Raw genomic sequence first — 72,089 nt, forward strand, 5'->3', positions numbered from 1 at the left:
TTTAACCCCTCGCATACGAATTTGATCATAACTTTCTCGTTTTAAAACGGAACTTCGCGGAATTTATATCGTATATTCTAGTGAGCGTATTTTACTGTTACAAAGCCTCGAGTTCGTCAAAGGGTCACTCAGAGGTATAAATTAAACATGTTGACACAATTAACCCTTGTAGCTTGTAATCTCTCACTTTCTCCCGCGTTTCGCCCCGTACGATCCATGATTTATTCGTTTGAAGGTACGAGCATCGTTTAGGGTTACTATACAGTATATTTACCCCTCGTTGACATTTATAACCCTCGAATTTACATACTTTCAAGGTTTGTCAACTTTCGTCCTTTATTTAGTATTTAATGCCACGTGTAAACTCATGACACGTGTCAACACTTTATTGGACACAAAATTTCGAGGTGTTACACGTTGTAAATGAGTTCTTCAGGAGGTGGAAGACCGTACCGATAACACAATGTGATTCTAGGTGCCATTTGTAGATGAGTTATTCACATTTCTAAGAAGTTCCATCACCCTTTAAGGGTTACAGCGATCACATCCGTGTTATCTGCCAGCTACCGTCACCCATCAGTACCGGCACTTTTAAAGCTCAGGAAAACGTCATTTTTAAAACATGTAAACACCTTTTTTTCTATTTGTAGACTATCGAAAGGAATTAAGATAGGCAGTGTATAACTCCGCTTGGATAGAAAACATCTGATTTTCGATGGTATTTATAGGGTGAAAATTATAACAAATTAAAAAAATCAAATAATTTGAAAAGAATCTGGTACATGTTGCCACGCGTCCGTCTGACGCAAAAAGACAAAAATCAAGGGAATCAAGACGCCTCCAAAGCGTCTCCATGACGCAACAAACTACGAGGCAACCATCTTCCAAGGAGTCCGTCTGACACGTTCCCAAGTGTCCGCCTGACGCGTTCCCAACCGTCCGCCGACGCATTAAGTAATTTTTTTTGAATGTTTTTTATTAAACAAATATATTTTACTAATATAATTTTTAAACTTTTATTAAATTTTACTAAACATAGTGACCAGCATACAGTTGATTGGCCATAAATCTTCTATATCTCATACAAGCATCTTGAATGTTTCCTTCTTCCCATTTGAGTGAACGGTTTTGAACTAGATTTTGTATAATATACATATGATCACCCCTGAATTTCGTCGTACGTGACGAACACTGGTAGGCCATACAACATCCCCAGCATATTCTAATGCGTCAGACTCGCTGAGTCCAGTATTTTCCCAGTAACCTATACGTTCTAGAAACCATAGGAATGCCGACTCGAATTCAATAAGAGTTTGGTATATTCTCCGGTGGACGCAAAACGAATCACCACAATTAATTGCATCACAATTGTTTGTAAAATATATAGTAATAGTTAGTGACGGCATTTCAATCTTAAAAACTGTCCAATATTATTCATCTCTTGACACCGGTATGTATACCTGACAAACTCAAGAACATTTGGAGACCAATTTTCATGTTGTTGCTTATCATTGGCCCAGATAGTGTTTTCTACTGATTCCTGTATGTTACTGGAACGCCTCCCGGTTGCCATTATGCTCATGCACACTAATGGGCACCGTGGGCTTGTATATATAGGCTGAAAATTTAAAAATTTATATTTAACTCATATCTTTAGGTTGTAATATTTAACTTTGAAAAATTATATTTAATATTATATTTCAAGATAAGTTATGTGGGAACATTTTAGGAATGATATAATTAATAGAATAAAAAAAACAAAAAAAATTATATTGGAGAACTCAGTTGAGCCAAAGAACTAATTCAGCTAAGCCGTTGATAAGTGTCAGCCTAGCAAATGGGAAGAGTCGGCCAAGCCGTTCGGAAGCGTCGGCGGAGCCACGTACACAGGTTACAGGGACACGTCAGCCAAACTCAAAGCCGGAGGCATCAACCAACTTTTTGGTTATGATGCGTCGGCCGTCGACGCTTTAAACATGTGAGACACGTGTCAGACACGTGTCAGCTGCTTGAGACTTGAGACATGGACGCTTCAACATAACATGCAGACTCTTCCGAAGCTCAGAGGTCCTTCCAAGGACGCAGGAGAGTGACAAAATTGAAAACCATGTTGGTCAACTGACAATGTCGTAATTTTCCCATAATTTATTGTGATACAACTGACAACTCCGTGTTCAAAGAATTTTATACCGTCACATCAAGAAAACCATAAAACTAATATGATAGTGGTACCGATGTTGTTTGGTCGGTATCTGTTCGGTTTGTGACTGTCGAATACCCAACCTCCGGATGACGTTGGCTGGATCTTCGTTGACGTTGAGAGCTCCTGTCCTTGCTTACTACAAAAGAACAAACCGTTAGCCTCGCCATGGGGGACCCCAGGAGGGGGATCCGTGACCAAGCTCCGGCGTGAGAGTAAGTAAACTTGCCGGATGAGGAAAGGAGTATTTTCCGATGAAGATATTCACCGGAGAATTCCTATCTTGGTGTGAATCTAATTAATGTGTTATGTGTAGTAAATACGAGGAATGTTGGTCGGATTTAATAAGAGAGAATAAATGAGAGTAGTAAATGAGAAGTTTGCCGGTGATTCTACCTGCCTCTTCCTTATCCTTTCTCTCCCTTATATAATGGCATGCCCCTATCTCAAAGAGAAATGTCCCTCATGTTATCTAACGGTAACTGTGATACCTTGGGAAGGTCAGACACGTGTCTGACCCCCAACGGTGCGATGCCTTTCTTCATTAATGCATAGCCAGATAAGTACGATGATGGTGACCGGATGCTTCTCTTATCAGGCATTTAATGAGCCTGTTATCTCTTAGCTGTTTTCCCGCTCACACGAGGAAGGAACCTTGGTAAGCAAGGGTAATTCACTTAGTGGGTATTTGAGTGGTTGGGCTTCCTAAAGAGAAAGGCCCAAAGCGGGTAAAGTGGGTTTCCCCACTGGCCCGTCGTCAAGTCATCTTTAGTCCCTGGTTCTGAGACCCGAGGCTCATGATCCGGGGCTGAATCACAACCGCTTAAGAGAGACGGTTTCTTTTTTGGTGGGCCCACTCTTGATCAGTTGCAGTTTTGCTAATCATGGCATCGCCGATTCTACTGGGGCGGGAATTAATTCCCTAGTAGCATGTGCCTTCTTTTTGAATTTTGAAGAGACCGCTGATGTGACAGTTACTTGCATGTCAGCGGCCACCCCTTTTAAATATCCCCCCTTTTCATTTCATCCGTCTTCACATCTAAATCCCCCATCTTCCTTTCTTTTCTCTGTACTCACTTTCCCCATCCACCATTTCTTCACACCATGAGTCGTGGTGGCCGGTCGTCAATAATGTCCGTTTTAACGGCGAAGGACCTGAAGTCTTTTATCGAGGCGTATAACATACCGGATCGGTTTTCCCCTTCTTTGCCTGGCCCCAATGAATCGGCGGAATGCACGCCGGATAGGATACCCATTTATACTCTTGCCTTCTCTTCTTGTGGGGTCCGATACCCCCTTTCTGCCTTCAAGATTTCCTTGCTTCGTCATTTTGGTGTGCATTTCTCACAAATTCACCCCTTGGGGTTCATGAGGGTAGTTCATTTTGAACTGTCCTGTGCCGCTATCTCGGGGGAACCCTCTGTCCCTCTGTTCTGTATGTTTTACCGTCTAATTTTCGATGGTGACTGGTTCACCTTTGCTAAACGTCAAAACAGTGTTTCGAGGCCTTGCTACAACTTCATGCCGACTTCGACCTACCCAAAGGACTGGAAGTGTAGGTTCATATTTGTTTCAGCGGCTATGTTACCAGAGTCCCCTGTGCCAAAGGATCTTGACGCCGTTATTGAGGATGTTGTCCCTACCCTTTCTGCAAGCGAGATTGTCCAGTGGAAAAGAATGTGTGATAATCCAACAAGGGCTTTTACTTTCTCTGAGGGGATGCTTGCTATGGGTGGTTTGAGCCCTTCCTACCCAGTTCGTCCAAGAGCCTTCTTTGGCAAGAAAGGTACCTTTTTTGTTCCGGATTTGTTTCTTATAATCATTTCCTTTTTACTTTTATGCTTTTGGGGACCCGTAGTCATCTTTGGTGCCTTGTGCAGAGATAACTTTGTGGCGGCTTCTTCAAGGTAATTCCAAGGATGTGAAATATGTGGTTGATGATGAGGTTGATCCCCGGTTGAATGCGGAGGCACAAGTTGCGGGGGGATCCGTCCAGGCAGGAGGTTCTGTTGCCCTGGGTGGATCTGAGGAGGATCCTTCTGGTGGGGAGGAAAGTTCTCCCGACCTTCCTCCTGTTCATCCCTCCGGTCAGAGCGACGATGAAGAAGTGGAGATACAGCTGGTTCGTAAGAGGAAGTCTGTCAGTCCTCATCCGGCTCCTGCACCTCGCAACATTCGCCAGAGGCTTCGGAGTGCTAGTGGTCAGAAACTTCCTCCTTCTTCCAAGGCTGCCTCTGACCTTCCTCCTGCCGGGGTCAAAGGTTCCTTGTCCAAGCATTTAAAGTCCTCAAGCTTGGTGAGTGCTCCGTTACTGGTAAGTTACCCCTCCTCTTCTTCTTTCTTTCTGTGTCATTTCTGATTGTCCTTTTTTCTTTCTTCTTAGGGGAGCTCCCGGGAGCCTATAGAAATTCCAACTGGTCCTTCTCCTTCCCGTATCCGGGACAAAGCCTCTGAGGTGGGGGTAGCTCGCTTTTCCTCAGCCTATGAACTTTCTCCTTTACATGCTACTGGGACTAGCAAACCTACTTTTCAGGAAGGCCTTGCTTATCGATCTCCCCTTGCCCCTTTGTTTGCTGATGCCCTCCCTTGCACTTATGTTCCCAAATGGAAGGTAACTAGTTCCTCCGTCATAGGGACTCCTGAAGCTGCCCGGGACTTTCTGAGTCATGCTGTCCCTCCCTCACATAAATTTGTAAATTCTGCCCTGAGGGATGATCTCTTTAAAGATCAATATAGCATGTCTTTATGTGAAAGCTTCTTTAGGGGTGCTGGGATGCTGCAAAGGATTGATGATTTGAGGAAAGCAAACGAGGGACTCAAGGCTGCGCTTAAAGCTTCTCAGTTGGTTGTTGCCGGGCTTAGAGGCCAGGTGGTTGATGCTGAGAGGAGGTTACAGGAGGAGGAGGTGCATAGTCTTCTCCCTTCCCCCCCCCCTTTTTTATATATACATACAGCCGTATTCACTGATCCTTTGTCTAGGGAGCTGGGGCTATGCTTGAGAGGAAGGAGCGGGCTTGGGAGCAGGAGATGGCGTCGTTGATCGCGGAGAAGGAGGGGCTTGCTGCTGAGCTGAAGCATGTGAAGGAAGTTGGCTCCGTTTCCCAGGAGCAGCTTAAAACTATGTATGCAGATTATGGGATAACTTCAGATGATAATCAACGGTTGGCGGGTGAGAAGCACTGGTTGATTACTGAAGGTTTTGGGGCTTTCCTTACTGCTGTTGCTCAATCAGAAGACTTTAAAAGCGGTCTGGAGGAGGTTTATAGGGCCTATAGGGATGTTGGCTATCAGGCGGGATTGAAGGACGGTTATGCTTATTCTGCCCAGGGCCTGGGCAGAAAAGAGACTCCTCTTTATAATTCCAAAGCGAAGAAGAGGTTGTCCAAGCTGAACGAGGAGTTTGGGCGTAAAACCCCGGCCGTCCTTGCCAAGATCCTTGAGCATCCCTTGATTTCAATTGATGAACTGAAGGCCCTGTTCTCCTCCGCTGGTCCTTCGTCTCCGCCGTCCCTTTCCGGGGGTGATCCCCAGTGAATTCTGAACACTTGACAAACTTCGATATGGTTGTAATAACTCTAACTTACTTTGGGATACTTGTATGTTTTGCTTGACTTTGTTTTGGATGGTCCTTTGTGTTGGGGACCACCTTGACCGCTAATCGTATGGCCTATGGTTATGTATAGCTCCTCCTTTGCTTTGTTGCCTGTTCCTTGTCTTGTTTGTTTTGTTTTGCAGGGGCTTTATCGGAGGCTAGCTTGGTGATTCCCTGGAGACTTTCAAGCTGCTTTAGTGAGGAGCTATGTCTTCACTTTGTCTCGCTGTGTTTGTAATTTTGTATATTGTTTAATTTTTGCCCAAGTTATTGGGGCTTCTTTTTGTATGTATATTTTGTATTAAATAAAGCAGGTTTTCCTTCGTAGTTTTCTATATGTGCATTATTTGTTTTTTATTGTTTGCTTCGTTAAACTGTGATTGTCTGTTCGAGGCCAATCGGTGGACAAGTTTATAACGCGGTATTATGTTTTTTGACTTGCTTTTGTCCGTCTTAGGTTAGCTAGACCTTTATTAGCTCCACGGCCGGGCTTTGGGCATGTCTTGAATGCCTCATACACGTGTGTTTGTTTGTTCTCGTTTTAGATTTAAAGGGTGTTCATAGGCACGTCTACCCAGGTATGGTTACCCATAGTTTTCAAAATGGGACGTTTTCGTCCGTCTTTCATTTAATCTTCGGGGGATTTATACTTCCCTTCATAGACTGTTTACAAAAAGGTTTACTTTCTAGAGGAAAATCCCCGTACACATAGTTTTCCTACAACAAAAGTGGCTCTTGGCCGTTTTCCCCTGGGGGTATGCCCCTTACATGTAATACTTCCTGAGCTGCATGAGGTTCCAGGTCCTGGGGACCTCTTTTCCTTCTAATGTCTCCAACTTGCATGTTCCCTTCCCGTTTGCCCATTTGACTCTGTATGGGCCTTCCCAGTTGGGGCCCAATTTTCCGGTGTTTTCCTGCAGACTAGCCTCATTGGCTCTAAGAACCAGGTCCCCTGGGACGAGGTTGAGCTTCTTCATCCGGGTGTTGTAGTAACTTGCCAGGAGTTTTTTGTAGTGAGCTTCCTTCACCGCTGCTATCTCTCTTCTTTCTTCCAATAAGTTCAGGTTTGTCCTTAGATCCTGCTCGTTCTCCTCATCCCTTAGCTTCATCCGGGCAGTTTGGGATCCGATCTCTGCAGGGATCATGGCCTCTGTCCCGTAGGTAAGGCTGAATGGGGTCTCCCCATTTCAACTTTTGGGGGTGGTTCGGTATGCCCATAACACAAATGGAAGTTCTTCCAGCCAGCCCTTCTGTTTCCTCCCAACCCTGCCCTTCATTCCTTTAATTATGCTTTGGTTGGCTCTTTCTACCAACCCATTACTCTGGGCATGGGTAACAGAGGTGAACACTTTTTGAATCCTCATCTGTTCGCTCCATGGCTTGAAGGGTCTTCCGGCGAATTGCACCCCGTTGTCACTTACCAGTTCCTTCGGGACCCCATATCTGCACACGATGTTATCCAGCACGAACCGTCTCATCTGATCTCCAGTGATCTTTGCCAGGGGTTTCGCTTAGATCCACTTAGTGAAATAATCAATGGCCACCACCACGTATTTGACCCCTCCTGGGCCTTTCGGAAAAGGCCCGATTATGTCAATGGCCCATTTCTGGAATGGCCAAGATGTTGAGACCGGGACCATAGGGTGTTTGTGCTGATGGGTCATTGGTGCATGTACTTGGCAGTTATCACACTTCTTGATCTCTTTAGATGCCGTCTCGTACATTCGCGGCCAGTAGAACCCTGCGTTCATTGTCCTTCTCACAACCATTCTTGGTCCTGAGTGCATTCCACAGATCCCCTCGTGCATTTCCCTGACGACATATTCGGCCTCTTCCATATCTATGCACTTTAGGGACGGACACAGGTACGACCTTCGGTATAGCTCCCCTCCAATCAGTTCATATTGTAGAGCTTTGACTCTTATCTTTCTGGCCGCCCATTCCCCCTCGGGTAAAGTCCCGTCCCGTAGGAATTTAATGATTGGGGTCATCCATGTTTCTTGGGAACCTTCGATCGTGGCCACTTCCATTATGTCAAGGGATGGGGACGTCAGGACCTCTACATTGACCTCCTTCGCGAGGTGGTCGAATGCTACTGAAGCTAACTTGCTGAGTGCATCAGACTTCCGGTTCCTCCCTCGAGAGATATATTCCAGTTTGAAGGTTACGAATGCCTTAGATGTCTCCTTAACTTTCGCCACATACCGAGCCATGATGCTATCCTTGGCTTCATATTTCCCCTGGTACTGCTTTACTACCAACTGTGAATCGATACTAGCCTCCACGTGTTTTGCCTTCATCTTCTGTGCCAACCTCATCCCTGCTAAGAGGGCTTCATACTCGGCGGTATTGTTTGTGTTTTCGAAGTCCAACCTTATGGCATACGTCAGCTCAACCCCCTCGGGGCTTACTAGTGTGATGCCTGCACCATTCCCCTCTTCACTAGATGCTCCATCAGTGAACAACTTCCAGACAGCTTCGTCTTCCCTTTTCTTTTCTTCTTCCTCCAAAGCTTCCCACTTTAGTAGTTCCCTTTCTTCGTCCTCGGGGACTTCTGCTAGGAAGTCAGCCAGTATTTGTCCCTTCATAGCTGTCCTGGGCTTGAACTTCAGAGAATGTTCCCCCAATTCTACGGCCCATTTAGCCAGTCGTCCTGACTGTTCCGGTTTTCTAAGCACTTTCTGGAGGGGTTGATCAGTTACTAAGGTGACCTTATGCCCCTGAAAGTACCTTCTGAGCCTCCGAGATGCAAAAACCAGGGCCAACGCAAGTTTCTCTAAAGGCATATACCGTTCCTCAGGCCCCTTAAGTGTTCTACTGATGAAATATATGGGAATCTGTTTCCCCTCCCGTTCCACCATCATGACCGCGCTTATGGTCGTCTTAGAGGCAGATAGGTAAAGGAGCAGTGGGTCTCCGGGCACCGGGGTGGCTAACGTCGGGAGCTTGCAGATGTAGGTTTTCATTTCTTAAAAGGCGGCTTCGGCCTCGGTGGTCCAGTTGAATTTGCTGGTCTGGAGGCAGTCTTTTAACACTTTCATGAAAGGGAGTGTTTTGTCGGCCACTTTCGATAAGAAGCGATTTAGTGCAATCAGCCTTCCGTTTAACTGCTGGATGCCCTTTAGGGACCTGGGAGAGCGCATTTCGGCCGCAGCCTAGGTCTTTTCCGGGTTTGCTTTTATCCCTCCTTTGTTTACCACCACCCCCAGGAAATTTCCTTCCTCTACCCCGAAACAGCACTTCCGAGGGTTCAGCTTCATGTTTACATCCTGCATTGTGTTGAGAGTTTCAGCTATGTCGTCTATCATGGCTGCTTCTGTCAGACTCTTGATGACAATGTCGTCAACATACACTTCTAAATTCCTTCCCCTTTGTTCCTAAACAAGGTGTTCATAAACCTTTGATATGTCGCCCCCGCGTTTTTGAGACCAAAGGGCATCTTGGTATAGCAAAATGTCCCCTCGTCGGTGATGAAAGCAGTCTTTTCTTCATCTTCTATTGACATCTGTATTTGGTGGTATCCCTTATAGGCATCTAGGAAGCACTTCAGCGGGTACTGGGATAGGGAGTCCACCTGGGTATCTATCTCCGGGAGGGGGTAGCTGTCCTTCGGGCATGCTTTGTTTAGGTCTTGGAAATCGATGCACATCCTCCACCCCCCATCTTTTTTCAGAACCATGACTGGGTTAGCAACCCAGGATGGGTATTTGACTTCCCTGACTATCCCTGCCCTGAGCAGTTTGCGGGTCTCTTCACAAGCAGCCCTTCTTTTGTTTGGTCCCATGCTCCGCTTCTTTTGTTTCACTGGTTTCGCCCATGTGAATGTGTTCAGCCGGTGCTCTGTCAGGCTTCTGGGAATTCCCGTCATGTCACCGTGTTGAAATGCAAACACGTCTAAGTTATGGAGGAGCAACTCCTTCAGGGCACTCTTGCACTTGTCACTTAGGTGGCTCCCCACCTTAACTGTCTGCTCTGGGAATTTATCGTAGAGGACCCATTCTTCCACCTTCTTCCCTGAGGTTTTCCCGGGTTCCTCCCCTTTGGATACTGAAGAGACCACTTCGTAGGCTGACTTAACCCATGCAAGGCCTTTTCGTGTTTGGAATACCAAAGCCCCGTGAGGAGTAGATGCTTGTGCTTGCAGATCCCCAATCTCAGGTCTTCCCAAAATCGCGTTGTGCTTGGAGGGTGCCCTGACTACAGTGAAGGTTAAATTGATCATCCGGACCCTGTCCTCCACACCAACTGTCAATGGGAGCCTGATCTTTCCCAGGGGGTGTGACACGCTGTTGTTGAATCCCACCAGTGGGATAGAGTCTTCCTTCAGTCTATCTCTTATATCTCTGTCAAATCTGAGGAAGCAATGTTCGTATATCACCTCGACGCCTGACCCTCTGTCCACATGTATTCTAGACACTTTGTGTCCAGCTATCACAGCTGAGATATTCAGCGGAAGTCGTTGTACTTCGCTTTCTTCTAGGTACGGCATAAGGATGGGAGTTTTCATGCAGTTCGGAGAGCTTAGGATCATGGCTTTAACACTTCGGGTAACATCAAATTCATTTCTCCTCCTTATCATATCAACATCTGCCCTCCCCGGCTCTCTTGCATCTCTTCCCTTACGATCCCCTCCCCCTTCCTTGATCTCCTTGACCAGATGGGCCAGTCTTCCCGTTTTCACCGCAGCCTCTATTTCCCTCTTGAGGTACATGCAATCATTGGTTTTGTGCCCAAAGCCCTTATGAAACTCATAGTATTCGTTCGGTTGTGCTTTGGGTCCTGGCTTTATGGGGGGTGGCCTTGGAAAAGAATTCTTCACCCTCTCCGTCGCCAGTATCTCACTTGAAGTTTTGACGAGAGGGGTGAAGCTGTCGGAGTAGGGGGAGGGCCTCTCCCTCGGGGTCTGTATGGGGAGTATGAGGGCCTCGCCCTATCATGCAACATTCTATCAAAGGTGGGTTTCCGGGAATAGGGAGTAACTTTCTCAGGGGGTCTTGCTGTTGGGGTGACTCTTCGGGGTGTGGTGTCCGTCTCCTTAGCTTTGCTGACCGTATCCTTTCCCCGGATGAAAGCCCTGACCCTGTCCATAAGATTGTCGAAGGAAGGTGGGAACTCCTCTCCCAGCTTTTCACACAGCTGTGCATGCTTCAACCCATTTATGAAACTACTGATTTTTATGACCTCCGGGACATCCTTGATGTTCATGCTTTCTTTGACAAACCTTTCCATGTACTGGTCTATCCGTTCATTGTCCCTCTGCCTGATGTGGAGGATTTCGTTTGGATTTTTGACCACCTTCCTTTGCTGGCCAAAATTCCTGAGGAATTTTTCACTTAACTCTTTATAGCTGTCTATGCTCCCCGGAGGGAGACTATCAAACCACAGCCGGGCTCCTTCCGTTAAGGTTTGTACAAACATGTGGCACCATACTGGCATGGACCACCTTCCCAGTTGCCCCGCCCCTCGGAAGGCATGCAGATGATCTTCCGGATCTCTCGTTCCGTCGTAGCGATCGAAGCCTGGGGCAGCTTTGTCTTGGGAGGCATGGGTGCCTCTGATATTCTCCTTGTGAACTTTGAGAACTCGGCCAAGTTTCGTGGCAAGTATGGTTGGTCCAAACCGACGTTACCTGAGTCGTCTTTCTCCTTTTCTTTGTGTTTTTGCCCAGTGATCAAGTCCTCTCTCTCCTCGGAAGACATCTGCCTCAGGGCGGTCATGAATGTTTCCAGTTGGTCCCCATTGTTGCTCTTATTCTGGGCGTTCGTTCCTTCTTGATTAGAGGGTGTGTCAAAAGAGAGTCTGGCCCTGAGGCTGTCCAACTTTTCTTGTCTCTTCAAGTCGTCAAGATACTTGGTTATCTTCTCCCTGTGCATGGCCACAAAGCCAGGAGTGACATGCTCCCTTTCTTCCAGGTTTTCTACCAGATTCTCGTTACCCTCTTCATGGGTAATATCCTCCACAGTGACCTTATCCAAATCATTTTGTGTCGTCTGGGTGACACGCGAACTATGTGGGGTTGCCATGCTGTTTTCGGAAGGGTGAGTTGCTCTCTGAACGTCGAATGTTAATGTGGGAACACCGGTCAGGCCAGGGTCCCACGGATGGCGCCAATGTCGAATACCCAACCTCCGGATGACGTTGGCTGGATTTTCGTTGACGTTGAGAGCTCCTGTCCTTGCTTACTACAAAAGAACAAACCGTTAGCCTCGCCACGGGGGACCCCAGGAGGGGGATCCGTGACCAAGCTCCGGCGTGAGAGTAAGTAAACTTGTCGGATGAGGAAAGGAGTATTTTCCGATGAAGATATTCACCGGAGAATTCCTATCTTTGTGTGAATCTAATTAATGTGTTATGTCTAGTAAATACGAGGAATGTTGGTCGGATTTAATAAGAGAGAATAAATGAGAATAGTAAATGAGAAGTTTGCCGGAGATTCTACCTGCCTCTGCCTTATCCTTTCTCTCCCTTATATAATGGCATGCCCCTATCTCAAAGAGAAATGTCCCTCATGTTATCTAACGGTAACTGTGATACCTTGGGAAGGTCAGACACGTGTCTGACCCCCAACGGTGCGATGCCTTTCTTCATTAATGCATAGCCGGATAAGTACGATGATGGTGACCGGATGCTTCTCTTATCAGGCATTTAATGAGTCTGTTATCTCTTAGCTGTTTTCCCGCTCACACGAGGAAGGAACCTTGGTAAGCAAGGGTAATTCACTTAGTGGGTATTTGAGTGGTTGGGCTTCCTAAAGAGAAAGGCCCAAAGCGGGTAAAGTGGGCTTCCCCACTGGCCCGTCGTCAGTGACGATAAAAAAATACACTATATCTGACCCGTTCAAATAAAAGTTTTATCGAATCGTAAATAATAATAAGCACATCAAAAGAATATATTGAAAATTAAAAAAAAAAAGTTATATTGGATTATATTATATTATATTAATAAAAGATTAATCAACGTCATTTTTATTAAAAAAGCTAAATAGATGTTATACAATATTACTATCTTGAGAAGAATTCTACGCAAGAGAAAGAGTGCTTGAAAGTGAAGCAGAGCTAGAGAACACGCCTTCTAAAGCAAAAGCAAAAGCCAAATCCAAGATGTCAAAGGCGATTTTCATTTCCTTTATTTCTAACTAATAATACTTTTTAACATAACAAACCGAACAAGTTAGCATGTTCGAACACATGGATTTTGACATTTTTTGGTTAAATCCGATTAGCGTTTGTCGATGTTGTGTGAATGTTTTACCTGCGGAACGATAAGCTCGCAAAAAGCAAAAGATGCACGCATTTCAGTAGGCAAGACGGGAATCAAAGGGACTGGAAATTTCTAAAAGATGGAACGGAAGAAGCAGGCCTTTAATTTGTACATATGGCACTTTTGTGTCGGGGCCATGGAGATGTCTTCGTGTTCATAGGTTCATTCATGATTAATAATGCGAAGTTGTGTTTTTTGTAACCTTTCATTATTGTGATTGTGTTTTAATAACACTGTTTTTTGTAGTTATTTGTAGGGATGAGCAAATGGTAAATGGTAACGGGTACCGGTACCGAATTTACCGAACCGGGTACACTTTCGATACTGACTTTTGACATTTTCGGTATCGGTTTGGTACCGGTCCGATACCAATTTTTACACTAAAATACCAGTACCAAACCGTACCGTACCGGGTATATTCGGTACCGGTACCCACTTTTGGGGATTTTTGGTACCAAACGGGTACCATGCTCATCCATAGTTATTGTTTTATATATAACATTGTGCTCTATTATATCATTGTGTTTTTTATAAATATTGTGTTTTTTCAAGAGACATTGTGTTTTTGTAGAACATTGTGTGTGCAGGGAACGACTTTCTTTGTTATGATGCATTGTACCTGGCATTTGTTTTACACATTTTTATTGTTTTTGTTGTATGCATTTGTAATTTAAATATGTCATTATATGTTTAAATCCATTTCGTTATTGTTAGTTTTTCCTTAAAAATTTCTAGATTGTACAAAACGAAGCAAAGATGTTATCTTGCGCCTACTTAATAACAAAATTTTAGTTAACAAGTTTAACCAACTTTTACGCCTACTAGCCCCAGTTGAATTTGACGTTATCAAGATCTTCTAGACATAGTTTGAATTTTGTAAATTTTAGGAACCCGTCCCAGCGGAGAGGTACACTGTTAGCATTTAAGAGAACTAAGAGCATTCACATCCAATCCATCATATTCTCATCCTAAATTACACTAAAAAACACTAAATTTTCTCTCTCATTTTCAATTAAATAATATTTTTTATACCTTTATCATTACCTTTTCTCACTCCTCCACTCACAACCACTTTCAAAATATATTAAAAAATTATAAGGGGTGAACAGTGTCCCCCCAAATATACAGATGAACAGTAACATTTTCTCTCTCCTCCACTCACAACCACTTTTTATACTCTATATATTTTAAAAACAACACACACATAATTTAGTTCCTTGGATGTGAATGCTCTAATCAACTTCTGCACCTACTAATCCCAGTTGAATAAGACGTTATCGAAATCTTCAATATACATCTAGTTTGAAATGTAATAAATTTTAGGAACCCGTCCCAACAGATGGGTAAATTGGTAGTTAACCTTAGTTCAAAAAGAGTATATGCTTACTGATTTAGACATGACACATATGATGACAATTGTCTATACGTTACTCGCAATATTTATTTCTTTAATGACTTTTCAAAAAGAAGTTTATCATATTTGAATGGGAGGTCAAATTTATTTTTTGGAAGGACGTGGAGTGGGGGAAAATTGACGGAAGAGGCGTACTTTGAAGACTCGAGGCATATGTTATGGGCGATATTTAGTGGACTCCCAAATACCATATGCGTGTAATATTATATAGCCAAAATTATCACACTTAGGGGGAGGGGTGGTTATCACTTGTAAAAATTCTATCACTCATAACATCCAATCAAGTTCTACCATGTCATCAATCATTATTCCATCACTCACAACATTTTTTATTGGCGATGTCATCGCTCACAACACCCAACAATAAACCCTCACACCCCCTCACATCCAATTATCACATAATACCCCATAACGTGTGAAATATATCACGTATAAATTCCATCACTCGTTAAAGTTGCATGGTGGCAGTGGTTTGTTGCCTTCCATCACTCGTGGAACATGTTTATCACGGGAAAGTTTTTCCCCACCCTGCCTCCCCTTATAATATCATTTTCATCCTAGTGGCGGCGAACTCAAAATCTTTTTACTAGCTCACTCGACTATTGGAAGTTTCTATTCAGTAACATACTAAATTTTAAAATAAAAAAATGATTCCAGTTGACCATTGACTACTGCAATATAAAGGCCAGCTTCCTACTCATACAATCATCACATCACCACTTCAATGAAGTTTAAAATCATTATACTCCTACCTTTTCTAGTACTTGGTGTTCTATCAGCAGATTCCATCTTGGAAGATGAAGCAAATGCTTTAAAACACTTCAAGAATGCAATCACTGATGACCCGACTGGTGCACTCCTGGATTGGAATGCTGATTCCACCCACCATTGCAACTGGACTGGAATCCAATGCCATAATATCACCAAACGTGTTATTTCTATTTCCATTCAGGGAACACACATCAAAGGCCAAATCTCTCCCTTTCTTGGAAACCTTTCCAGCCTCCAGCTTCTTAATTTATCTTATAACTCATTCACTGGTAACATTCCATTCCAGTTGGGATACTGCACAAAGCTTTTATTGCTTGATCTTTACACCAATTCCCTCTCTGGCCCAATTCCATCTGAACTGGGAAAACTCAGGAATCTGCAGACACTAGACTTGGGAAAAAATTCCATCACTGGAATCATTCCTGATAGCCTGTGTGATTGCACTTCTTTGCTACAACTTTATCTTGATGATAACAAGCTCACTGGAAGCATTCCTGGTGAGATCAGAAATTTGTCAAGACTACAAATTCTTCAGTTGAATGAAAATTCTCTTTCTGGAAATATACCATATGAAATTGGTAGTTGCAAAAATCTCAAACTTCTGAGTCTATACAGCAACAAGCTCACTGGAAGCATTCCTGGTGAGATTGGAAATCTTCAGGGATTACAGTTTTTGCGGTTATACGATAACCAACTGAACTCCACAATCCCAAGATCTTTGTTTCAGTTAAAATCGTTAATTAGTTTGCAACTGGGACATAATAATCTAAGCGGGAATGTTTCTTCAGAGATTTCCTCACTGGAATCTCTGGAGAAATTGGCCCTTCATAAGAACAAGCTTACGGGAGAAATTCCTGCATCCATATCCAGGTTAGTCAATTTGTCTACATTGTCATTGAGCACAAACTTTCTCATAGGACCACTTCCTTCAAGCATTGGGTCTCTTAATAATCTCCGAAAGCTGAAGATTCAGCGTAACTCTTTTTCCGGGCCAATCCCACAAGAAATTGGAAACTTAACTAGTTTGATAGTGTTAGATCTTGGGCAAAACCAATTTTCAGGCACCATCCCTGTAGAAATCTCAAATATTTCTTCCCTTCAACGCCTTTCGACCGGTGATAATAATCTACAAGGTCGGATTCCTGATAAAATCTTTGAGCTTAAACAGCTCACTGAACTCTACATGATGAACAACAACTTTGAAGGTTCAATTCTGAATTCTGTTTCAAGGCTCGGGATGCTTTCTCGGTTGGATCTCAGCAGAAACAGGTTTAACGGGTCGATTGGGGACAGCTTGACAAAACCGAACCGGTTGGTTTTGATAGACCTGTCACACAACTTTTTCACTAGATCAATTTCACGGCCAGTGATTTCAAGTATGAAGAATATGCAAATATATCTCAATTTTTCAAACAATTTTCTTACAGGAACTATCCCAAGTGAGTTTGGGAAGATGGAGATGGTACAAGCCATTGATATCTCAAACAATAATCTGTCAGGAGGTATTCCTGTAACAATTCAGAACTGCAGAAACCTGCAAAGTCTTGATTTGTCAGGAAATCAGCTTTCCGGTGCCCTCTCTAACAAAATATTCCCTACTCTTGACGTTCTTTACTACATAAATCTCTCAAGAAATCAGTTGGTAGGAGAGATCCCAGAAAGCATGGCGAATCTGACACTTCTTACTTCGGTTGATCTTTCACAAAACAAATTCAATGGCACGATTCCTGAAAATTTTGGCAACAATGTGGCATTAAAACACCTCAATCTCTCGTTCAATCATCTCGAGGGACGTGTTCCTGATACCAAACTCTTCAAAAACTCTAGTGTAGTTGGATTACTTGGAAATCCGTCTCTGTGTGTTACCAATGACACCAAGTCATGTGCCTTCTCAACCCAATCAAATCATTCACATCAAATATCCAGAAAAGTGGTATTTATTTTCGCAATAGCCGGATCTCTAGCTTTGCTTCTTGTCTTAATGTTAGGAGTTTTATGTTATTGTCGTGTTCGAAAACCGAAAGTTAATGAATCTGGTGAACCAAAATTCACCCAAGCGTTCCCTCTCAAAAGATTTGATAGAAAAGAACTGGAAAGTGCTACTGATGGATTCAGTGAAAGTAATATTCTGGGAACAAGCAGTTTAAGCACAGTGTACAAGGGTAAACTAGCAGACGGAAAGATGATAGCAGTAAAAACTCTGAATTTTATAGAGTTTTCAGAAGAATCTGATAAGAGTTTCTACCAAGAAATGAACACATTAGCAAAACTGAGGCATAGAAATCTAGTGAAAGTGGTTGGTTATGCATGGGAGAGTGGGAAATTAAAGGCTTTGGTTCTTGAATACATGGAAAATGGTAATCTGGATAAGATTATACATGACACTGGGATTGATCGAACAAGATTTGATCTTTCTGAGAGAGTTGATGTTCTTGTTTCAGTTTCAAGAGGACTGGTTTATTTGCATTCCGAATACGACTTCACCATGGTTCACTGTGATTTAAAGCCTTCTAATATTCTTCTAGATGAAAAATGGAATGCTCATGTTAGCGACTTCGGGACAGCTCGGATTCTGGGAGTTCATCACCAGGATGGAAGCAGTGTTTCTTCTGCATCAGCATTTCAAGGTACCATTGGTTATTTGGCACCAGGTAATGCATCACCAACTCTTTCTTTTATTCTTTCAGAATTGAAAATCTAACATGATACATATCAATTTTGATGTTTAAATAGCATTTGACCTTAAAGATAACACTAATGCATTTCTGTTTTGTACCAGAGTTTGCATATATGAGAAAAGTGACAACAAAAGTAGACACATTTAGCTTTGGGATAGTAATGATGGAATTTATCACTAGAAAAAGACCAACAGGACTCACCGAAGATGACATAACTTTGCCACAATTGATAGAACAATCACTTTCAAACGGAATCAATGGGCTGATTGAAATTGTAGATCCAGATTTGGCTTCCGATTTCTCCACAATACACGATGTTGTAGCACAGATTCTTCAGTTGGCTTTACGCTGCACTCAACCAGATCCAGATGATCGACCAGACATGAACGAAATCTTATCTTCGCTTACAAAGATCAGCAAGAAAGTGTAGTTAGGGTTACAAATAATTTCACACCAATAATTATTAAGTTTCATTTCAAGATTTATGCAGTTTTATAGTTGCTTACTTTCATTTCAGTAATATGAAATAGAGACTAAGAGAGCATTTACTTTGAGCATTAACCAATTTAAGTCATTGTTTCTAGTTTCTACCCTCTCTTTCGCTTCCTGTATTTATCTTCCAAAAAGAAATATGCATCATGTACCTACGCAAATTGCACCACAGCGCGTAATAATAAAAATAAATAGAAAAACTGCACATGCTTCTCATCAAATTACTGCACAACTTGCAATCAAAAGAGCAACAATTTACTACTTAATTTGATGTATAAAAGTAGCATATTGTTTTGGGCCACATTTGGTACTATGCATACAAATAATCAAGCAACTTAATAAACCTGTTCAAATCATCTACTGAATTTAGGGATAATGCATTGAAACCTAGTTCAAATCATTTCCAGAAACAATGATGATTTCGTAAAATGTGGATCTGATAACACAAATTTGATCCAAATCGTAATCAAATACAAATCTGAAAAGGATTAGGTTAGGGTTGAGTACGTTTAATCTAGGATTTGAGTTGATTGGGAAAAAAATACATAATGAGAAAGACACGGAAGATGGAAAGTATAATTGGATGATTGAATTCTAAAAAAACCTTGCGCTCAAGCGGTAGGAGGACGAGTTCTTCAATTCATATTTGGTGTAAAAAAAAAAGAGTGAGGTACTGGTGGCCAGTCTGGGTTCAAAAAAACCGAACCAACCAGGTTCGTTGGTTTGTTAGACCAGCCAAAAGGGTTCAGTTTTGAAGGTTTGGGGATTCGTGTTTTTAGCACGGAATCGTTCAATTAGATTTCCGAAAGCTCTAGTAAAATGGTATCAAACCCTTTACCTCTTTAGAATTTAGACTATGTGGTATGCATTAACGCTCCGTGCCATATGGGGTGTTTTGATTGAGGGGGTGTTTGGGATTCATTTTTTCCTTGTCCTTCTCAGAAGGACTTTTCAAGATCAAAAAGTCATAATTTGTAACTTCTCCTTTTCTCCTTTTTGAAGGCAAAACAAGCTTCAAAAAGAACTTATTTCTATAATGTTTGTGATTCCTTTTCTTCTTCTCCTGCTTCTGAATAGTGTTTGGATGAAAAAGTCTTTCTCAAAAGTCCTTTTAGCTCCAAAAGAACTTTTATAAAGGAAACCCAAACACCCACTGACTAAAAAATTTAATTCCACGCATATCCACTCCACACCCGTGGCCACACTAAAAGGCTAAGCCCCTCATGGCTTTTCACGATCCACAAAGATGGTTTTCCACACTCTTTTAGATAGAGGTGGTCAGATAGAGGTGGGAGGGGGCGTTTAGAATACGTTTAGAGCATCTCCAATAGGGATGAGGTGGACAAGTTCGGGACTTCGACCACCCCTCAGACCCCCACGGCCCAACCAGCATCGAGGACACGAGTCCTTGTGAGACGGTCCGTGTGGATAGACTCATTCGGGCACAAACAAACATTTTTTACTATAAAAGTGGAGTGTGAAGTGGAGGTTTGTGTAGGTTTGGGGTTAGACGAAAAATAAAAGTTTTTTAGGTCAGTTTGAAATCTGATATGATATGTTGAAACGGAAGTATTTGATGATTTGCAATTTATGCCAATGGAGATACTCTTAGATCTCTTGATCCGCTTAAACTTTTAAATGGGTTTTCGCAATAAAGCTAACTTTATGATGAAGTGATAATTCCACTTTTATTCTTATAGTTTTGGCTCATTGGTGGACCGGTCAACATGATTTGAAGATCTCCAAAAGTGAAATTTTAACATATAAAATCACAAATTGTTCTATTCAATAAAATAAATTTTATTTGAATCATTACAACTTTTTAAAATAATACTTGACATAGTAATTGTTTAAACATAGATAGATTAAGAGTGTTCCATGTAACCCAACTTTTACAACAAGTATTTATCTTGATCCAAATCTGTTTTGACCCATTCTTCTAGTTACTGCTTATAACATTAATGACTAGAAGTTTTAATTAAAAAAAACTAACCAAAAAAAAATTAGGAGACTGTAAAATAAGTTCACACCGTTTTGGCTAGTCTGGACGTCTGGTCGACTCGATTAACACAATCGGTTTGGTTTACTGTAAAATTTCGTCAAAACCAACCAAACCAGACCACAAACACCCTGAAACTATTAATTTTGTTCGCGCCCATGATAAAATATGGAAGGGAAGACATGAATCACATTCCTTTGGAACTTTTAATTTCATTCTTTCAGACAAAACAGGAAACTCTTTTTCATTCACAGTTTGACTTTTTTAGTCAAAATCATTAACTGATAAAGAAATGCATACATTAACCAACACTACATATATGTAACAGATTCACAAACCTATACCTATGAATTCATAGACTGCTTCCTTCTGATCTGCATCATTTGAACATCACTAATTTCTATACCTATCTCATTCTTCCAGTTTCACAGTAACAGTCAACATAGATAAAGTCAACAGCTTCTAGAAGTCATCACCGGTTGAAGTCTGTTTACTTCCTTGCTTCTGATTATATCTTACATATGCCGGTTTTGTTCTTAAAAAGAGCAGAATACTAGAAGCCAAACCTATGAAAGAAATGAAGCCCCACAATATAAATGTATGGTAATAACATGTCCGTCCAAAACATACCGTTGCTCTTTCATCAAGACGATCCTCATATCTTAACCGACTGATGTGGTCAACATAAATTAGAGATCCAGTATAGCCATATAACAACGATCCTAACGGGATGTTGGTTATGACAATGTTATGATTAATCCCTGAGCTTTCGGAACCAAAAAGCTCGGAAGTGATTGTAACAGCGGTTGAAACTAAGAACCCGGAGCAGATTCCTATCAAACCGGTGGCGATACTTAAAACAGTCAATTTGTCTGATAGAACTAGCAGAAGAAAGGCAATAGGCATTAGCACGAGTGCAAGTGATAGCCTCCCGGTCCGAATGTTATACATTCCTGCATCACATTATCATTTATAATAAATTAATGGGTCAAATGTAATTTCTTGGATATAAAAATTTAGAAGGTTATATGCACTAAAATACAATTTAGCTTTGACCAATTTCCTTGAGTAAAATGCCATTTTCGTCCATGCGGTTTGACCAGTTTTGCGACTTTGTCCAAAGGTTTGTTTTTCCGCATCTTGCAATTTTCATCCAGTTTGTTAACTACATCCATTTTTCTCAGTTAAGAAAATAAAAGACGAAAATACCCCTGACTTAACGGAAAAAATGGATGGAGTTAATGAGCCGGATGAAAATGACAAGATTTCAAACCTTTTGGATCCAGATGCGGAAAAACAAACCTTTGGACAAAAGTCGCAAAACTGGTCAAACCTCAGGGACGAAAATGACCATTACTCACTTTCCTTTTTTAAATAATTTTCTTGATTTTACCCATTGACCCATTAAAGATTAAACATAGCCCAAATCAACACATTACAAGTATATGGGTCGAAATTTTTAATTCTAAAAGTGTGAAGATTTATAACCACTTTATGCATAGTTCTATGCTAAAGTACAAGCCCAACATGCCCCAAAATTTCTGTAGAATCAACTAGTTTGTTAATATTAGCCGTATACTTACTTGTATATGTCTGGTGGTAAAAGCAGGCAACCAAATCCGCAGCAGCCGAAAGAAGACGCCCGAAAAACGAGCACGTAGAATAGACGGTAACAAGTGCTTTCGTCTTGGAAATATATCCAAGTGACTGAACAATCTGCCCTAAATTGTTACTGTAAACGAGCCCGAGAGTACCCCCACAAAAATACGCGATATAATAAAGCCAAAAATCACATCGAGACAAAAGATGTGTAACGCTATGTTCCTCACCAAGCACCTTTAACCGATCAGTTTCAATTATTCTTTCAAAAACACAACAACCACGTGAATTCTTATCAACCACAGGAGTCGAACATTCTTCAGGGAATTCTGCATGATGTTTAAATTCAACCAAACTGTAATCCGGGCCTTTAACGGGTTGTCGTTTGGAATAATAAGCCCGGTGCGCTTTCTTTATAAGATAAACGATGTTTGGGAAGAGTAATGGAAGGGCTATCAACAAGACCGACCCAATGAATATGTTTTGTGACTTCGGTTCTAGAAAGAAAAGATAGAGGCCCGTAACGGCTGCTAAGATATACATACAGACGAATATATGCGCATCATCTTTGATGACTGTTTCATCTGTTTGAAGGTCTTTTTGAGGGCCCGGTTGTTGGAGAATCGGGCCTAAAGCTGCTATGGCTACAATGAAAGGGACAACGGCATTTAGAAGAAGGTAAGACGTGCTTTTATCGTTCGGGCTTAATTTAGTTGCGAGGAGATTGTATAAAGCTGCTGTTACTCCATTGAAACTAACGCTTAAAGATACAGCAAGCGGCCAGTTTTCGGGGAAGTTGTTTATGTTTAAGACGAAACAAACTGTGTTGAACCAGGGGATGCTGCCACCTGCTGATAATGATAGAATGAACATCTACAAAGTATGAAGATTGAAGCAGAGTTTAGTACATTTGACCCTTAAAAGTCAAAATAACCCCAAATAATAGTCTTAAAGGGAAATATATGACCTTTAAAAGTCAACAATAAAATACCGTAAAATTGGACACACATATACACTTATTTTGACACTTAAAAAGTCAAAATAACCCTCAAATATCAGTTCTTGAGAGGGAATTTGACCCTTAAAAGTCAGCAATAAAACACCCTAAAATCAAATTAGGACACACATGTACTCTCTTATTGACCCATGAAAGTCAAACCCACAAATAACAGTTCTTGAAGGGGAATTTGACCCTAAAAAGTCAATAATCAAAAACCCCCAAATAACCGTCAAAATAACCCCCAAATATCAGTTCTTTAGAGAGAAGTTGACCCTTAAAAGTCAACAATAAAACACCCTAAAATCAAATTAGGGACACACATATACTCTTAAGTTGATCCTTAAAAGTCAAAATAACCCCCAAATAACAGTTTTTGAAGGGGAATTTGACCCATAAAAGTCAACAATAAAAACCCTAAAATAAAATTAGGAACCCACATCCCAATTTAATTTCACCTTAAACCATCAAACAATAACAAGAAAAAATCCCTAAAATTCAAATTAGGGCTCCAAAATTGAAGGGGTTAAGAAATTGATATTAAAATTGAAATAGAAATACGAACCATGAAATAGGGGACAGAGAATTGTGTCTGAATAATCAACCATTGAAGACCATAACCGAACAAACCAAGGAAAGCAGCCATGAAAAGCACAACCCACGTCGGAAAATACAACAAAAGAACGCCGGAGCACCAGCCGAACAACTTACCGATGTCGGAAGCCATTGCAAGGTAAATGAGCTGCACCTGATCAATCCTGAGTGTGGATTTCATTTGGGTTGAATAAGAGGGGAAGTCGAAATTGGTACCGGCGAACGCCTGTATCCATATCGCCGCCACCAACACCAACCATTTCCGCCGTTCTATAGATAGCATCGTGATCCAATTCTCCGGCAATGTATCCGGCGAACAAACACATTGATGAGAGAGAATGGATCGGAATTTTTATTTCTCTAACCACCTTTGCATGGTTTATATGGCTGGTGGATTACGTAAAAGCTTTGGTCACCTTTAGTCCTTTGTTATTTGGAAAATTACAATATAGTCCATATGGTTATAACTTAGACTTTGTTACTCATAGTTGGATATGGGGAGGGGAATGAGCATAAGCTTTTTCCTCTATCTAGTATTAGAGAGACTACTCTCAATGATTGTGCATTATCGCTCCTAAAGGCTCAAATAATAGAGTACTAAAGGAGTAAATGACGAGAAATTATTACGTTGATTAAACAAGCGAGATAGGCGTAGCTAGAACTGAACTCAAATGTTCATACGAGTCATCAGGTCAAACCGGTTTACAAAACATAGTTTCACGGCCAACTACGTTCAAGTATTTAGGATCGTCTATATGTGAAGAGCATGCCCTAAAGTATTGTGTGACAATAGATTTTGAGCTAATTAAAAAAAGTTTATAGGATTGCGGTTAGACCTGTTATGCTATAAGAAACAGATTGTTGGACTATCGAGAAAACATAGGTGTATAAGCTAGAGGTAGCAGAGAGTAGGATATTGAGATGGATGTGTGGGTGCACTAGGTCGAGTGTGATAAGAAATGAGGTTTTTAGGGAAAGATTATGGGTGGCAAGTATATAGGATAAGATAAGGGAGAGGAGGTTATGATGGTTGAGGCATCTCACAAGGAAATAGGTTATTGTTAGAACCAAGAAACTCTTACCATGGAGGGGAGGGAGAGTAGAGGCATGCACAAACTTACTTGGGCAAGCTGATTAGGCAAGATTTCCTAGACTTGCATCTTTTTTAAGATATGGTTGAGGATAAGAGCTCATGGAAATGTAGGATTATAGTAAAGGATTTTTAGAAGGATGGTTTGGTTTTGTTTTAGGTTCATGCATTATGAGCTTAGCTTTTCAATTTATTTAGGTGGCCTTTGCATGTTATCTTTTCTCTATGTGTCTACAAGGTGTGTTATTTATCCATATTATGCGTTTTTATACTCCACGTTGTTTTGTTGTACGGATTTTCGAGTAGCTATGTATGTTTTAATTGACTTTTATGGTTGGATGTGGCTTTAGGGCTGGATGGGGAGTGTCTCACCGGAAGAAACATCTATCTCCTTTGGGGTAGAGTTAAGGCTTGCTTACATCCCACCCTCCCAAACCATGTAGTAGGTTGGCTATGGGTAGGGTTTGACTGGGTATGGTGGTTGTTGTACTCCTAAAGGCCCAAATGATGTACTATGATTAGCTATCAGGGTTGTTGTTGTTGTTGGATTAACTCAGAGTTGTTGGATTAACTCGCGGCGGGCAAATTACTCACAAATCGCAACTTGCATGAAAAAAGTGTATTGTAAATCAGATCGACCTAATTCGACTCATATGAACATTTGAGCTCAGTTCTTTCCGTCTGTCTCGCTTGTTTACTTGCCTGTATAAATTCTCATCATTTAATTTCCTTGTACCATTGTAGTTTGGTACTCTATTATTTGAGACTAGCTCATTTGAATTGTTATTAATTTGCTATTTGAGATTTGTATATAATTATAAACACATACAAAAGTATCAAAATTAAAGAAAAACGAGTTAGTTTATCAATTCACAAGTTGACTAAAGTTGGAATTTGAGCTAGATTTTTAACTTAAGAGTAAAGATTATGCCTTTATGAGCGGAGCCAACATTAAATAACCTAACCTTGGTGGGCACTACGTAAACAACTATCATGAACAATTTTGTATAACGCAATGACATATTCATCACTGATGTCTAATTTATAGAGGATATGAACTAATGTTCAATCGAGGGGTCTAATCTTCTGATCGTCACAAGCTCAGATTCAAAGAGTAATCTGCAAAACTAGCAAAACACCATGAGACTCGTTACGATAAGAAGAGGTGGAGAGGTTCTACTTGTAACCACCTTGCGACGGGAGAATAAGTATTGTTCTTTCTAGAGAAAGAGCAAAGTATAGAGTGAGGGTGTAGATAGTAGGATGAAGGTCCTTAAACCTTTGGAGAAGTGTGGTATTTATAGCCAAGAGGTGGGAGAAAAATGGAGAATGATTGGACGAGGTGTCGTTGTTAAGGAATATCCATTTAATCCCTTCTGTTGTGGCAATTGGTGCTAGCAGAGTTGGCAGTATGTCCGCGAGCCGTGATTGGCTACAAGTCGCTTTCTGGATGTACTTTTTGTCTCGTATGTCCTCAACTATTAGTGGGGGTTAAGGAGAGGTTAATTGGCATATCGCGATTGGCCACACTTCGTTATCGGTTGAACCTTTTGTCCCTTGCACGATGGCACATCGTGGGGATCTCTTGGTACAATGTCTGGTGAGCGGTGACTGGATGCAAGTCGCTTTCCCCTTGTACTGTCTCCTCTGTGCTGACATAGTATCCCTGTGACACTCTGGGTTTTCCCGAGCATATATCTTGTAGTGACAATGTGTGCGTATATATTATTAAATGAAAGTTGTGTATTGTCTTGATGTGCTATGTGTTGATAATGTGTACGTAGAATATATATATGTGTATATGTATGTGGTGAGCCGAGACCATGAACCCGACTCAAGACCACTCGGTCTCGAGTAAACAGTGAACAGTTGGGCCGGTTGGGGGCATGCACAGCTGGGCCGGTTGGGCCGCAACCTTCCTTAGCCCACTCGGAACCCATTAGGGTGCACCAACTTGGAACAAGTATAAAACTCATGCTCCTAGCCAACCTTGCCATTTTTGGGCAACCAACATTCCCTCACACTCACTCTCACACAGTCTCCTTCATCCTCTCAACCAAAACCCTAGCAACATCCTTCTCCTCTCTCTCTCTCTCGGATTAAACTGGCTAAACGATCATCACTCGGGAACTTTCTTCACCGATCCTCCATACACTCTCCATATCCAGCCGGTTAGTGCCCTATGGTTTGTTTAATCCTTGATGATCTAGAATACATAATAATACCACCTTGTTGATCAAATGAATTGGTTAATGGATGTTTGTTTTGAATGATTAAATGAGGAATGAGATGTGAACTATTGTGCTTTGAATGATAAATAATAGATGATGCTTATGACCATCCGATTCATGTTAGATAAAATAGGACAAATATTGTGTTTAATTATGGTTTACAAGATTGTCTTGATATTAGGATATATGTCACATGATTCTTGTTCACAAATCTCGTGTTAGATGTTGCGGTATTAGGGATTTATGCACAAGCTTTGAATACAAAGATGAATGATAAAGCCCTAGTGATGAACTATATGAATATGATATGAATGGGTGTTGAATGTGTTTGAATGTTTGAAATTGTGTGTTTTGATCTGTTTTGAACAAAGTTTAGACAAGAAAACATGTTTGTGAACCCTCATTCGATAGTACATAAAATCATGAACATGAAATTCTATTGGTTAGTACAAGTCTCGCAGATGTACCAGAATCAGCAGGCAAACGAGTCGAGACCTCTGCTTTCGACTCGAGACCATCCAGTTGCGACTCAAAACCGCGGTGATTGCGACTCGAGACCACATAGTGACAACTCGAGACTGGACTCGAGACCTCTAAGGTTGCGACTTAAGCCTGCACTACTCGAGACCGGACATCTATGACTCGAGACCTCCTGGTTGCGACTCGAGACCGCATGTTCTCGAGTCGAGACCACTTAGTCTCGATTGGGCTGTCTGACTCAGTTATTGGGCCACCAAATGTGACAATGTGTTTTGGGCTTGTATCTGTGCTATTGTGCTATGTGCTGATTGAATGTTTAAGGATTGGAACAGGCCCAATAACTTAAATGACAATTGTATGTTATGCATGCTATGTGTTAAGTTATGTGTAAAATATACGTGACATCTCTGTACCCAAACCTGACCTATACTGGTAACCATGCTAGGACGTGGCGACCAGCGTGTTTGACCAAGTAACCTAATCTGCCGAGCAACCTAAGGTGAGTTCACACGCTAAAAGCATGCGTCCCAGGGAGGGACACGGACAAACTGACATCTTTGGGAAGAATACTTCCAAACTAATACTTCCGGGGGAAAATACGAATGGGTACTTTTAATTCACTATCTCCGGGGGAGATACGTTTGGATATTATTTATAAATCACAACTAGCAAAACTAAACGAAACTCTATCACATTAAGTCCCTGCTTACAGTACCGATTAATCGCCGGGGGCGAACGGGTTATTAGTTGATAGTGCTATTAGGTTTGACAACCTCACACCGTGACCGGGGGGATCGGGCGTGAACTAGTAGACCTTGCGTCTTGGTCAATGATGATAGACATTGACTCGGGGCACAACAACTTTACGTCAACAGTTTCGGTATCGACAGTTTAGTGAGCTTATAGATGGGGTAGCTCCCCATAACGTGATTATAAATGCTTTATCTAAACAACTTACGTTTTCGAAAACTAAAACTTGACACCTCGTGAACTCGCCAACATTATGTTGATACCCTACTGCATGCTTTGCAGGTACCCAGTGACTCAGGAGCTTGCAGTTTGGGGATGTGTAGTGATCGTCTAACCCTTGTGTTGGGTTCTAAATAAACTTGAACTATGAACTTTGTTTTAAACTATTTTTGTCTATGCTTCTGCTACATACCTAAACTATTATTTGAACCTAAAACTTTTGAACTTTGGTTATGATATTTGCTAACCCTGTGGTTGGTGAATGCTACTTATGTTATTTATTAAATTGCTCAGTATAATTGGTGGCTGGATCCTGGTCAGTCACGCCCCCAGGCGGTGGTACTTCGCATGTGGATTTAGGGGGTGTGACAATCGCGCTCGAAGGAGTGTCCTACGGGGAATTGTTATAACCAGTTGACTGTTTTTTGGGTTGAATATAAGTATGGTCCCGTGCCAGCTAGGGCTTAGACACCGCCTACAGAAAGTCGAGGACTATATCCCTTCAATAACTTTATAAAGATTATGTGATAAGCTCGTAAGCATTTAGGCTTTTTTTGGCAATACAACTTAAATACATGTTAAATTGCCTTAGATGAAGTAACATTATAAACCTTAGATTTTGTGATTTACAAAGTTCATAACTTTATAAATGTAAGAGACACTACTTATAAAACTAACGACGAGGGTCCCTAGTTGGGCTCCTCGTCGGGGCTCCCTTTTCCCATGACCAATCGACCCATCATAGTTATACACAAATTGGGTCCACGCCTGACAAAAGGACTTACACGAAGGGCTGAGCAGAAGACCCGGAAGGAGGCATAGCGCTCCTGTCAGGCCACTGTTCCTGTCAAGGTTCCGGTGACAGGACTTCTCACAAGCATTTATGGTGTGTATGACAGGAGAGTTTCAGGCGGCGACGTTACTTGGATTTGGGTATCGATCATTTAATGAAGCGATCTCCTTAGATCCCGCGAAGGGGATCTGGCTCATATCCAGACATTCTCTTTGCCCAAGGGTTTGTCCATTGGATCCTGGTACTGGTGGATCCCGTCGGATAAGTTGATCTCTCCATATAAGCTAAGGAGGAGATGAACAACAGGTATGCAACAAAAACCTTAGAACTAACTACATTAAATACAATGAAAACATTCTCTGAAGAACATTGAATACTTTCATCACAATCTACACCATTTACTCCGACCGATTCATCGGGGTCGGAAGCACCATTGATTATCCCGGCAAGTTTTCTTGTCTCTCACGCCGAAGCTTGGTCCTGGATCTCTCCCCCCCCCCCCCCTGGCTCTCCGTGACGAGACTAACGGTGTCCTTTTTTGTAGTCATTCAGATGGTATAAGCTTGAATGTAGACGAGCCTCCATAATCAATCCAGCAGACTGATTTTGAGATTCGACAAAAACTATGCTTTAAAAATTCAAACTCGTCAAACGCATGGATATTAATTCTGAACTCAGTAAAAAAATTTGGAACGCCACCTATATATATAGAAAAACTTAATACCAACTACGATCAAAGTGTCGCGAATAGACTTGGTTGAAGGTTTTAACCTGTTACAAGTAGGGGTCCAACTCATGTTTTTGCTTAAAAAAGGACAACAAATGCCCTTCGGATTTTATAATCCAACAAATTTTGGCGACAGGTGAGCGGACCCCTCTTGACCCCCTGCCAGAGTTCAAACAAAACTCTCTAGCCGGCTCATTGCAACATGATGGAGTAAACTCAGCTCGCCAGAACCAACTAAAACCTTTACCCGCGCCTCAGATTTTATATTAATCAGGCGAAATGTTTAGAATTAGTATATGTCATACAACAATCAGGAGGGTAAAACACAAGAACACTATAGTAAGCTTCTTTAATCCCATTGAAACATAAATTTCAACCTTCTTTTTAACTTCACCATGAATGGCGGCTTCCCCTCCTGATCCGTCTTCTAAATAGTTTACAAGCCTCGATGCTTAAATCAACTGCAACGGCTAGCGCCATGAAGATAGCTGCATCCTCCACACAGGTCACATGTCTCATTGCAAGTTGAACCATGGGCTTCCCCCTCTTCCCTTCTCCTTGAACCCTACAGCTCATCACGAACCCGCCTGCAGCTGGACTTAGCCCAGCAAAGTCACCGCTGCTCTGTGGGCTCGGGATGTTCGAGTTAGAGGTCGCCTGGCGGTCTGTATCTATAAAAAACTCGCCACCTCTTTCCGCATTTATGAGGATTTCCGACATTAACAGCTCCCCGCCATCTTGCCCGTCGGATAAAAGATGGAAACGGATGAAAATGGAGTCTTTTGTGCCGCCACGTTCACGCCAAGCCTCGAGTTTACCCCATGGAAGCCAGCTTTCGGGTCGGAAAGCATCGGGTCGGACTATTAACCATGAGCCGGGGTTTGACCGCGCGACGTAGTCACAACCGGTTGAAGGGACAAAAGGGGTGGTCATAAATGCTGCCGCCACAGCTGAACCTGATAGATCGTGTATTTTGACTTTCCAACCCTTCCTTTCTCTTCTCTCGGTTTCTTGGTCTAAACCGTCACCTGAAGTTGACCAGTAGTTATTCAATGGGTCTGCCTGCGGTACCCTGCATAATGCACCGTAGAAGTTCAGGACTTGGATATAAATAGGTGGCAAAACAAGCGGGTTGGACTGTAACGGATCAAATATGGTTCGGATTAAAACTAAGCATTTTTTTACATATGATTAGATAAACTAGAGGTGGCAAGCTGGGGGCTTGGAGTTGTGTCGAAACAAATCATTTTTCGATACGAGTTGAGTTGGTTTGACCCACAAACACTTTTTTTTTAAATAGTATAATTAATTGATGCATTATAAATGATTGAAAAATATCAATTTTTAACATAAAGCTTCTAACAAAATGATTTAAGAGGTCGAATAAAAATAGATGTTAAGCATCATTCGACCCATTTGATTTGTTCCAAATTATAATCGCAGTGTTTGTTTTTGCCTTCTAGCTCCTTGCTAGAAGTTCTATTAATCCTAATAAAATCACCGTCATTAAAAAAAATGTTAATTTTATTACTTGACTCGTTTGAGATAAAATACAACGATATTGATTCGTTCACAAGTTAATGGGTCAAAATGTGCCCACTATGTAATGCATGATTGAGATAATAACATGATTTCTTTAAAACAAAGCGATTTAAGAGATTTTAAGCATTTGAATACACGTCATTTGACTTTCGACCTAAACAAGTTTGACCCATCTAATCCCTTTCTTTTTCCACTACTTATCATATCCGACCCGTTAGATACAAAACAAACACAACTCAAATTGACCGACAGTCGTATATACTGACAAGAATTATAATGTGTTGAGGCATGTAACATTACCTATCTTGACTAAACTTGCAGCTGAAAATCGGCTGCTTAATATTCCCTTGAATCTGAACAATCTGAGGACTCAATTTCGTTTCATCTTCAAACTGAAAAACATATCGCGGGTCAGGGTCCAACTTGACCCGTAAGTGAAGCTCAGCAACAAACTTTCGCGTTTCTTGTTTCATCTTCCCGATACCTATCCACCCACTGAAAAGAATCACCGGTTTTCCTTCAGCCCATTCCGGACCCACATCCAATTTAAACGTCCCAACCTGCTGGCGTTTGACCCCAACCCCGCAGTGGGACCCCTTCCGACCCGTGAACACAACCACCTCTAAACATGCTTGAGGAGTATAGAAACACCCGGGTGCAAGTAACGCTTTTAAATCTGACTTTTCGAGATAGAAACTTGAGGCGATGTTGTGAGCGTCTGGTGTGGCTTCGGGTGACGATAAAAGTGGGATTGATGCGATTTGAGCTGGGAAACCGCGAAGACGAATCTCGCATGTACATGGTGATGAAAGAACATGGATTCCGGGCTTTTCTGGATACCGTAATCCCAATGAACCTATCGATAATCTGATAAAAGCTTGGGGATCCATTGATGTCACAGGTAGTTCTCCATTGATTTGTTGACAAATTCAAAAGTCAAACCTGTAACAATATAGTAAGATTTCAGTTCAAGTTTTTTTTTTTTTTTTTTTTTTTTTTTTTGCAATTTAATTTAACAGGGTGTTTGGTGAAGACATTGTATTGCAAGACTAGCAGTGATCAAATAAGGGGATTACTTCAAGTTCAAGAAACAGTATCTACAATTAGGCATTCACAAGAATTTAAAAGGAAAGTAAGTAACCCTCTGATCAAGTTTCTTTCTTGAATTGCAGCCTCATAAACACTAATTAATATACATTAAACACTAATTAAGTAAAATGGGAACAAAATCAAACAGAAAGTTGCTTTTTTTGCAGAATATGGTCAAAGATTAGCAGACAAACAGACCCACTGACCAATTCAAACATAAATGGTCATAAGCTGCAAATGCAGAATCCACCCTTGACTTCACTTGACAAAAAAGGTTTGATTTTTAACTTTCTTACACTACACCTAACCATTAGAAATTTATTTAGAACACATAATAAATTATATAATATTTTTTTAATTTTTTTTAAAGAAGAGAAAAATAAAAGACTGAAATTATGGGGAAATAGTGATAAAAAAAGCCCTAAAAAGAGGAATTAACCAAAAAGTTCTCACCTTTACTATTACAAATTCTTCTGTTTGTCAAAAGACCCAAAAGGCAGCAGCTTTTTAACCTGCAATTTCTCCAATCAACACTCCACAAAACTTCACTCCATATAAACAAACAAACAGTTGGAAGAAGCCCTAGAATCTGGAGTCTTGAAACACACTCTTAGTGTTAAAGATGAATCTTTTATAATGTAAAAAAATCGATCTTGGAAGATGGGTATGATCAATAATTGAAGTAAACACCAAACCCACCAAGAAAGTCACGCACAGATCACGAGAGACCCATATAAAACTACTATATTTGGGTGTGTAAATTCCAAGTATTTGTATATAGATATAGAAGAAGATATATACAAATATTTGGATACGGATATATGTCTGGATGAATGTATCTGGAATTTTTTTTATTTTCTAAAGATTATCACCGAATGAACATGTGAGAGAGAGAAAAAGGGTACGCCTGCTTGCTGAATTATTTTTTGAGACGGAGGAAGTGAGAAATTATGAATTTATTAATCTTTTTTGCTGTTTACTAAACATAGCCTTAAGAAAATGAGAGAGAAAGAGAATACTTTACATTAAATCACTTAACTTATATTTGTTTCTATTATGGTCCCTTAAGTATGTATTCTTTCCACTTATACCCACTAAAAGTTGATGGAAGGAGGGCTTCTTGACTATATTACTATGTAAATACGGGATGACACCTCGGGTAGATCTTATATTGATGACACCTCGGGTAGATCTTATATTGTTTTCTTGATGTAAGGTCACACTTCTAATACCATCGACGTGGTTTGAGCGTAGTTATTCAGGATGAGAGATGGCAACTTCACAGTAAATGTGTTTGTGAGAAAGTAATTATAGATTAAGTAGCTCTTTGAAAGTTTTAACTCGTATAACCGAAAAAAACATATGAAGTTCTTGCGGGTAAGGTAAATAAATAATTGGTATGAGGGGTTGATATTACACAAAAACAAGACATAAATCAATTTAAAATAGAGTAAATTACTTTTTGAGTCATTGTGTTTTAGTGTTTTTAACCACTTGAGTCCAACATCAAAAAGTTTAACGTCCTGAGTCTCTAGTCATTTATTTATAACGTTTTGAGTCCAGTTTTGTTCATTTTATAATGGTTTGAAAATTGTACTCGAAAGGTTAAAATTTGGACTCAAAAGGACTCAAATGATTATAAAAAAAACGTTTAGCGACTCAGGGCATTAAACATTTTGATTTTGAACTCAAATGGTTAAAACCACTAAAACATAAGAACTTAAAAAGTGATGTACTCTTTAAATAAAAATAATCCAAATTGTTTAGTTGTAACAACTAATATTCTGAATCAATTCAATAATCATAAATATTTTTCTTTATCATAACATTTAGTGTCGTTTCTTTTAAACAACGTAATATATAAATAAACAGTATAAATAGGCAATTCGAAGCACCTCCTAATAAACAACAGAGTAGAATAACAATCAACATGAATATGAATTATACATTGAATTTTAGTCATGCTTGTTTGATTTTTTGGATTGTACATCCATTGCAGTGTTTTTTTTCATGTAATATTACATTAACACTTTGTTTTTATGTTTATTGTTATAGTAAAACCAATACTATGTTTTTTGGAGCCGGAAGTCTGACTAGAAGCAGCCTCTCTATTCCCTGAGATAGAGGTAAGGCTTGCCTACCTCCTACCCTCCCTAGACCCTATCAATAACTTCGTTATAGGTGGGATTATACTGGGTATGGTTATTGTTGTAAAACCAATACTAAAACAACATAGAAGTAAGTTTTACAGAAGATAATACTTAGATAACTAAATCAGTTGTTTAGCAGTGAATACATCGTTTTGTTTTTCGCAAAGGAGACGACTCACTAGTTAATAAGAAATCTCCTAAATTCTAAACTTCTTTAAAAAAATCAATGACATGGGGGTGTACAAAAGTTAATAAACATGAAATAGTCAATATTTGTTGACTACCAAACAATGGCATGGTCAATTGAGAAAGTAAAGAAGACAATGTTAAAAACAATAGTTTGTGGGGATAAAAGGGAAATAAAAAGAAAGATGGGGTGTGTATAGTGAAAAAAAATAAGCATAGTGTTCATAGTCCTGAATCGAATACAGCTGTAAACAACGCATCAGTTGTTGACACCCAAAAACTAAAAAAGAAAAAGGAGAATCGTTTTCAGACACGCATGTGGCTCATCACATCACTCTAACCGTTTTAATTGCACTCTAGTCTCCTTTATTTTTTTTCATTTAAAATTCTAAACTATTTATTCGCAATCTTAATTAGGATTATATAGGTTTAAGAGAAACGCATATCTTTCTTGGGAAATAATAAATACTCCTTTAGTTTATTTTATTTTATTAAAAAAATAATATGATATCATTTATACAAAAACTTATTGATTAGTTATTCATATAAGAAATATAGCAAATTCTAACCATGTTAATATAATAAAACTAGAAGTGATAGTACCATGTTAATATAATAAAACTAGAAGTGATAGTGTTAATTAATTATTTGATTTGCGTGTTGAAGGATTTTGTGTGGACGGATTAAACATGTGAATTCTAACTTGACCTGTATGTTTATTCGTATCAAAGCAATCAACTCTAGCATGGACGTATTTAAAATCATACGTGTTTAGAGTTGGTTTATTTAATTTTACGTTATGAATATGAGTAATATTTTGTAACTTAATAACAATGAGCACGTTTTTTATATAATTGATATATTTTTTTTAATTGACATACTTTATGGAACTAGTTAATTAATTCGGATAGCTTGGTTTTACTTTAAAAATTTTAGGATGAATTTTTGACCCTTAATCGAATTATTATTTTGGTTTTCATATTAGATTTCGTTACAATAATGTAAACTGAATAATGGTATGTTTTTGTTATGATATGTATATAACAAGTTGACGCTAACCCGCGCGTTGCAGCGGGATGTCGATTACGACTGACTCTGGTATATGTATATATATGAGACTTGTGTGTCAATCAAATGTTTCTTTTCTAGTAGAACAGGATCTTCCAAAATAAATGAGGGCTAACTCTACTATTTTACCCGAAAGAGTGCATGATTAAAAAAGACATGCGTCAAATTTACCATTATCCTGGCAAGTCACCAAGTGGCTGTTAAAATATGTGATATTGATACGTATAATATATGGTGTGTTGATTCAAATTTACATATATTATGCGTACAATTTACATTGAAACCTAAATAAGATTATAAGAAGCATTTTTATAAGAAAAGCCATCATCAGTACCAAACTCCTTTGCAAATACAATTAATTCTTGAGACTCTCCACCCCTTTGCGAAGACCTATCACTGCGACATTAATACACGATCGTCAATTCATATCAATATTTTTCAGATGTTCAAACATAATGAGAAAGAACCATAACACTATTTATCACCCTCCATATCTAGAAAATTATTGTTTTCTGCAAATTAAAAAGTAAAAGGAACCCATTAATCAAATTATCTAAACACACGATCACCAAATTTGTAACCACGCATAACCACGCAACTATGTTCATAAATAAAATCAAAATTAAAATTACAAACGAATGATCTATGAACAATTAAAACCAAAAATGAATACGACTGAATCAACCGAATTCAAAAAAACATATTCTAAAAATGACGACAAAATCACAAACATGAAGATGACTGATTAACGCCCTCTCCACAATTGTGCGAAACCAATCTTCCATCTCTATTCCGGATTGCGTGAGTCGATTGACGGAGTTTAAATCGCGAAGGAAAGAAACAACGATCATTAAAAAGACATATGCTTGAGTCGATTGCGGTATGGTAATTCACAAAGAAAAGTAACATCGATTCAAAAAGGAAGAAATGAAAGTCATGGAAACGCATGGATGAATCGATTGAACAGAGACATAGATTTTACCTTTCGTTTGAATTATGGAAAGAGTTTGAAGGAGTTAGGATGGGATTTGGGCTATAAGGGTTTAATGATTTTTAATGGAAGGAAGCGGTTTAGAAAAGCATTCCACGAATGTTGTCAATTTCCTTTTAACTTTGCCTGTTGATTTAAAGAGAAACGACGTCTCCTTTTAGTTAATGTTTTTAAACCAACGTGTCCTATTAAATTAATGCTCCACATGCATTTTAAACCGACATATCATTTTGTGAAGGAGGCGACACGCCGCTGTAATCACGAATCAACACATCAATGAGATATTTAAATCTTTGAAACACCGTATTTTTTAAAAAGGACGCAATGGTTTTTGTTATATATAGGATATATAAGTTTCTAATAGACAGACGTGATTTTTAAATAAAAGGGTGTGACTTAAATTACTTTTTTTTGTTATATACAATTAATTTTCTAACCGACACGACTTTTAAACGAAAGGGTATTATAACCAAGTTTATAACATAATTTTATAACTGACGCGACGCGACTTTTAAACGAAAGGTGTAAAATAATTTTCGAACCAATGGGACTTTTAAACGAAAAGGCACGACCCAAGTTTATAATATACTTTTCTAAACAACGCGACTTTTAAACGAAAAGGTATGACCCTAGTTGGTAAAATCACACCTTTTCAAACGGTATGGATTAAATTAAAATCACACATTTTCAAAGAGACGTGATGTTTAAACAAATGAGACATAACCCAATTTGTTTTTTAGTTATATCACACCTTTTCAAACGGACGTGATGTTTAATCATACCCCAAGTTGTTATTTGTATAAGAGTATATATATATATATATATATATATATATATATATATATATATATATATATATATATATAATATGATTGTATATCTTATTATAGTTTGCTTTTCGAGAAAAAAAATGAATGGATGTGCAATTATGTGAAAGGGTGCGTGAAATAGTGTCTCTTAATGCATGAAAGGGTGCGTAAAAGGGTATGTCTTAATAAATTAGTTTGAAAGGTTGTGACTTTTTGAAGAGTTGTGATCTAAATTATGGTGTCCCAAGTTACTTTTTGTAGTGTTATATAATTAACTTATTAATGTCCTGATTAGCAATGCATTAGCGTTTTGTAGTTTTTTATGAAGATTTTGTCAGTATTTTTCAGTTTTGGTGTAGATAATGCAAATGATTGTGGACATAAGATTCGAAATTTTACAAACAATTTGATTTTTGTATGATCAAGAGTTCAAGACATAGTACATGGATTAAAACTGTTATAGGCAAATTCATACATTTTTTAAACTGTACGATTCAAACTTAATATTTTTTAAACATTTGTTAGGTGAACTATATTTTGTGAGAAGTTAATTTTTTTTTTAAAATCAAGTCAAACAAACTGTAATTGGTTCGGTTTTTTAGGTGGTATGGACGGGTATATTTTATATTTTTTACACACAAAATAATACATCTAAAATGAGTTTCTAAATTTTATAAAACAAGTAAAGGTGTGTTTGCATTGTGGATTTAGAAGTGGAAATGTGAATGGTACAATCATAAAGGGTGTTTGGTTTACATATGTATGTTTTAAGAATAAAGTTGAGACTTTTCAATTTGAGGTTTTTTTTCAAACCTACAAAAGGTTGGGTATAAAATCATATTTTTTAAGTGTCAATCTAACTAACAAAGTTAACATGTTGTTGATTGTAAGATGCCTAATTATTCTAGTTGTGGAACTGATTTAGTGATCAATTCATAATACTAAATTTTAATCTTACATAACATTTTGCTATACATTCTAATTATCATAATATAATATTTATAGAGATATGGGTATTCAAAAGTAGATTTTAATAATTATGGTTTATCATAATAAAGTTATTATAATTATGTATTGAGTAAACCATCATTTTGGTCCCTAAGGTTTGGTCACTTTTGTCACTTTAGTACAAAACTCAAACCTTTTAAATCTAGGTCCATGTGGTTTCACTTTTATTGTCATTTTGATCCAAAAGTGAAATTAGCTGATATTTGTCTAATAAAATCCTGTTATTTTGTCCTTTTACTCAAGGGCAAAATGGTCAATATAATTTTGTTATAACACATTATTAATTAAATTAATTAAATTAAATTACCCTTTAACCTTGACCTCATAAAAGCTCAGATATTATCATCTTGCCAAAAAAATTTTCTTCTGCAAACTCTCCCAAACCCTCTGTTCTACGATCTTTTTGCACCACCCAATATATTTGGGAGTTGACTGTAACATTAGAAGATTAAAGTGTAATTCCCAAGCTTATTGCAGATGATTTATGAAGATCTAGTGACAACAATTGATGCAGAGAAACGAACATTGACAACAAATTCTGGAAAATTCCTCAAATTTGGATCCCTCATAATTGCCACAGGATGCACTACATCTAGGTAATTCTTAGAAAACTTATGGATTGCATGTTTCATTAAGAAAAATTGGTTATTCTTTCTGCATTCTTCTAAGTTGTGAATCTTGTCTGTTTATACGCATACAATCTAATATACATTTGCTCAGATTTCCAGAGAAAATTGGTGGAAACTTACATGGTGTTCACTATATTCGAGATGATACTGATGCTGATTCTCTACGATCATCTTGCACTACCCTGATTTTTGGGAGGGTTTGGAGAAGATGATTTTTGGGGAAGATGATAATATCTAAGGTTTTATGAGGTCAAGGTTAAAAGGTTATATAATTTAAGTAATTTAATTAATAATATGTTATAATAAAATTATATTGACCATTTTGCCCCTGAGGAAATGACAAAATATATAACAGGATTTTATTAGACAAATATTAGCTGATTTCACTTTTTGACCAAAATGACAATAAAAGTGAAACCACAAGGACCCAATATTAAAAAGGTTTGAGTTTTGGATAAAAGTGGCAAAAGTGACCAAACCTCAAGGACCAAAATGACAGTTTACTCATTTGAGAAATATGAGCTAATTTCATTTTTGGACCAAAACGGCAATAAAACTGAAACCACAGGGACCCAGATACAAATGGTTTGAGTTTTGGACTAAAGTGGCAAAAGTGATCAAACCGACCAAAATGGCAGTTTACTCTTATCTATACTATATTATAATGCATGAGGGAGGGGCATTTTAAGATACCCAAAAAATAAGAACTTCTTCTCTCTTTATTTATAGATACACCCCTAAAATGAGGGTAAATTGGTCTTTTTTAACACTATTTATATTTTAGCTCCCTATCTTATTGCATTTAAATCCCTTTTGTTTTAACAAAATTATAGATAATTAGTTACACTTTTCCCCTACCACAACCAACTTATAATTCTTTTACGTATTTTTGCAATATCTTATAAACTATAATATTTTAAAAAAAAATCCAAAGGTACCGTGACGACCTACTCATTTTTGTCGACGTTTTGATAGTTATCTTGGTCAGTATTGATGTACGGATTAAAATGTACAAGTAGATGACGCATTAACACTAAAACTATTGTTGAATAACTCATTGAAAATTTCCTTTACGGTTTAGTTAAATATCAACAAAACTTTCTACTTTAAAGGGGTAACAAATCTTATAGTTAAGCAAATGATTTTTTTTTAATATTTAAACTCTAAATTGCAGTTTTTTTTAATATTTAAACTCAAAATCTTAAATAGTCCCACAACGTACATCGCCGCTTTGGAGGAAACCGGCGTTTTAAACCCCCATATTTAAATTTTGAAATTCATATCCCCTACTCCCACTCCCAGTTCTCTCTCATCATGTTTGAATTTTGAAATTCACATTCCCTACTTCCACTCCCAGTTCTCTCTCTTGATTCTTTCATCATGTTCTTGTTCAGGAGCAACCTAAATCTCAAAGTCAGTCTAATATTGAAGGATTTCTTATCTTGAATCATTGTTAGGGGGCTACAATTGAGCGAACAAATGGCTGAGAGGTATTTGTTCTATCATAATCATAAGAAGTGTGACGGGTTGTGCCAAACTGGGTTCCGATCTGAGTTTCAAGGGTAATTTTTTGAGTTTTCTTTTGCATATCAGCTCGATTGATACCCTAATTTGTGCCCGAAGTCTGTTACATGTATTGTTCCTTATGTGAGTTAGGGTTTATAATAATCATTTAGATTTGTAATTGTCTTGTTGCAGATTTATGACCTTTGACTGGGTTCTGATTTAAGCAAACCGAAGATACAACAATCAAGCTTGATCTGGACGGGCTTGTTATTGGAGGAGATGATTCAACACAAATACTTGCCTTCATGAAAATCAACCTGCCAACATGAAAGTTTTAGGTATTTTATTTATCTTAATGAACTTTAATACTTGTGAACTATTATTCTTCTCTCTGTGATTAGAGTTTTGAATATGTACCACACAGGATCAAGAATAGACTCAAGTCATTGGATGCCCAAAGGCCATTGATGGAGACTTGAAATGTAAAGAAGTTCTTACAAGTTTTGGTGTCGATACTGCATGTAAGGAAATTTCTTTTATGTCCATTTTCATATTATTGTTATATTCTGTTGCTCCTTATTTTGAGTTACAGGTGTTAATGAATTTGACAACCTGTGTAGATCTGTGCTGAACAGATTGGAAAACGTTATGATAGATGCCCGATCAACAGGAAACATTATCACCGGAGCCTAATTATTGTATAGTTGTGGATGAAATTTAGGGGTGATGTATAAGAGAATGAAATTATAATATCATGATGTGGTTCTTTTATCATCACCATGCTCAGTGTCTTGCTTTATATGTTTTGTATTATTGTATGGACCGGTAAACGTAGAGCATGAGCTTTATTTGAGCTAATATATAAACAAGCATGCTAATTTAACTAGAGCTTTAAGAGTTTGGAGATGGTAGTTATGAATATTATGTTTTATTTGATGAGTCTCAACAGTGTTTGGTTAATTTTGGTTGATTTTTCTAAATTTTGATGATGGCAAGTCACTGGTTTTTGAGACTGGGAACACCAACTTCTTCGCAGCACTTGGTGCGATCTTCTACGCAACCGATTTTGTTTCCACTATGAAGGTACCTAAAGCGTCATTAATTTTTTTAATCAAAACACACACCATTTAAGACTGTTGTTTTCAATTGGGGTCTCTTTACATTTTGTTGCTTGGTAAGAACTTCAGAACAACTTCTGATTTCAAATCTTTTCTATTTTTTTTTTTTTTTTGTATTTTTTAGATCATATTAATAGTGCGTGGACCTAGCATTTTTCACATTTGTGAACAACCTTTTATTTTCATTCTTGAGTCTAATTTAAGTATTTTTTTATGTAGGTTAATCGTCTATCAGGTTGGGTTGTTGACAATAAGCAAATGAGGAGTATCTATCTTACATGATCTCTAAGTCAAACGGTCAATAGGTGAGTGGTCTTGATGATGACATCTAATTAACTGGTAATTGATGTTTCGGGTTTGGTTAATCTTTGTTTACAAAAGCGCACCTAGGCGTAAGGCGACCTAAGGCGCAAAGGATTGCGCCTTGTGTGACATTAGGCGAGCAGTGTACAAAAGGCGCAAGTGAGGCACACTTTTAGTGGAGGTTTTTATTAAAAAAAATTGGGAATTTTGCTATGCTGCTCATTTAAAGTGAAATTTTGCAGGTTTTAGGCCAAACATATATGGATTAGTAATATCCAATAAAATCTAATCTAATCTGATTTTTTTAACATTTTAAACAATGCCTATGTTGTAATAAAAGTTGCAAGTTGGCTCACATTCCCACAAAGTCAATACTATTTTAATCAACTTCTATTTGTTATTTTTTCAGCCGGTTTCATTTAGTATTAGTTTTATCTAACTTGTTAGTGTATATATAGTTTTCGTTGTCTTGTCCGATGTCAATAATGTACTATTTGTTCTTATTTCGTCTACATTGTGTGTGTAACTAGCAGCAATTAACTTTTTTTTTTATCTTGCAGGCTCACAGTGAGAAGTATGGCATTAAGGGTAACCACACTATATGTGTGATAACTTGTTTGTCAATTTTGCAATTTGGTGGGCTAATCTGATCTCCAAAAGCACAAGGGATAATACGTTTGAGTTTGATGCTAAATGGGCCCGATTAGGTAACAGGTCGAATGAGTAATCACAGTAAATCTCGACTTAACCGATAAATGTTTTTGTTACTATTTTTTTTTAAATTTAATGTGAAATTTGAGTACAAAAAAAATAGGACCTATAATTTAAGTTGAGCGTGTTATGCTTAACGGAAAAATTGTTGATTTATAAGTTAAAAGATATATAAACCTTATTTATTGCTAGATTTTGGTTAGGGAATGCTAAAAACCTACGAATTATGAAAAAAATGTATATAATCACTTTGTGCTTAGCATACAGAAAGCGCACTGCTTTTGCACTCACGCATGACACCTCAGTTTTAAACCTTGTCGCTTCGGTGCGATTCTCGCTTTTTAAAACCACGACTCTAACAAGTGCCATTTATATCCATTTTGTTAATATTATTGCTCTTGTTTTTTAGTGCCATTTATATCCATTTTGTTATTATTATTATTGTTGTTTTTTTTGTATAGTAGAGCATTTCTTTAATTAATTTGTAATTAAATTCGCAGGAATGGGTTTGCTGCTGTTGGCACCAATAGGTAGGAATGTGTTGTGATTTGGATCCAAACTGCTCTAGTGGCTTTTTGGTAATTCCTTCTAGTTTTAAATTTTTAGTATTCATGTAATAACTACAATTTAGTTTAAACCAACTGGGGTAGTCCAGTTAGCTACCGGCACCCACCTCTTCTCAGAGGTACCGGGTTCAAGTCTTGGGAGTGGCATATGTCGCCCAGGGTAAGAATCGGCATGGGGAAGTCACCGCGGAGTTAGCTTGGTCGGGTAGCGGCTCCCGGAGTGAGATCACTCCAGCGGTTGGGAGGACCGTGCACTATCCCCCCCCCCCCAACTACAATTTAGTTTATGATATGATTTGAATTTGGTATAGGGAAGATGCACATTGAGAGCTTTGATAGGATTGGTAAGGCTGTAAATGTTACTCTAAGGGTGGCATGTCATGAAACAAGTGGTATGCACTGCTGCGGGTCTAACGTAGAGTCGGGGCTTGACGGTGTTGTAAATTGTCATTGTCGTCGCTTCGCGCGGGTTTCTTACTATATATAGTATATATAAGAAAACTACTAGACACGAGTGTCGTAATGCAAAGTGTTGCCCCCGCCGCATCGCGCGGGCACCCTACTAGTGTATTAGTACGCATAAGGAAAGTTAGATGATATAACTAAGAGTGGTTAAGCTTCTTATAAACCATTTTAACTTAAATGTGTAAAATCCAAGTTTAAAACTACATAAAACTCGTTTCTCTATTTCCATATTATAAATTAGCAATAATTTGTTACTTAATGGTGTTATACCCCATGCATGAAGAGTTTTTCAAAAACAAATTTTGATTTTTCACTTTTAACCCAAATGTTTTACTTTTTGCATTTTAACCCTTTTGCTTTTTTAACTTTTAACCTAAATCTTTTCATCTTTTACAATTTAACCCCAATACTTTTTTATTTTCAACTTTGGTCCCCCACAGTTTTCATCTTTCGCAAGTTTTTCGTTATACATTTCGTTCTAAATTGTGTGAGCTAACACGCCATAACGTGCGTATGACGTTCAACGTATTATCGTTAATTTTTTTTCCGTTTGGCAGGTGCATCGCAACGCGTCTATTTCCCCGTTTGACGGATTCAACGCAACGCGCATGTCCTAGATTGACTTGTTTAATCTTTTCTACGTTTTACGTTTCATTCTACTTTCTTCGCATTAACACACCGCAACAGGCGTGCGTGGTTCAACGATTTTATGTCTGCTTTTCGTCCAGTATTATTTTTTTCCTTTTTTATTTATTTTAGTTTTACGAGTTTTTCCGATGTTGGTTGTCGCTAGCAGTGATGTGACAGTGGTGCTACTTAACACGGTTACATGCATATTTTTATGTACGTGTGTTTCGATTGCTCTATTTTTGACGTAAATGTTTTCTAGAAACGAGTCAGATCAAATATTTACGTGCATATTTTTATGTGCGTTTTGCTATAAATTCGAGTTGGTCTATGTTTCAATGTAAACTATTTTGGAAAACGACCCAGGTCAAATACAATTTGTTTTTGTGCTTTTTTATGTATGTTTCGTAAATTTTGTTTCGAACCGAGGGAAGTCATATTTTACTTTTCTCTTTTTTCAAAAGGTCTTATTAATCCTTTTTTATTACATGTGTCGTTTTTCCTTTATACCTGCTAATGTTTTCCATATATGAGTCGGGTCACATATGATACGTTATGATCGTACGGTATAAACTCGATTTACTTTACGTTTTGATCCAATCGCAATGCTTATATAGGTCACACTGAGCCCAATCAGATATGTCGAAACGTGCGTTTTCATATGATTAACGCATAACATAACATTTAGACAAATCCATTCTATATTTCCGGTGTGCGCGCGTTCGCAACGCGCGCGGACGTTATTGCTAGTTGTTATTATAAATGTTTAATTTCAACCTATTAGCTTTTCATGTTTTGGGTAGATCCTATGTATTAGGCTGCGGGGAGTGGGGGCGTTTATAGGGCGGGGGAGGCTAAGCAATGCTGGCTAACCCACTTCGTGCCAGCGTTGGTTTGGCGTTGCCCAGCCAAAATCGATTTGAAGCCCGACGTTGGGCGGGGGGCGGGGTGAGCTGGCTAGCTGGAATTGGTTGTGGAAATCAGACCGTTGGGAGTAGCCGTTTGTCAAACAGCTAGTTAATTAGGAAAAAAAAAATCTTTTTTATACCCTATAAATACTACCCCTTTTTACAATTTTTTACCATTTCTCTACATCTCTACTTCTTTTGTCTCTATATTTTTATGAATTTAACCCACATCCTTTACAATGCATCCTTATAAACCGTGGATACGACCCCTTTGGATACCAAGAAATCCTGAATCGTAGCCCACCACAGAACCGTCAACCAACAAACCGCGACCCTTAATCTACTCACCGGTTCCTGAACTAGCGGGGATCACGTCGTTTATAGGAAACCGTGTTTACACGAATTTTCTATACGACGAATCATCTATTCCCGTCGTTAACCTTTCCCAACCCGGTTCCGTACCCGAAACACAACTGCAAGACGTTAGTGGTTTGTCATCCAAACCGGCCAAAAAAAGAAGTCACAAGAAAAAACGGATGAGGAGAGAGCATTATCGGCCACTCAACGAACACAAATAAAGTGGACGCTCAAGAAGAAACCATGTTGGCAAAATGTTATATCGACGAATCGCAAGATCCGATTCAAAGTATTTTTTATATAACAATATTACTTTTTCAGTTTTAATATAATATTTTTATAATGCCTAATTTTTTTGGAATAGGGAATTCACGACACCGCAAAGATTTTTGGGATTGCATTAAGAGATCCTTTCATACGCAAATGAAAAGCGAGGAGGTGTATCGTGAAAATGATAGCCTCTCGTCCAAGTGGGGTGACATAAATACACAAGTCACCGCGTTCAACGGATTTTTCCATAAGGCGAGGAACTTGCCAAGAAGCGATGAAACGGAGGCGGACTTTATCAAGAATGCCATCATAGCATACAGAGACAATAAGAAGCACGAGTTCAAGTACATGCACTGTTGGGTGTATGTAGGTACGTTTCTAAATGGGCGATAGTTCCTACTGCTAGCGAATCAACTTCATCCAAAAGAGCACGAACACCCTCATCCCAAGCTCAGTCTGAGTTCCTACTGGGCCAATCTTGAAGTATTTAATTGTTTTTTTTATTTTATGTAGTTTTTTTATTTTATGTAATTTTTTTCTTAATTTTATGTAATTTTTTCTTAATTTTATTTGTAGTTTTTTAAAAATTATATTTAATATTCTGTTTTAGTTAAAAGAAGTTTTAAATAGTTAAAATAAACTAACAAATGACACATGGCTGGCCACGCCAACCCACACCCAGCTGGCAGCCCCACCACGTCGCACCTTACTATGTGACCCCACAGCTGTCACTTGTCGATCAATGCCCTAAACCAAAGCCCCCCACAACCTTACCTTATAGTTTACGCCGGATTCTAAGGGCCCGTTTGATTTGCGAAATTTATAGTATTTAAATTAGAATTATCTCCCTTCAAAATCGTGTTTGATTATCATGAATGTGATTGCATTTGGAATTAACTTCATCATTCACTGGATTTCAACAGTCCTTTATACAAGTAAGGAATTCTCCACATTCCAAACAAACGTTAAAACTAACCAAAATCCTCTCATCCCTTTCTTCACGTATTTCCATCGATCTAGTTTATATTTTAAAACTCAACTTTGAGACTACGTATTTTCATCAATCTAGTTTATCTTTTAAAACTCAACTTTGAGACTGATTAAAAAATCAAGCATACCTATAACCTCCAAGACGGGAGATCAGCCTCTGAAGCTGCGTTTCCCGGCTGTGTTTGCTTTGGCGAGAGACAAGGAAATAACGGTTAATCAATGTGTAAAGTCGGAAGGAGATATAAAGAAGTGGGGCTGGGAATGGAGCCGAAAGATAAGGAGCTCACAGGAGCAGATAAGGAGCTCACAGGAGCAGCAACAACATGAAGAACTGGAAAGAGTTTTCAGGGATCAGAAGATGATAGCTAAAGAAGATGTATGGAGATGGAAACCGAAGCAAAGTGAGATTATTTCAGTTGCATTAATAAGAGATGAAATCGCAAAAAGATCATTGGATGCTAAAGACGTTCCGTGGAAACATTGGAATAAGTGGGTACCGCCAAAAGTTAATCTTTTTATTTGGAGAGCTATTAAGAGACGTATTGCGGTTAAGGTGGAACTGGCTAGAAGGGGAATACAATTGGAAGATCGGATATGCTCAAGGTGTAATAAAGATGAGGAGTCGGTGAATCATCTACTATTAAGTTGCTTGAAGTCCCGAGCAATTTGGTGGAATGTCTTGGTGTGGTTAAAACTACCGGTACAAGAGAATAATGATTCATGCGAGGAAATATTTGAAAGAATAGAAGAGTACAACGCATCGAAGGAATGGAAATGTAATAAAAGCTATAGTCATGACAACTTTGTGGCAAATTTGGAAGTCTAGAGATGATGTGGAATTTAATAGAAAGGAAGGATCGGTATCCAGTGGCGGAGCCAGAAATTTTTTCTTATGGTGTCATTTTTTATGGATACCTCGGGTTTATAGTAACGTGAAGCCGAACTTTTTGGATCGGTTCGGATCTAGTCAGGTTAAATCACATAATAAAAGCAAATATCACAGTAAAAGTACAATGCCACTAAATAAAGACACATAATAAAATTACAAAGTCATTTGAAAGATATAAAAATGCATTTAATAGTTGCTCTATACGCATTTTCATGTTTTGAAAACGATTCATAACCTTTTCACTGGCAACATGCAAAAAAAAAAAAACCTCTTTTTCATTATAACAAACAAGTGCATGCATCATTCAAATGATCATCAAACGTTAGGTTAAACAATTGAAACAATACCAATTAGACAAGGGGCCATAATGCTTGCTGGATTAAAAAAACAAAACAAAACAATGGTGTCGTGACCTTTAATGATTTAAAGTATACTAACTAAATTCAAGTAACGGGCTTAATTTTTGAAATATAAATTTGTTTATTATGTAATTCTTTTAGAAGAAAACAAAACAATGGTGTCGTTTGTAAGGGGATGTTTGACTAAGCTTTTTTCACACCTCCTTATAACTTATTGACTTTTATAAAAAGTTAATAAGGAGAAAAAATGTTTGGCAAACTCAAAATGACTTCTCGTATAGAGAGGAAAAATCAATTTTGAAAAGTTTGAACCTTGTGACTTTTTGAAGCTCCTTATAACTTTTCATAGAACACTATTGCTTTTTGAAGCTCCTTAGTCATTTTAAATGAATAAGCTAAGCCAAACACTTTTTAAAAAACAACTTATTAACTTAATAGCTTTTCGCACCACATAAGCTAAACCAAACACTTTTTTAAAACTCATTTTCAAAAAGTTATAAGTCAACAAGTCCTTTTAACAAAAAGTCATTTTTGAGTTAAATAAGCTTAGCCAAACACCCCCTAAAAAGACAATGGTGTCGCTCGTAAAAAACAATGGTGTCGCTCGAATTTTCCCTTTTATATGTTGTATTTGCTACACAAAATTCAATGGTGTCGGACGACACCATTGTTCAAAGTGTGGCTCCGCCACTGTCGGTATCAAATATAATAGACGGAATAAAAGAATTATCGTTTCTTTGGATAAAAGAAAGAGCAAAAATGAAGAACTTAGTATGGGAGAGGTGGAAGGATTTCAATATCAGAGATATCATAAAATGAAGTTTGTAGTTTTTGTTTTGTTTTAGTTTTGTTCTCTTTTGTTGTTTGTTCCTTGTATTTTTGAATTTTACAGCTTGCTGGCCCTTGTTCTATAATCATAGAATTTTCGCCGTTTAAAAAAAAAGAAAAACCTATAACCTCCAAATCATTTAAAGTTAGTAGTTTTTCAAATAATCCATTTAGAAAAATGAAAACATAGAAAAGTGAAAACATGACAAAAACATTGTCTTGGATTTAGGTATAAAAACAAAAACCATTAATTCAGATTTTGCAAAACAAAACAACTAATTTTAACAGAGATCATAAAAAAGGAGGAATTAAACCGGACAAATTTGATAGAAAGTAGAGTGATGATTATTTGCTATAACCTTCTCACAATATTGTATTTTGCATTTTCTAACATTCCAATTCCATCGTGAGATTTGCAAACCAAACAACATACATTTTTTCATGGTAAAACTTATCTTTACGATAACCGTTGACATACATGATACATGTAACTACATATACATGGAAAAATCGTTTTGAGAACTCTAAATATTGTGAGAATCCACGAGAAACCAATCATAATCATTATTTAATTATGAAAAGTATACAAAATATAAGATATTAAATGGGTTATCTCTCTAATTAATCCATATTTCTATCAAAATTACTTATAAAAAACTATTTACATGTATAAATGATATAGTTACTCGTGTTTTACGTATAGTGCAAATTTCCGCATATAAATATGTTTTTAAACTTGTATTTTAATAATATAGGTAGTAAAAGATGTCTTTGATTAGTTCTCAGATGAATTCTCGTGGTTCTTACAAAAAGAAATAATTCAATAAGTTTTGGTTGGTTGGGGATGCTAGAATTGGGTGTCCAATTATCGATTATTTAACTTACTATTAAGGTGCGATTCAAAGAGTTACACTTTGAACGACGAACAAAATATTATGTTTAATTGTTAAACAACATATATCACAAAAGCGGATTAATTACGGAGAATACATATTTGTGAAATACTAGGAAAAACTAATTGTTTACGAAACAATTAATTTGCGGAAATAATTTGTGTTGTTTAAAGAGCTAAACGAATATTAATTTATTATTTAGATAATAAATTAAAGAGGTTATATATTAGGAATCAAATAAAGTCAAAGCGTTTGACTAGTGATTTTAATTTAACGGCCGAATAACGGTTATAACTAAAGGAGGAATCTTTTTTTTGAACAAATTTCCTTTAATCCTTGTCGTGTGCGGGACTTGAACCCAAGATCCCCCCCCCCCCTCTCAAACTCAGGTATTTAAAGGTTTTAACTTTGTCAATGTACCACCACCCCATTGGTAAAACGATGAATAATTATTGGATAATTATTAGTGAGAGTTGGTTCTATTATATGATAAGAAAAAGTATATCGTACATTACGGCTTAACGTACTTCACGTACAACAACGTGCGTGATTTGTTCTATAACATGCGTGATTAATGTTTTCAATATGCGTGATTATTGTGTTTCAACATGCGTGATTTTGGATTTTTGAGTTATAACGTGCGTGATTTTAAAATGAACGTGCGTAATTACCTGTCGTACGTGATGTACGTTAAGTCGTATTGTACATTAACCTTCCTCATATGATAATGAACCAAAGTCAAAGGATTGACTTGACAAAAGTAATTAGTCAAAGGCTAATTACTTGGAGGGAAAGATAATTGTGCGTTGACTATAATGTAACTATGGTTTCTTTAAATAGGAGGTCAGGCCTAATTAAACCATAAGTACACAGCTGTGACAAAATACCTAAACACACAAAGAAACTTGACACGCTCCCTCTCTCTCTCTCTCCATGTGTCCGTCGACCACCAGAGCCTCAGCCGGCCGCTGCCACCGTCGCACGCCGCCACTGTCTTGCGTCTCGCATTCAGTTAAACGAATTAGATTCGTTTCGCGTGCGGATCTCGTGGTGTCTCGAGAACTTGTGATTGGGCTTACTAACAGAGTCGTTTGTCGCATCCCTTGTGTGAGTTCCTGGTATTCGTCAATATACATCTCTAAACCCAATATTGTTGTGTTTTGTATAATTGTCTGAGTAACTCGTAACTTGATCATTGGTTGGGATATTGTTTATCTGTTTATGTGTTTATACACGCATCCACATCTGACTAATTATAAGTGTTATTATTATATATAAATTTAGATTTTATAAAAGAATTAAATAATAAAAAACGAAAAACCTGAATTCGATATGAGGAATGCATTCATCTGTTAAAGAACATTTAGAAATGAGTTAATTACTGTTTTCGTCCCTGTGATTTGTCAAAAATCACTATTTCAGTCCATTAGTTTTAAAAATTACGATTTTAGTCCCTATGGTTTCACTTTCATAACCATTTCAGTCCCTGTGGTCTCACTTTCGTAACCATTTCAATCCATTTATTCTGTTATTACATGGACTGAAATGGTTACGAGATGGACTGAAATGGTTACGAAAGTAAAACCACAGGGACTGAAATCGCAATTTTTAAACTAATAGACTGAAATAGTGATTTTTGACAAACCACAGGGACGAAAACAGTAATTAACTCTTTAGAAATTTAGTTAAAAAAAGTCAATAAAGAGTTTACATAGTCAACAATGTTAGGTAAATAAGTAATCAATTAGATTAAACAATGTAAACAATAAAGATGGAGGTTAATGATCGTGTAAAAGAATAACTTGAATAAATTCCTCGACTGCATTTTTTAGTAGTATGCCATTGAGTGAACAAGGAGCGAGATTAGGATGGTTGTCACTTGAGTTTAAATGTAACAAAGTAACACAAACTCATGATAACAAAATAGAAAAAAACAATAATATAAGGAAAGTCAAGAAAACCAACAATTAAATTAAAGTCAAGAAAACAAAGCTAGTACTTAAAAAAAAGTTAAAAAGATAAAAATAATAAGTCAATAAAGTTTAGTAACTCATTATATGGACTCAAGAAAGTCAATAAAATCAAGTAAATACAAAACAAACAACAAAATGAAAAGCAACGGCCTAATAAAAGATTAGGGTTTAGGACCATCACTAATCTTTCCATGATTGTCCGGTTAATTTAGATTGTAATTTTGATTATAATTTTGAAAGAGATTTACCAATCAACAACCATAATTTCTTTAGTCAATTGCAAATGGAATAAGTTGCTGTTTGTTTTTGAAGAGGTAAAAGGTCTGCAGTCTCCGCATCACATCTGCAGGCATCTGTAGGAGAAGAGGTGGACCAAAGGTCTGCAGTGTGCAAGAAGAAGAGTGTTTGTTTAATTCTACAAAAAACCTCTTCTCTTCTCATTTATCACACAAACACAGACCACTCCTCTCTCTCTCTCTCTCTCTCTCTCTCTCTCTCTGCCTTCATCTACCACCATCACACAACCATCCGCCACCACCTCATCTACCACCGTCTACCTGCCACCACCACAACCAACAACCACCGTCAAGCACCACCGCCCCCTCTCTCCTGCTGCGAAGCCAAGCACCACCGCCATCAAAACCCACCACCGTCGTCGTCTAGAAGCCACCGCCATCAAACCCACCACCGCCGTCGTCTAGAAGCCAAGCCACCGCCATCAAAACCCACCGCCATCAAAACCCACCACCGCCGTCGTCTAGAAGCCACCGCCATCAAACCCACCACCGCCATCAAACCCACCACCGCCTTTGTCACACCCCAACCGATGGCGGAATCATCAGGGCGCGGCACTGAGCGAAACAGATTGTCCAGAAGTTTCCATAACAATTATAATTACCGATTATTTAAACCAACATGTCCCATACCATGTCATAAAAGATAACATAATTATTACAGACAAGATCTAGTCAAATTGTTCTGTCTGACAACTCAGATTTCAAATATAGACAATTGTTTATTTGTTTCCAGACCTTTCCTAGCCTCGATTTCACAGCAAGCTAAGCATATAAGCATCCTAAGCACCTGTCACATACGATAAAGTAAAAGTCAGCACATAGTGTAAAGGTGAGCATACAAGTTTAATAGATATAATAGAGTTCGAAATCGTTACGCATAACCAGCACGTACACAGTGTAAAATGAGGCATGTTAGTTATCGACATGAACCTATCGATACCAATGACTGCGGGTTGACTGCCCAAGGCAGTTCGTAATACACACTCACCACTGTGAGCCATGTAACAAATTGTCCTTAACAACCCCTAAGTGAACAGGTACTGAGTCCACACAAATAGTACTATCATTGCTAAGGCAGGTAGACAGCATTCCATGTGTAAACATAACAAACAAGCATTCATTTAGTCACGTATAACATGTGGTAATTGGTTAGCGATTAAAGTATTGCATAGTGTGTTTGATGTGATTTAGAATAAGTAACGTATGTAACACCCAAAAGTGCGTAAAGCAAAAAGGGATCGAGTATAGTCACAGCGATTGGTGGATTGAAGGGAGCGCTAGAGAGTAAGGTTAGCCTGATCAGAACGATAGCATAACGATAAGCGACGCGTAAAACGATACAAGCGTTAGTGGGTCGGACAGCAATCCGATCGGATGGCAATCTGATCGGGTGGTGTCATAACCCCCGATCCCAATTCCCTGGGAACGGGCGGCCGTGAGCCAGTTTCGGTGGTATCCTATTATTGTCTAATTTGGCAGCGGAATTTTTCATCAGGATCGTAGTTAGGAAATATTTTATCAGAGTAAAATACCACACTTTTATAATATTAAACACATGGGTAAAACCCAAGTTTTCAGTACACACATCTTCATAGGAATACATCCTATTTTTATTTAAGAAAAACATCTATTTCTTTTTAGGTAACTTTATTGCCGCTTTTCCAAGCCTTCAGTGCTGTCCAGCTAGCTTTTATTTGGCTTTCACATATTGTTACCTGAAACGCGTTTTAAAAACATTTTGTCAGTGGGAAATACTGGTGAGTGAATCCCAGTTCAATCAAGTTTTAATTAAAACCATTGTACAGTATTGAGGACGATCTCGCAATTACATTTGTTTCCAAGATATAACAATTAACATCCGTGGTACTATCATACTCAACTTGTGAAAATGTTACCCCTCTAGTAACAAATTTTGTATACAAAACCCCAACATACCCACGATAATTGTATTCTTACAAATACTCAATAACTGCTTAATATATAATTAATGAATTGAGGTTTTGTAAAAACATTTAACAAAAAGAGGATTACTCGCATTGCTGTCTTAGATTATCCGTAAGGGTTTCCTGATGACAATCTATAAATTACACAAATGCACGCGTGTTAGTATAATAACCCAGTTTAACATTAGTAATACCCTCCCCGAGATGGCATTCCAACGACTACGTCGGGCAAAACCACGACAGCCGTTACGGAACCCTAGATCAATCGGGCAGAGTATCTAATACATCTCCAGGGGTTATGATACTTACATCGGAGCCGACCTCGCTATTTAGGGGGGTATAATACCCGAGTATTATGCCTACAATTCAGATTTGAGAGAAAGAAAGAAAGTTTGAACGATTCTCGACTGAAATCCGATGGCCTCTATTTATAGTGCTGGTTTTCAGGTTTCTCGCGGCCCGCGTAAATGTAAGCTTAGGCTTACGCGGCCCGCGTAGTAGGGGAATAGGGCTGTAGGTGATCCGGGTCATCAATAGGTTCAACACACCATGTGTCAACACCGGGGCTAGCTTGATCCTTAAGTTGACGCGACCCGCGTAAGGGTTAAGGGTGGCTTACGCGGCCCTCCTAAAACCCAAAATTCAGTTTTTAATTATTTTTAATAATATTTTGGGTATTCGGGGCCCGTTTTCACGTACGGGGTGTTTTTAGGGACATATTGGGATATTTTAAATATTTTTAGGGTGTCGGAAAAATTATGAGGGTGTCGGTTTACGTTAGGGTTGTTATATCCTCCCCACCTTGTTTTAGAGCTCGTCCTCGAGATCTACTGGCACAAGTGTGGATATTTCCTTTGCATTTCTGATTCGAGTTCCCATGTGTATTCGGGTCCTCTTTTGGAGTCCCACTTTACTTTGACCAGAACTAATCTCTTATGCTTGAGATTCATGACTTTCCTATCTTCAATCTGTAGAGGCCTTTCTACAAATTTGAGTTGTTCATTTACCTCTATGTCCTTAAGAGGCACTACAAGTGATTCATCAGCTAGGCATTTCTTGAGATTAGATACATGAAATAGATCATGCATTCCTGCCATTTCCTCTGGCAGTTGTAGCTGATAAGCTACAGGTCCCATTCTTCTAATAATTTCAAAAGGTCCAACATACATGGGACTTAACTTTCCTCTTTTGATGAATCTTACCACCCCTTTCCAAGGAGAGACTTTTAACAATACTTTATCTCCTACTTGAAATTCCAATGGTTTACGTCAGTTATCAGCATAGCTTTTCTGTCGATCTCGTGTTGCTTTCAGTCGTTCCTTGACTTGAATGATCTTGTTAGTTGTTTCCTGCACTATCTCAGGTCCAGATAGTTGCTTTTCCCCAATTTCTGCCCAACAGACTGGGGTTCGACACTTTCGTCTATAAAGTGCTTCGAATGGTGCAGCATTGATACTTGTGTGATAACTATTATTATAAGAAAATTCTATTAAGTGATCGTCCCAATTGCCTCTGAAATCAATTACACAAGCTCTAAGCAAATCTTCCATTGTCTGAATTGTCCTTTCGCTTTGTCCGTCCGTTTGAGGATGATAAGCGGTGCTTAGATTTAGCTTGGTTCCCATTGCTTTTTGGAAACTTGACCAAAAATGAGAGGTAAAACGGCTATCCCTATCAGAAACAATTGATAAAGGTATTCCATGTAATGAGACTATTTCATTTACATACAATTTAGCTAACTGTTCCATTCTGAAAGTTTCTTTAATAGGTAGGAAATGAGCTGATTTAGTTAGCCTGTCTACAATCTCCCAGATTGTATCATTACTTTTTCTTGTTTTGGGTAATTTGGTAACAAAATCCATTGTTATCAATTTCCATTTCCAAACTGGCATTTCTAGCTGTTGCAGTAATCCTGAGGGTCTCTGGTGTTCAACTTTGACTTGTGAACAAGTTAAACATTTAGAAACATAAGCCGCTATATCCTTTTTCATTCCTATCCACCAGAAATTTTTCCTTAAATCCTGATACATCTTATCACTTGCTGGATGCATCGTATACTTAGACTTATGAGCTTCTTCTAATATATGATGACGTAGGTTCCCTAATTTAGGTATCCACATTCTCTTCTTATGGAATCTCCAAATTCCATTTGTTCCTTGTTCTAATTCCTTAATCATTCCCTTTATTTTTTCAGAATCATCCTTGATTACTGATTCTTGTGCTTTTCTAATCTGATTGTTTAAATCTACTTGCAGATTTAATTTAAGAGAACGTACCCTTTTTGGCTTTTCATGATATTTTCGACTTAATGCATCAGCCACTACATTGGCTTTTCCTGCATGATACTGGATATTACAATCATAATCACTAAGAATCTCTATCCAGCGTCTTTGTCTCATATTCAGCTCCTTTTGCCCGAAAACATACCTTAAACTTTTATGATCTGTGAATTTTATGATATGTGAATATGGTAAACTTACTACCATAAAGGTAATGTCTCCAAATCTTAAGGGCAAAAATTATGGCTCCTAATTCTAGATCACGGGTTGAAAAATTTTCTTCATGATTCTTAAGTTGTCTAGAGGCGTAAGCTATAACCTTTTGACGTTGCATCAAAAAACACATCCATAACCTAACTTACAAGCGTCACAATAGACTACAAAGTCTTTAGTTGCTTCTGGTAACGCTAGTATAGGTGCATGGGTTAGTCTTTGCTTAAGAATTCTAAAGGCTTCTTCTTGTTTTGGTCCCCATTCAAACTTAATAGATTTACAGGTTAATTTAGTTAAGGGAATGGCTATTCTAGAAAAATCTCGAATAAATCTTCTATAATACCCAGCCAATCCTAAGAAACTTCTAACCTCGGTTGGTGATTCAGGGGTTTTCCATTTGGTAATCGCCTCGATCTTTGTTGGATCCACATGAATTCCTTCATGATCAACTAAGTGTCCAAGAAACTGTACCTGTTCTAACAAAAACTCGCACTTTGAAAACTTGGCGTAAAGCTTTTCCTTTCTTAGTAAACTTAAAAGTGCATGCAAATGCTTTGCATGATCCTCTTTACTCTTAGAGTAAATAAGAATATCATTAATAAAAACAATTATGAATTTATCCAAATATGGCTTACATATTCGGTTCATCATGTCCATAAATGCGGCTGGGGCATTGGTTAAACCAAATGGCATGACAGTAAATTCATAATGGCCATACCTTGTTCTAAATGCGGTTTTAGGAATGTCCTCTTCCTGTACCTTTAATTGATGATATCCTGATCTTAAATCGATTTTAGAGAAAAATCGAGCTCCTTGAAGTTGATCGAACATGTCATCGATCCTTGGTAATGGGTACCGATTCTTAATCGTGACCTTGTTCAATTCACGGTAGTCAATACACATACGCATTGATCCGTCCTTCTTTTTGACAAACAGTATTAGTGCCCCCCATGGCGATGAGCTTGGCTATATGAATCCTTTCTCCAATAATTCGTCTAATTGTTTCTTCAGTTCCTGCATTTCAGCGGGTGCCAAACGATAAGGTGCTTTGGCAATCGGTGCCGTTCCAGGTAGTAGGTGGATTCTGAATTCAACTTCTCTGTCTGGCGGTAGTCCTGGCAATTCTTCTGGAAATACATCTGAAAACTGAGACACTACTAGAATGTCTTTTAGTTCTTTTTCTTTAGTGTTAGTGATTATAGAAATCAAATACACTATAGATCATTTTCTTATATAACTTGCAGTTTTCATCACAGAGATGAATTTAGTGGATCTAGATGGTTTATCTCCCTTAGTTGTGATCTTTTCACCCCTTGGTGATTTTACTTGAATTGACTTTTGATCACATAAAATATTGGCTTTATTAGTTGTTAACCAATCCATTCCTAACACGACATCAAATCCTTTCAGATTCATTGGGTAAAGGTTTGCAATAAATTTTTGATTAGAAATTTCTATTCTTGCCCCCTGCAAGATTTCAGAAATCCTAACAGTTTCTCCATTTGCTGTCTCTACTAGACATTCTTGTGGTAGTTTAGTTAATGATTGATTTAGAAGTTTGCAAAACGAAGTATTGGTAAAACTTTGGTTTGCACCAGAGTCAAATAATACTTTAGCAAAGATATCATTAACTAAAAACGTACCAGCTATGACGTCTGGAATCATTTTGGCTTCATCTGCAGTTAGAACAAATGCTCTAGCATTTTTAGTGTTCTTGTTGTTCGCAGCTGGAGTCAATTTCGGACAGTTTGGCCTGATGTGACCTTTTTCTACACAGTTGAAGCACAGTCCATTACTAGATTTCCTCTTGCAATCTTCTTCCTTATGTCCTGGTGCTTTGCAGAAATTACAGTGAGTGGAGCATCTTCCTGAATGCTTCTTTCTACAGGTTTTGCAGTATGGTGCAGAGGTAGAACCTACATTCCTACGGTTGCAATTCCCAGAACGGAATTCTTGAGTAAGCCTTTGAGTTAGGTTTCTCCTCTGATCTTCTTCTCTAGTATGCACTAGTTCATCAGTCAAGGTATTGGCTAATTCTACAGCTTCTTCTATGGTTTGAGGTCTAGCTGCCTTGACTACATGCCTAATCTCCCCGATTAGTCCCCAGATGTAACGGGAGATTAATACCGGTTCAGGTGATGTAAGGGTTGGTACTATTCTAGCATATTCAAAGAATGTAGTAGTGTAACCCTTACTATCTACCCCGGTCATCCTAAGGTTTAGAAATTTATTTGCTATCCGTTCCTTTTCATTGGGAGGGCAGAATTTTCTTTCTACCATATTTTTGAACTCCTCCCATTCCATGTTGTATACCCTATCACTTCCCATTGACTGGAGGATAGTGTTCCACCATTATAGGGCTGAGTTCTTAAACAGATTAGAAGCAAACATTATCTTATCCTCTTCCGCACATTTGCTTATTTTTAAAACAGCCTCAGTCTTTTCTATCTAGCGTAGAGCTGCAATGGGTCCTTCATTGCCCGAGAATTCTATTGGTTTGCAGGACTAGAATTCTTTATAAGAACAACCGTATGGCATGGTTCTTCTTCTTTTGGGAATGGGCACTTGAAGTACGGGTCCATTGTTCACGCTGTGCTCAGGTTCAGTTGGTCGCTTACTGCTATGCTTACTTTTATTTTCGGCTTCCTTAACATTTTGAATAATAAATGGCATCGCATCTATGATTCCTTGTGCCACTATATGTTGGATGGCACTATTATCCACATGGTTTCCATTGTTATTGTTGTTCGGATTCTCATTATTCAGATTATCGTTATTCGGGTGGTTATCATTCTGTTTTCCTGATTTACTTCGTTGTCCATCTGAATTTTAAACATTTACCACATATTAATATCACCAATAATATTTGAATATAGCCAATCACATGACACACACTTTGGTTAAAAGCGTCGAGCATTGTGACTTTACTCTATTCATATACTATGCGTCTATTACACACCAGTACTGAAATAAAAATTACAATACCGACGGAAATTTAAAGTTACACTACTAGTAATAGGCATCCGTAGTTTTTTTTATACACATACACACATATTTTATTATTATATTATATTATTATTTCTACCATTTCCACCATCGTTTCAAGGATATGGATTCATCCAAAAATCCATACTGCGCTCGTCGTATTTCCATACGAGACGCTCTCCCACCTGTCTCATTTTCTCGCTGCTTTCTAAAATTCCTCACCAAAAGTCCTAAGTTCTTGTACGTTTTCTGCACTCATTGGGGGTGCAGGTTCTAGGACTGGGTACGGAATCTGGGGTGCAGGTTCCTGGTACGGGGCCTGGTATGGGTAAGGATTCTCTAAAATCTCCCTAATGAATGCATCGTTATCGTAATAGGGATCTAGAGGATCTAACTCTGGATAGGCTCCTAGGTTGGGCATGGGCAAATCTTCATGGATGGGGTAACGTTGCACATAGTCCCTGTTGTCGTCCCACCATGGTTCGTAATTTGGGTCTAGAGGATTTGGTGCAGGTACCCTAGGTATTTCCTCCGGATTAAAATCATGCATTTCTACTTGGTTTTCAGGGTTTTCTATCTCCATGGGTTGGTCAGGAATTGGTGGTTATGGTTGGGGTGCTAACATTTGCTCCAGGTTTAGGTCAGCTGCAGTGGTTGCTAAGATATGGATATTGGCTATACCCCTATTAAGCATATCCTGGGCGTAAGCATCGGTTTCTCTTTTAGCTACCACTAGTGCTCTCTGGTCTTGTAACTTTTTCATACACTTTCTACGCTCATGTGCTCCCCTACTGAACCATCCCCCCTTTTTCTGAGGAAATGGCTCTTCAGATTGAGCCTTAAATACGAATATTCCTTCTTCTGTATCAGCAGAGTACCCCGAGAGGGCAGGCTGAGAAGAGGCACCTTCGCTTCTAGGCGAACCAGACAATTGACGGTACGCGTCAGATGGTCCTTGGTCGCTCATATTGTAAACTAACAAATAGTCAGATAACACATAACAAGAAAATACAATTATGCACGTATTCCCGTAATTTATTTCCTAACACTTTGAATTTTGATGTCAGCAGAACACTTCTGTGGCTGAATAAGTGGCTTAGCTCTGATACCACCTTCTGTCACAACCCTGATCCCAATTCCCCGGGAACGGGTGGCCGTGAGCCAGTTTCGGTGGTATCCTATTATTGTCTAATTTGGCAACGGAATTTTTCATCAGGATCGTAGTTAGGAAATATTTTATCAGAGTAAAATACCACACTTTTATAATATTAAACACATGGGTAAAACCCAAGTTTTCAGTACACACATCTTCATAGGAATACATCTTATTTTAATTTAAGAAAAACATCTATTTCTTTTTAGGTAACTTTATTGCCACTTTTCCAAGCCTCCAGTGCTGTCCAGCTGGCTTTTATTTGGTTTCACATATTGTTACCTGAAACGCGTTTTAAAAACATTTTGTCAGTGGGAAATACTGGTGAGTGAATCCTAGTTCAATCAAGTTTTAATAAAATCCATTGTACAGTATTGAGGGCGATCTCGCAATTACATTTGTTTCCAAGATATAACAATTAACATCCGTGGTACTGTCATACTCAACTTGTGGAAATGTTACCCCTCCAGTAACAAATTTTGTATACAAAACCCCAACATACCCACGATAATTGTATTCTTACAAATACTCAATAACTGCTTAATATATAATTAATGAATTGAGGTTTTGTAAAAACATTTAACAAAAAAAGGATTACTCACATTGCTGTCTTAGATTATCCGTAAGGGTTTCCTGATGACAATCTATAAATTACACAAATGCACGCCCGTGTTAGTATAATAACCCATTTTAACATTAGTAATACCCTCCCCGAGACGGCATTCCAACGACTATGTCGGGCAGAACCACGACAGCCGTTACGGAAACCTTGATCAATCAGGCAAAGTATCTAATACGTCTCCAGGGGTTACCATACTTACATCGGAGCAGAACCTCGCTATTTAGTGGGGGGTATAATACCCGAGTATTATGCCTACAATTCAGATTTGAGAGAAAGAAAGAAAGTTTGAACGATTCTCGACTGAAATCCGATGGCCTCTATTTATAGTGCTGGTTTTCCGGTTTCTCGCGGCCCGCGTAAATGTAAGCTTAGGCTTACGCGGCCCGCGTAGTAGGGGAATAGGGCTGTAGGTGATCCAGGTCATCAATAGGTTCAACACGCGTTACGACACGTGTCAACACCGGGGCTAGCTTGATCCTTAAGTTGACGCGACCCGCGTAAGGGTTAAGGGTGGCTTACACGGCCCGCCTAAAACCCAAAATTCAGTTTTTAATTATTTTTAATAATATTTAGGGTATTCGGGGCCCGTTTTCACGTATGAGGTGTTTTTAGGGACATATTGGGATATTTTAAATATTTTTAGGGTGTCGGAAAAATTATGAGGGTGTCGGTTTATGTTAGGGTTGTTATAGGTGGCCGGTCGTTCGGGTGACAATCCGCTCGGATGGTCATCCGATCGGGTGATCTTTCGAGTGGATTGTTACTTCCTTTGGGAAGGATGTGTTTGTGTATGATGGCCTGTCTTTTGAAGTTTTCGTTGTAGCATTTTGAAAACATAGAAGTATCTCTACCTTTCAGGTCGGTCGATCGAACGGTCGTTCGATCGGGCGACAATCCAATGGTTGGACACTTTAGTGAAAACAAGTTCACAGCAGTTTGTCACTCGATCGGATTGTAGTCCGATCGGGTGACAATCCGTTTTTAATGAACATGTTGGAAATTGTTTAAGTGTTGAAGTCAGAACATTACATGACCGAGTGGTAGTCCGATCGGGTGGTAATCCGATCGGGCAGCACTTCGTTCAATGTTTATCCTTCAAAGTTTGAAAATAAAAGTTGAGTGTAGGGCCAAGGTGCAAGTCGGTCGGGTGGCAACCCGATCGGGTGACAATCCGATCGGACGACAGTCCGAACGAGCGGTACTCCGTTCTGGTGTCCCAGTCGTCTTCTTCCTTGGTCATTTTTGATAGTTTGTCGTTTTATCGAGATGTTTTGATAACGTGTTAAGCAACAGAAACCTCGTCCATACTTGGTAATCCTGACCGGACAGGAATCACCCAAACCCGACCAGTTAACTGTTCGAGACGGTGTTCCATGTTTAACCCGAAATCGGTAATCTCGTGGATAGAATCCAAATCTTGAACCAACGCATCCACAAGAAAGAGTAGAAGGTCAGAACAAGGTCCGATTCTATCGGTTTTGAGGACATTGAGTGTAAAAGAGTTGAAAGAAAGTTGTAAAACCATCTTTCAATCCTTTTCACCATGGATGTGATCAGATCTATGAAAGATCTTTGTTTATCTGTGTGGAAATCGTTCAGATCTAAGTTGTTCTTGGTGGATTGAAGCCAAAACATGAAGTTCTCAAGAACACCATGATGACATCATCCTAGAACACCTCAAATCTAGTGATTTCACGGTTTAAAGTTAAGATTCAAAAGATAGAAAGGTGTAGGAGTGCGTGTAGATCAAGAAAGTACAAGATTTAGATGGAAAACTTACAAGAATCGCGAGAAATCTGAAGAAAAGTGGGCAAGAAGCGCTGGTCGGACGAGATGTGCAGAAATGGTAAGTTTGTGATGTTGACAGGGGTATTTATAGGCTTACCATAATTGGAAAGGGCTGGTCGATCGAACGATACCCTGGTCGGGTGACAGCCCGATCGAGTGGCACCTCGATCGGATAGTAGCCCGATCGGGTGGCAGCTCGATCGGCTGGCCGTTCGAGTGGAGGGTACGGCTCGTTGAGTTTTGCGATTTTGATTCTTGTGTTGAGCGTTGCAATGCGATAAAGTTTCCTATTCAAATTACTTTTAATCCCAACTACTATATCAACATACAATCATCCTTAATTGACTTGCGTTTAGCGTTTGCGATTCGATTGCGATTGAGTTTCGTTTATGTTTCGATTAAACACCACAACATAAGCATAAATAAACATGCACAAGTAACACATAAGGCACACACACATAAAACGATATCCATAATGCGTATTTCGAGTTGCGAGTGCGATTGCGATAAGCTATAAAGTGATAAAACATGAGATAAAGATCGAATAAACCTCGATTATTACTAAGTACTCCACATAATACAACTAACCGTAAAACGTAAAATAGACTATCTACGAGTCAAAGAGGTCAAAATAGAAATTGAGCAAGGAGTGACAGATCGAAATTAGCAATCTTGTCTCCCTTTGACTTCAATCTTGACTTTGACTTTGACTTTTGAAACACGGGGTGTTACAACATCCCCCACTTAAGGGAATTTCGTCCTGAAATTAGGCTTCAGCCATAACAAACAACTGCGGGTACTTCGCCTTCATGTCGCTTTCGAGTTCCCAAGTGAACTCTGCGCCTCGTTTACCTTCCCATCGGACTTTCACAATAGGAATGCGCGAGCGTCTGAGTTGCTTGGTTTGGCGATCCATGATCTCGACAGGTTTCTCCACGAAGTGTAGTGTTTCGTTTATTTGAAGATCATCAAGAGGTACAATTAAATCATGCTCAGCTAGGCACTTTCGGAGGTTCGAAACATGGAATGTCGGGTGGACATTACTAAGTTCCTCCGGTAGTTCGAGTCTGTAGGCGACTTTTCCGATCCTTTCCAGAATCTTAAAAGGTCCAACACAGTTTCCCTTTCTTGCCGAATCTGACCACACCCTTCCAAGGTGATACCTTTAGGAGTACGTAGTCGCCAACGTCAAATTCAAGGGGCTTGCGTCGTCTATCGGCATAACTTTTCTGACGACTCCGAGCTTGCAGCAGATTGTCTCGAATTTGGAGGACTTTGTCAGTCGTTTCTTGCAATAGCTCAGGACCGGTTAATTGCGAGTGCCCGATCTCGTGACATACAATGGGCGATCGATATCTTCTTCCGTGTAAAGCCTCAAACGGTGCCATTTGAATGCTGGAATGATAACTATTATTATCCGAGAATTCGTCTAGCGGCAGGTAAGCGTCCCAATTACCACCGAAATCTATGACACACGAATGGAGCATGTCTTCAAGGGTACGAATTGTTCTTTCAGTCTGACCGTCGGTTTGAGGGTGGAATGCAGTACTTAGATTAAGCGTAGTACCGAGAGCCGCTTGAAACGTTTCCCACAGACGCGAGGTAAACCGAGCATCATGGTCAGAGATGATGTCGCGAGGCGTCCCATGTCGATAAATGATCTCATCGGTGTAGATTCGGGCTAGTCGTTCTACCTTGTAGTCTTCTCGTATTGGCAGAAAGTGAGCAGATTTGGTCAAACGGTCAACGACAACCTAGATGCTGTCATGACTTGATGGCGTGCGCGGGAGCTTAGTTATGAAGTCCATGGCTATACTTTCCTACTTCCATATAGGGATCGGGGGTTGTTCGAGTAAGCCAGAGGGTCTTTGATGTTCTGCCTTGACTTTCGAGCAAGTTAGGTACTTTCCAACGTAGTGAGCGATATCCCTTTTCATGCCCGGCCACCAGTACTTGTAGCGAAGGTCCTGGTACATTTTGTCGGCATCGGGATGAATAGAATACCGAGATTTGTGGGCTTCGTCCATCAAAATCTGTCACAAATCATTCCGCTTAGGGATCCAAATTCGGTCCAGATAATGGAATATCCCATTCGACTTATTCACAAGATGGGCTCCATCGTGATAGATTCTTTCCTTCTTCAAGGTGCGTTTAGTAAAACACGCATGCTGAGCTTCGCGGATGAGGGTTTCGAGATGATGTTGGGCTGGAACATTGCGAGCGCTATGCAAATAGCTTCGTCGGCTGAGAGCGTCGGCAACGACATTTGCTTTGCCTGGGTGATAACGGATCTCACAGTCGTAATCGTTGAGAAGTTCTACCCATCGGCGTTGACGCATATTAAGTTCTTTCTGATTAAAGATATGTTGTAGGCTCCTATGATCAGTGAAGATCGTACACTTGGTACCATACAGGTAGTGTCGCCAAATCTTTAACGCAAAAACAACTGCGCCTAGCTCGAGGTCATGGGTTGTGTAGTTCTTCTCGTGGATCTTGAGCTGACGAGATGCGTAGGCGATAACCTTGTATCGTTGCATAAGAACACAACCAAGACCAAGGTTTGAGGCATCGCAATAGACAATGAAATCGCCGTTTCCGTCGGGTAAAGTGAGGATAGGAGCATTGTAGAGCATATGCTTGAGGGTTTGGAAAGAAGACTCTTGTTCAGTACCCCAAACAAAAGGCTTGTCTTTATGAGTGAGAGCGGTAAGCGGCACAGCGATTTTAGAGAATCCTTCGATAAATCGTCGATAATAGCCCGCTAGTCCGAGAAAAGAACGAAGTTCGGACGGGTTCTTAGGCGTAACCCAACTCTTAACTGCTTCAATCTTTACGGGATCGACATGAATACCTTGACTATTGACAATGTGACCGAGGAATTGAACCTCCTCCAGCCAAAATTCACACTTGGAGAACTTGGCCTAGAGTCGATTCCCTTGGAGTAGCTCGAGAACCAAACGTAGATGTTGCGCGTGTTTGGCTTTCGACTTGGAATAGATCAGGATATCATCGATGAACACGATGACAAAGCGGTCAAGAAATGGTTTACATACCCGATTCATCAGATCCATGAAAACCACGGGTGTGTTGGTTAAACCAAAAGGCATAACAACGAACTCATAGTGGTCGTGTCGAGTGCGAAAAGCGGTTTTGGGTATATCCTCCTCTTGAATGCGTAGTTGGTGATAGCCTGAGCGTAGATCGATGTTCGAGAAACACGTAGCACCTTGTAGCTGATCAAACAAATCATCAATTCGAGGTAGAGGATAGCGATTCTTGATTGTCAACCTATTCAACTCCCGATAGTCGATGCACATCCTGAACGACCCATCCTTCTTTTTGACGAAAAGGACTGGCGCGCCCCATGGAGAGGTGCTCGGGCGAATGAAGCCTTTATCAAGTAATTCTTGGAGCTGACTCGAGAGTTCGCGCATTTCGGATGGAGCGAGTCGATAAGGAGCTTTAGCAACAGGGTTGGCTCCAGGAATGAGGTCGATACGAAAGTCGATATCACGACTTGGCGGCAGTCCGGGAAGTTCATCAGGGAATACCTGAGGAAATTCACAGACAACCAGAACGTCTTTCACTTCCGTCTTCCTTTTCTTTTCCTTCTCCGCTACTACAATGTTAGCCAAGAAAGCTCTGTATTCCTTGCAGAGATACTTGCTAGCTTGGGTACACGACATAAGCTTAAGACCTTTCAAGGGAGTTTCACCATAAACACACAATACATCACCATTAGCTAGCGCGAATCGAATCATCTTATCGAAGCACACAACTTCAGCATGGTTTTCATGAAGAAAGTCCATGCCTACTATGATGTCAAAACTTCCGAGCTGCATCGGAATGAGATCAACCGGAAAGATGTGATTGTTGAGTTCAAGAGTACAATCACGAAGAACAGAATTGATGACGACAGTTCTTCCGGTGGCGACTTCAACATCGAACGTTGAGGGGAGATGGGAGCGCTTACGATTAATGAACTTCTCGAATTCGAACGACACAAAACAGTTATCGACTCCAGTATCAAACAAATACGAAGCATAAATACCGTTTACGAGAAACGTACCATTAACCACATTTTTGTCGGCTTGGGCTTGGCGCGCGTTGATGTTGAAAGTTCTGGCGCGGGCGGCTTATTGCTGTTGCTGTTGAGGCTGTTGTTGCTGCTGTTGCTGAGGCTGCTGCTGCTGGGGCTCTTGTTTCACAACCCTGTTCAGACACATGTTCGCGAGGTGGTTGGGATCACCACACGCAAAGTAGACTCTGGTGTTGACCGCGGGTGCCTGAGCCGCTTGTTGGCCTTGAGGGGCTGGGAGCAGAGCTTGATGAGCAGTAGCTTGAGTTGATGCTTGGCGGGGACCAGTACGGCAGTTAGCGGTGAAGTGGCCGTACATATTGCAGTGTACGCAAAAACGGCAGGCGATACCCACCGGGTGATGATAAGTACAGGTTGGGCAAGCAGGGTGGGGGCCAGTATATGCACGCTTCGCAGGCGGCGCATAGGTAATTGGTGCTGGTGCTGATCGGTGCTGGGGTTGCTGCTGAGCCGGTATGGCTTGAAGTGGAGCAGCAGTGGTTGTGACATCACAGTTCTTGTTGCTGGAGCTGCTGTTGTTGTTCTTCCTCTTGCGGCGAGAGGACTTGGTTGACTGCGAGGCGGTGGCGGTGTCAGCGGTTGGTGCGACGGTGGCTTGGTGCAGGTTCTTTGAAGCTTTATCCCAAAAACTAGTCTTTACTCGCTTGTTGTTGATTTCAGCGGCAAGCAAGTAAGTTTCTTCGATCGTTGCTGGCTTTGAAGCATGCACAAAATTTGCAACACAATCCGGCAGAGCGCGGATGTACTTCTTGATTGTCATGTCGGTAGTCTTCACTTGATCGGGGCAGATGATACTGAGCTGCTTGAAGCAAGCAGTGAGGGCAGCGTTGTCACCATCTTTTTACTTGTTGTGCCAGAATTCATCCTCCAGCTTTTGGCGCTCATGGGGAGGGCAGAACTCATCGAGCATAACGTTCTTCAACTCATCCCATGACAGACCGTAGGCTGCATCATTTCCGTGTTTATTCCTCTCCGCCGTCCACCAGTCTAAAGCGCGGGACTGGAAGACGCCGGTAGCATTCAGAGTGCGAGATTGTCAGGACATCCACTCTGTCGCTGGGTGACCTCGATCGAGTCGAACCATTGAAATAAATCTGTGGGGCCTTCTTCGCTAGTGAACTCTTCCGGTCCGCATGCCTTGAACTACTTGAAGCTGAAAGCAGCTTTGGGGGTTTCGGTCCTGGATTCTTCGGACGATTTGCTCATGTTCTCGTACAGTTCACTCACGATCTGAGGAACTACCTTTGCCATTTGCTTAGTAACCATGGTAGCGAGGCGTTTATCTGCTTGCTTTCGGCGAGCAGCTTGAGTAGCGCGAGATCCAGATGACGACATTGTCTGCAACAGACATCGCCACAGGACTCAACACAACATAATCGAATCTCACCTCACAAGCCTAATACTACTAAAGCTCAGGAACATGTATAATTACTTAACCTCACAGTCACATAGGCACATAATCACAGAAGCACATAAGCACGGAAGCACATTAGCACGTAAGGCACAGAAGCACAGAAGCATGTAATCACAAGAAGCAGTCAGAATACAGAAACCTATCATTCAAAGCCCGCGAGTGTTCGAGAATAGCGATTCATCGAGTAGCGTAGCGTATAGTATAACATAAGCGAGTTTCGTAGCATGCGATTATCCATAAGTAGCGATTTGTTAACTTTTTGAGATAGATGTGCAGTGCGAGTCGTGTGTGTCGATCAAAGCAAAAAGCGAAAAGCGAATAAATCACCAAAAATCATAAACATAAACAGATAAGTCACATAAAACACCTAAAATCCACATAAAATCGAAAAGTATCAGAGTCGGCAGTAGTGAGCTCAGAATCGAAATACATAAAAATCGAGAAATGGATTGTCTGCGGCTATTAGACGTCGACTAACCAAAGTAATTCGACTATTCACAAGGACTTTTAGCACACACTTTGGCCTTAGGGACTGTGCTCTCGCCTCGAATCTGGGCGATCGGTGCGCATCCTTCCAGTCATATCGTGACTTCAAGTCGTTGGAGTCCGTCGAGACTTTGGTGAGAGTTTTGTGAAACAAAATAGAGGTCGGAACAAGTTATCAAGGTTCGGGTTCACCCCTGACTTAACAACTTTGTCCCTGTTTTGATAAAATAACGACGAAAATCTGCGTTAAAGTATGGATTTCACTCCTGATTCAATGCAAATTCTCGTGTTTACAAACAAGAATGCGGGCCGAACAAGTATCTGATTCGAGAGTTTGCGATTTTTCACACCTAATCTCGACCTAATCACTTGTTCGTTTTCGAAAATTAGAGTGCAGTGATAGTGTAGCGTGCGCGAAAATAGCGAGAAATAGCAGTTAAGTTTGTACAGTACCCCCAAGGGTACGCACAAGTCGGTCTATTGGTACTAAACTATAGACTAGGTCATTTCTAAGACATCGACCCGGACTAGGTCGAGTCTTGCCTAATTCCCTATGGTTATGGCTCTGATACCAATCTGTCACACCCCAACCTATGGCGGAATCATCAGGGCGCGACACTGAGCGAAACAGATTGTCTAGAAGTTTCCATAACAACTATAATTACCAATTATTTAAAGTAACATGTCCCATACCATGTCATAAAAGATAACATAATTATTACAGACAAGATCTAGCCAAATTGTTCTGTTTTGACAACTCAGATTTCAAATACAGACAATTGTTTATTTGTTTCTAGACCTTTCCTAGCCTCGATTTCACAGCAAGCTAAGCATATAAGCATCCTATGCACCTGTCACATATGTTAAAGTAAAAGTCAATACACATAGTGTAAAGGTGAGCATACAAGTTTAATAGATATAATAGAGTTCGAAATCGTTACGCATAACCAGCACGTACACAGTGTAAAATGAGGCATGTTAGTTATCGACATGAACCTATCGATACCAATGACTGCGGGTTGACTGCCCAAGGCATTTCGTAATACACACTCACCACTGTGAGCCATGTAACAAATTGTCCTTAACAACCCCTGAGTGAACAGGTGCTGAGTCCAAACAAATAGTACTATCGTTGCTAAGGCTGGTAGACAGCATTCCATGTGTAAACATAACAAACAAGCATTCATTTAGTCACGTATAATATGCGGTAATTGGTTAGCGATTAAAGTATTGCGTAGTGTGTTTGATGTGATTTAGAATAAGTAATGTATGTAACACCCAAAAGTGCATAAAGCAAAAAAGGGATCGAGTATACTCACAGCGATTGGTGGATTAAAGGGAGCTCTAGAGAGTAAGGTTAGCCTGATCAGAACGATAGCATAACGATAAGCGATGCGTAAAACGATACAAGCACTAGTAGGTCGGACAGCAATCCGATTGGGTGGCCGGTCGTTCGGGTGACAATCCGCTCGGATGGTCATCCGATCGGGTGATCTTTCGTGTGGATTGTTACTTCCTTTGGGAAGGATGTGTTTGTGTATGATGGTTTGTCTTTTGTGGTTTTCGTTGTAGCATTTTGGAAACATAGAAGTATCTCTACCTTTCAGGTCGGTCGATCGAACAGTCGTTCGATCGGGCGACAATCCGATTGGTTGGACACTTTAGTGAGAACAAGTTCACAATAGTTTGTCACTCGATCGGATTGTAGTCCGATCGGGTGGCAATCCGTTTGTATTGAACATGTTGGAAATTGTTTAAGTGTTGAAGTCAGAACATTACATGGTCGAGTGGTAGTCCTATCGGGTGGTAATCCGATCGGGCAGCACTTCGTTTAATGTTTATCCTTCAAAGTTTGAAAATAAAAGTTGAGTGTAGGGCCAAGGTGCAAGCCGGTCGGGTGGCAACCCGATCAGGTGACAATCCGATCGGACGACAGTCCGATCGGGCGGCACTCCGTTCTGGTGTCCCGGTCGTCTTCTTCCTTGGTCATTTTTGATAGTTTGTCGTTTTATCGAGATGTTTTGATAACGTGTTAAGCAACAGAAACCTCGTCCATACTTGGTAATCCTGACCAGACAGAAATCACCCAAACCCGACCAGTTAACTGTTCGAGACGGTGTTCCATGTTTAACCCGAAATCTGTAATCTCGTGGATAGAATCCAAATCTTGAACCAACGCATCCACAAGAAAGAGTAGAAGGTCAAAACAAGGTCCGATTCTATCGGTTTTGAGGGCATTGAGTGTAAAAGAGTTGAAAGAAAGTTGGAAAACCATCTTTCAATCCTTTTCACCATGGATGTGATCAGATTAATGAAAGATATTTGTTTATCTGTGTGGAAATCTTTCAGATCTAAGCTGTTCTTGGTGGATTGAAGCCAAAACATGAAGTTCTCAAGAACACCATGATGACATCATCCTAGAACACCTCAAATCTAGTGATTTCACGGTTAAAAGTTAAGATTCAAAAGATAGAAAGGTGTAGGAGTGCGTGTAGATCAAGAAAGTACAAGATTTAGATGGAAAACTTACAAGAATCGCGAGAAATCTAAAGAAAAGTGGGCAAGAAGCGCTGGTCGGACGAGATGTGTAGAAATGGTAAGGTTGTGATGTTGACAGGGGTATTTATAGGCTTACCATAAGTGGAAAGGGCTGGTCGATCGAACGGTACCCTGGTAGGGTGACAGCCTGA

At 39.4% G+C, this 72,089-nt stretch overlaps 4 protein-coding genes and 2 long non-coding RNA genes across 6 annotated transcripts; 1 reads left to right on the forward strand and 5 right to left on the reverse strand.

Moving 5' to 3' along the window:
* Nucleotides 1–7,303: 7,303 nt before the first annotated feature.
* LOC110933921 lies at nt 7,304–8,758 on the reverse strand. The gene has a single exon (XM_022177121.1). The coding sequence runs from the start codon at nt 8,756–8,758 to the stop codon at nt 7,304–7,306; it is 1,455 nt and encodes a 484-aa protein (XP_022032813.1).
* A 6,347-nt stretch (nt 8,759–15,105) lies between these two features.
* LOC110937322 (LRR receptor-like serine/threonine-protein kinase FLS2) lies at nt 15,106–18,420 on the forward strand. Its single transcript, XM_022179724.2, has 2 exons — nt 15,106–17,888; nt 18,017–18,420. Exons 1-2 carry the CDS (start codon nt 15,191–15,193, stop codon nt 18,343–18,345), a joined length of 3,027 nt encoding a protein of 1,008 aa, XP_022035416.1. The 5' UTR covers nt 15,106–15,190; the 3' UTR covers nt 18,346–18,420.
* On the reverse strand, nt 17,841–19,305 carry LOC110937323. Its single transcript, XR_002590707.2, has 3 exons — nt 19,012–19,305; nt 18,422–18,559; nt 17,841–18,313 (listed from the first exon to the last, which is right to left on the reverse strand). It is a non-coding gene; the product is annotated as an uncharacterized LOC110937323 (long non-coding RNA).
* A 1,293-nt stretch (nt 19,306–20,598) lies between these two features.
* Nucleotides 20,599–23,935, reverse strand: LOC110937321 (protein NUCLEAR FUSION DEFECTIVE 4). The gene is made up of 3 exons (XM_022179722.2): nt 23,568–23,935; nt 21,990–22,878; nt 20,599–21,359 (listed from the first exon to the last, which is right to left on the reverse strand). Exons 1-3 carry the CDS (start codon nt 23,877–23,879, stop codon nt 20,869–20,871), a joined length of 1,692 nt encoding a protein of 563 aa, XP_022035414.1. The 5' UTR covers nt 23,880–23,935; the 3' UTR covers nt 20,599–20,868.
* A 6,178-nt stretch (nt 23,936–30,113) lies between these two features.
* LOC110937320 lies at nt 30,114–33,506 on the reverse strand. The gene is made up of 3 exons (XM_022179721.2): nt 32,971–33,506; nt 31,729–32,370; nt 30,114–30,958 (listed from the first exon to the last, which is right to left on the reverse strand). Exons 2-3 carry the CDS (start codon nt 32,316–32,318, stop codon nt 30,277–30,279), a joined length of 1,272 nt encoding a protein of 423 aa, XP_022035413.1. The 5' UTR covers nt 32,319–32,370; nt 32,971–33,506; the 3' UTR covers nt 30,114–30,276.
* A 2,380-nt stretch (nt 33,507–35,886) lies between these two features.
* LOC118491153 lies at nt 35,887–37,027 on the reverse strand. The gene is made up of 2 exons (XR_004890631.1): nt 36,904–37,027; nt 35,887–36,317 (listed from the first exon to the last, which is right to left on the reverse strand). It is a non-coding gene; the product is annotated as an uncharacterized LOC118491153 (long non-coding RNA).
* Nucleotides 37,028–72,089: the final 35,062 nt, after the last annotated feature.

Source organism: Helianthus annuus, chromosome 4, assembly GCF_002127325.2.
Source record: "Helianthus annuus cultivar XRQ/B chromosome 4, HanXRQr2.0-SUNRISE, whole genome shotgun sequence".
In the NCBI taxonomy this organism is placed as follows: domain Eukaryota; kingdom Viridiplantae; phylum Streptophyta; class Magnoliopsida; order Asterales; family Asteraceae; genus Helianthus; species Helianthus annuus.

What these genes read in the sequence shown, in the direction of transcription:
- LOC110933921 (XM_022177121.1), bottom strand. Translation starts at nt 8,758, where the DNA reads ATGAAAACCTACATCTGCAAGCTCCCGACGTTAGCCACCCCGGTGCCC.
- LOC110937322 (XM_022179724.2), top strand. Translation starts at nt 15,191, where the DNA reads ATGAAGTTTAAAATCATTATACTCCTACCTTTTCTAGTACTTGGTGTT. An exon ending in CATTGGTTATTTGGCACCAG is followed by an intron (nt 17,889 to 18,016) that starts GTAATGCATCAC and finishes GTTTTGTACCAG; the next exon opens with AGTTTGCATATATGAGAAAA.
- LOC110937321 (XM_022179722.2), bottom strand. Translation starts at nt 23,879, where the DNA reads ATGCTATCTATAGAACGGCGGAAATGGTTGGTGTTGGTGGCGGCGATA. An exon ending in TCTCTGTCCCCTATTTCATG is followed by an intron (nt 22,879 to 23,567) that starts GTTCGTATTTCT and finishes CATACTTTGTAG; the next exon opens with ATGTTCATTCTATCATTATC. An exon ending in TTACCACCAGACATATACAA is followed by an intron (nt 21,360 to 21,989) that starts GTAAGTATACGG and finishes AATGTGATGCAG; the next exon opens with GAATGTATAACATTCGGACC.
- LOC110937320 (XM_022179721.2), bottom strand. Translation starts at nt 32,318, where the DNA reads ATGGATCCCCAAGCTTTTATCAGATTATCGATAGGTTCATTGGGATTA. An exon ending in TGCAAGTTTAGTCAAGATAG is followed by an intron (nt 30,959 to 31,728) that starts GTAATGTTACAT and finishes TGCATTATGCAG; the next exon opens with GGTACCGCAGGCAGACCCAT.